General features: G+C 34.8%; 1 protein-coding gene across 1 annotated transcript; it reads right to left on the reverse strand.

Moving 5' to 3' along the window:
- Positions 1-21,077: 21,077 nt before the first annotated feature.
- Positions 21,078-60,526, reverse strand: LOC126967157 (muscarinic acetylcholine receptor M4). Its single transcript, XM_050811610.1, has 4 exons — positions 60,406-60,526; positions 24,130-24,313; positions 22,594-23,642; positions 21,078-22,197 (listed from the first exon to the last, which is right to left on the reverse strand). Exons 3-4 carry the CDS (start codon positions 23,629-23,631, stop codon positions 21,550-21,552), a joined length of 1,686 nt encoding a protein of 561 aa, XP_050667567.1. The 5' UTR covers positions 23,632-23,642; positions 24,130-24,313; positions 60,406-60,526; the 3' UTR covers positions 21,078-21,549.
- Positions 60,527-60,948: the final 422 nt, after the last annotated feature.

The following is a 60,948-nucleotide window of genomic DNA, read 5'->3' on the forward strand; positions in this document are numbered from 1 at the left end:
CCAGCTCCTACGTCCCGTAATCCCAGCGACGTATATCTACGTCTCTCGCTCTCAACACACCACCAAGGCCTTCGACATTGTTCAGTACTTGGTGGAGAAGACAAGGTTCCGGTTGGTGGTTGTCACGCAGTAGACTTCAACTCTTTTGTTGTTCGCGTCCCGACAGAACATATATTGACCTTCCTGGACGTGAAGCTGTGGCCGAAGGGGGTCGTGTTCCGCAAGTATCGCGGACGTCGCCGACCGCCGGAAGCTACCGAACCTGCGCCTCACATCGCCGCGAAAATGTGACGTAGATTTAAGTTACACAAATATGTATGTTAGACTATAAGGTATTTATTTTATGGGCCTTGCAGCCTGAAATAAAATAAAAGATAATGTAAAACATTTTAAAACTGACATGTTATAATATTAAAATGTAACTAACTATTTATCTCTCGAATGTTCTTTCACCTGCACTCATATCAAAATTTCATTGTCCTATCTTTTTCGTTGCCATCTCTTTTTGCTTGTTGGGATGCTTAAGCAATTACCAGTACGAGGCTCCCTTGTATAAGTTTCCGGCTAGATTATGGATACCACAACGGCGCCTACTTCTGCCGTGAAGCAGTAATGTGTAAATATTACTGTGTATCGGTCTGAAGGATGCCGTAGCAAATTAAATTATTAGGCAAATGAGACTTATCATCTTACGTCTCAAGGTGACGACTGCAATAATGTAGTGCCGCTCAGAATTATTGAATTTTTCAAGAACCCTGCACCAATTACCATTAGCTGAACGTCCTGCTCGTCTCGTACCTTATTCCATAAAAAACAAAATAAGCTGATAAAACTACCACAATATAGTAAATTTTCAAACGATAGCAACGTTAAAGTATTTCATAATATGCAAACGAACTTGCGTCTTCCATTATAAACTTTAAAAGACCAAACTTTATACTTAACTCACATAGTACCTAACTGTGCTAAGCCAGAAGTACTTTGAGCAGGATTTGGTTCGACGTGTTCTCTGTAAACGGATTACCTTCTAACAATGTTACGGGGTCATGCAGGTGGAAATATGAGTCAGAATTTCAGCCTTGTGAAGCAATTTTGGCTTATTTTGTGATCAGTGTGACGAAACAGTTGTAAGAAGGTATGTTATACAAAGCTGTAGGCGAGATGTGAAAATCTTACGGTTACATACATTGATAGGTAACTACACAATAATTTATTTATTAGGAAGCCGACGTGCATTATCTTAATCTACGGATACATTTAAAAATTATTATTAGGTATAATATACACTCTTTGTTTCACAAAAACTTTTTCTTTACGTTACTTAAAGCTAAAGACAATTTTGAAAAATATAACAAAAATAAAGTTACAAGCAAAAGACTGCTAAAAAAATAATTGTTATATTCTTACTTAATAAACAAGAAAAACAAAAGAAAAATATCAAAAACTATGAACAATGACTAACACTCTTGTAGTACTTTCGTAAGGTTTTTGACCTCTTTTTTGAAACATGGGGCAGAGTGCAATATGCTATGCAAGGACAATTATCGTTATACATAATATATTATTAGTCAAACATAATATATACAGAACCCATTCCTATTTATAACCATTCAAGTATTCATTCCTACTAAAATTAAGTATAAATATATCTTAGAACACAATAATATATATTATATATATATTGTATGTTTTTAAAGTTATAACCTATACTTCTAGGATTAATATACAAAAAAAAAATTGTTGCTCTAACGGTTAGAGTCCAGAGTTCGTGGGTTCGAGTCCCGCATCGTTCATAAAATTTTGTTTTTCAAATTTAAGTGGTAGTTGGTAGCATCATCACCGTAGACAGTCGTGCCATATATAAGCCAGAGCGCTAAGTTTGAAGAGGCAGGATTGGCAGCCGTACTGCCTAATTGACTCGTGCTCGTTGTCAACCTAGCTCTCTGAGTCGCTTTATTTTTAAAGCTACCCTCAGAAAGCGCCGCGCCATCATCCGTGGTGCGAGGACGCCGTCACCAGCTCCGATCTCCAGCTATGTAGCTGCCCTCCAGGCTCAGTACCTACTACCCGGCTTCCCACCAGCGGGATCCCCCGGCGAACGGCACAACTGCAGGGAGGGATGTGCTGCTAGCCTTGAGCAGTGAAGTACGGTCCCAGCTCCACCGACGTTGGAGCCCGACGCTATGTCTTCGAAGAAGTCCAAGAAAAAGAAGCCGTCCGTCGTGCGACCACAATCGCCGATGGACACGACGCCTATCGCTTCCGCGCCGCACATCAGCGCAGAACCGCCGCGAGCGCCCGCCGCGTCTAAAACACGCGTTGCGCCCAGCAAGACGCCACAGCAGACCCGCGACGACACGACAGTCGAGACCATCCAGTGCGCTCTCCTGAAGCCCAAGACCGAATCCCTAGCACACAACATTATGTTGTGTAGCCAGAGCATGCTCAACTTCGCAGTTGCGCACTTTGGTCTGGGGATCGAGGTCGCGGGTGTTAAGGCGGGCGTCTGGTCACGACCGCCTGCCACGTGGTTGAAAAGAAGCTCTCTCCAAAATATCATTCTATTAGTGTGGAGAGTATCCTCGAGGAGATGCAGACCTACAGCGCACCTCCATCGACTTGCAGCCAGCGCTCATCAACAGATGAGCACACCTGAGATGCCGCCACAGAATACATCCCCAACTGCGAGCTTCGCCGCAGTTGCATCGTCTCCCGGCCGCCAAATGGAGACGCAGACTGCCCCCACGGCCACCACCGGCCCCACGGCCGCCGCCACCACCCGAAAGGGAAAAATGTCGACGCTGACGGTTGAAGAAATGCCCGTATGGATCCCACACCTGAAGATCCTGCGCGAGAAGTTGGGTCGGAACGCAAATGCCCGTCCATACCGCAGAGGGATCCGCTTCCTGCCAGCGGATGAAGAAGAATACAGAGTGGTACAGCAGTACCTCTCAAGTCAAGAGGATCTCACGATCAAGGAGATGCAGACCTACAGTGCACCTCCATCGACCTGCAGCCAGCACCCATCAACAGATGAGCACACCCGTATACGGGCAAGCTCACCTGTGATGCCACCACAAAATGCATCCCCAACTGCGAGTTTTGCCGCAGTTGTATCGACTCCCGGCCACCAAATGAAGACGCAGACTGTCCCCACGGCCACTACCGGCCCCACGACACCACCCGCAAGGGAAGAATACCACCGCTGGTGGTTGAAGAAATGCCCAACTGGATCCACGAACCGCGAAGTTCCCCTGGTTCAGTTACTCGTTGCCGGCAGATCGCAGACTTAAGTTTGCGATTCGGGGCCTGCCGGTCGACACTGAACCAGCAGATATTGAAGACGCTTTGCGCTCACGGGGGTACAGTCCCGAGTACTGCCGGCGAGTGCAAGCAAGAAGAGGCCGGCCAGGATGTATATATTTTATAATCCTGAAGAGATCTCCTGGAATTACCCCCGCCATATATGAGATAACTGAATTACTCAACATGGCGGGCATCAAGGTAGAACCGTGGCGCTCGAAGAAAGGGCCAGCACAGTGCCACCGCTGCCAGGGCTTCCGACACTCGTCGCACGGCTGCCATCGGCAGCAAGCTTGCGTACGATGTGGCGGACCGCATCCAGCCAAAGACTGTCCACTGACGGAACCCGCCACCTGCGTAAACTGCGGTGGACCCCACCCGGCAAGCAATACAAGCAGCCGGGTCTACAAAGAAGAGGCGCGCAACAGACGCGCAAGCACGGTTACGCGCACCGGCTCCAGAAAGCCTGTTGCCTCCCCCACGCCGCTCCTCCCACAAGTCGAGAATAAAAATGAGGAATATGAAACTACCCGCAGTGAGTTTTTTGTAGAAACCCGCAACAACCATGAAGAGTTGTTGCACCCAGAAAGAAGCGATCCAGAGCCAACCCCACGACCAAAAGACGTGGCGGCAGACGAATCCAAACCCATGGTCTCGGCAAATCAAGCCCTGCTTCAAGAGGCCAAAGGAAAAAAGAAACCAGAGAGAATTGAGGACATAAGTGATGAGGCATTTGGAATGTTGGGCATCCTCATAAAAGCATTTCAATTAGAACACTTAGTCCCGGAAGTCTTGAAGCCTAAAATCCTCGCCGACCAGCTGATCGCCCCGTGTATCCTTCCTACGGGGCTCGATCGCTCGGAACAAGCGGGGGCGCCAACCAAGAAGCCAAATGAAGAAAGTAAAGATGAAAAACGGAAGGAAAAACGTCATGGGAGACGTAAGAACCCCACCCCAATGACCTGGACATAGACATGTCCAGCGCTGATACCTGATGCAGGAGGCTATCGCCTCGATCATCATCCCCCACGCGCCCTTCGGGCGCGCGTGAGATGACATCACATGTATGAAGAGGCATTACTTATTGTGAATTGTAAGGGGACACTATGCCTTTTGTCTTTTATTTTTTAATACCTAAAATAAATAATACCTAAAATAATACCTAAAATAAATAATAAAACCTTAAAGCACAGATGTAACAGTTTTATAATGTGCGTTTAAATTATCCTAAATTAACCCCTTTTACATTATTGAAAGAAATTAAACTATTTTTTTCCTACTGGAGACTTAAAAAAAAATACAAATTCCTAATTTCTATAGTTGATAGTAAATATATATACAAAATTACTTATAATCTACTTATTAAGTCAATTTACAATTAAGCCTTATATATGTAGGTATCAGAAAACTTCTTTCTACAACTCTATCTACGTGTTGAGGGACAAAACTTTATTATGTTTAAAAAACTAATACAAAAGGATGGTGGGGGAAAAATCCAGGAAACTGGGAAAACCTTGCTATTTGTTACTGCTACTGGAGACTTTTGAAAAAAGAACATTTTTATTTGTAAATTCAAAAAGCTGATCTCGTACTTTACCCCACACAAAGGCTGTCATAAACACCATATGAATACCAAAACAGCTCCTTTATTGAGTCGCCAAGAAGCGTCTACTTACGCATACTCCATGTTAATGACACTTTTATAGTCTCCGTCAGACAGTAAATGTTTTGGTTGAGTGTACCATATATTGTGTTCCAAATATTTTAGTTTGCAAACTGCAAACTAAAATATTTGGAATTAAATCAAATTATATATACACAATATTGAAGATAGCGAGAAATAAAGACGTTGCAACCAGCAAGATTATAGTTTTCGAAAAAAAAATCTTAATTTAAAATTATGATTTCTTTTTACACCTTTTAATTATATTATATTTATCAATAATTTTTCGGAATCTCAAATTTAATTTCGTGTTGTGAGCTATATTTTCCCTTACACCGAAAATGGGCATTTTTGGCAAACTCTCAGTGGTAAGTGTGAGATTATTTACCTATTCGATCGCGTAAAAGTTAACTATGATTTGTATGGCGTCTATGATGTTTTCCTCTACTGTCACAAGATGGCGGTCTTTTGATGCCGTACAAATTGTAGTTAACTTTTACGTGATCGAAAAGGTAAAAAATCTCACATTTGGCACTCAGATAGGTTGCGGGTTCCGTGTATTTAAAAAAAACTAAATTTTCACACACAAACTTAATATTCAAAAAACAGGGATTCGACCACTATACCCTGCGCGTTATTGTTGTACTTCTCTTAAGCTAAGCCGACAGATCAAACAAACCCTTCTTTTTCATATTAATGTATGTATGGTGAAGTACCATTAAGAGAAAAGCCTCAAGCTATATTATAATATAGATAGCCATCAATATTTCTGACTCCGAGATTAAATCTAACTGCTAACATGATTATACTAAAACGTACAATTGGTAAATATTCTTTCGTAATTTTTACAATTTTCAATTTATATCACTATATTTTATACTAATATCTCAGTATCTTAAAACATACGAAATTACAATTACCAACCACCAGAAACCAGTTCTTCTTTTGAATATCAAGATCTTATTTCTATAGAAATATGACAAGGGTTTTTCACTTGATCAGAAGGCTGGTCACAATATAAACATAAAATTCTATTAAAGTTGATGTATTGTATTCTGAAGATTCGTATATAGAAGGGTCTAAATTTCTGTAATTTCAGATTTGGCATCTGTGAAATTTTCTTGTGAAAACTTTTGTTTTATATCTGTACTTTCCCGTGTATTTAACATCTGTTTTATGTTAACATTTACTTCATCCGTTGTTTAAATAATATAATGGATAAGTCACTATCTCTTATTTTGCGGTGGTAACATTTTATTAGTTGTAGTGCAAACACTCATTTAAATCTTTGGATTATTAGTGAAGGATTAAACATTTTAAAATATCACAATAATTCAGTTCTCTTCTTGTCTTTGGCACAGATTGGGACCAGTTCCCCCTGATATCGAGATCTGGAAAGGTTTTGAAACGTCGGGTTAGCTAAAATAATAATAATAATGATGTAACTATTACGCAAAATGTAATGTTAAAACATAGTCATAATTACACGTGTTATAATCATTTTATTAAAATGTATAGCACTCGCTTTATTCAAAGAAAATATTAAAAACAAATATTCATTATCATTTACACGGTTTACCGAGAACGATACGAATAGAATAAACCATCAGTTTCTTTTTATGAAAGCGGAGGATAAACTTGGCTTCTTCTGTCTCAAAGCGTCGTTTCTTTCCGAAGCGGTAGTAGTACCTAGTATAGTAGAAATGACTTAAAAATTCAATTTTGAAAAAATAAATGACTTTTAACTACCGTGCGGATATCTGATGTTAAGTGATCACCGCCGCCCTCATTCTCTTGGAATACCAGAGGAATCACAGGAGAAGTTCCTGCCTATCATTCCCTATACAGGTAGCAGTAAGCAATACTGTTTTTTGAAGGCAATAAAAACATCTTTAGATTGTTAAGACATGAATCTCGACACAGGCAGATTGGTGAACGCAATTTGCATTTCAAAGTCCTTAGTTTAATGTCGGATGTATGTGCGAAATGTACGCTGGTTCTTCCATTATTTTCAATATTTTTATTTGCTACTAGCTGACCCGACAGACGTTGTTCTGTATATAATAAATGAAATAATGTTTTTATATGAATTTGTCAATAATATATCATAACATCAAAAATTACTTCGTAAAATATGCACCCTGCTGTCGTAATGAAATTGTTTCACAACAGAACTGTCAAACCGTGCGTCAATAAATTAACTCATAGAAATTATGTATGGACATATCAAAGGAAGAACAAATTTGTTGTTTTTATTTAATTTAGCAGCATTTTCCTATTTATTCATTCCTTTTAAACCTTCTCTGGACTTCCACAGCCGTTCTCGAGTTTTAGCGAGACTAACGAACAGTAATTCATTTATATATATATAAAAATCGTTCTATTGTGATTCCTCTGGTGTTGCAAGAGAATGAGGGCGGCGGTGATCACTTAACATCAGATATCCGCACGGCAGGTAATGGTTAATGGCATAAAAGGCATTTATTTTTTCAACATTGACTTTTTAAGAATTATTTTTGATGTATTATCTACTACTACTATATATATATAGATGTAGAATATTAGGAGAATTAACAGTCATAGGAAATATTTTATTTTCATGGAGTGGATGGTATCCTAGAGGCTTTACTTTTCTTAAACATTCATGTATGATTAAATAATTATATTCAGTTATGGAAAACAATCAGGCAAATTGAAGCGAATGATTTTTTACGAAGATGTCTTATCAGGTCTGTGGCATACTTTTTCGAATGGGTGCTAGTTTTTGAGTTTCAATAAGTGAAATTGTATCCTATATTGAATAAAAATATTTGAATTTGATGTCTTTGAATTGATTGGATGATATAGTCGCTAGTAAGAGGAACAGCTATCTTTAGTAAAACAAACTTTTAACACCACCTCCACCAGGCGAGGAGCAAAACTGATGGAGACAGCTTGTTGGTCAATTGAGAGAGAGAGAGAAGAGACGTAAATCTTATTTGACATATTAATTTATAAAAGAACTAGCAACATGTCTATGTTTATCCGTTAGTATAATAATTCATCTGCTGATGTTTGATGTTCTGGTGATCTTCAAACCATTCTGGTGATGTTTGACATAACATTTGACATACTTAACTAAGAACGTAAAGACACTAAAGGTAGTTCAGCCTAGCGAAAATCTCTAAGAAAAAACCGATTCACTCAGTTGTATGTATTGACAGATAACGGCTATAAGCTTGACAAAAACGTAGATAGCCGAAATACTCTACGTTTTAAGCAACTGCTCGCTTTCAAACTTATGTCAAAATCACTGCACGTTTCATGCTAAACTAAACTTCAATTTTTACTTAGGCAGTCCCGCTTCTTATTATTATTACGTAGTATTTACATCCTCTTTGGGTAGAGTACCTATAAAATCTAACATTTAACTTCTGTGTATTTGTTGTAAATGGACGGGGAGATAATCGAATTAATCGAATATTCAGGAATGTAAAATAATGGAAAAACACCTCTTTTTATGATTATCTACTGTGTAGAATAACGTAACAAGAACTTTACACGTTTAAAATTAAAGTTCAATTTGCAGTAATTACAAAGAATCAAGGTTTAAAAATAATGTCTACTGTATTTGGTACCTTGGAGATAATGGCTGCGAATCTCTAGAGGCCCGAGTTAAAATCCCGCGTTGTTCAAGAATTTTAGTAAATAAATTAAACTTGAATATTTTTATCACGGACTAATAAAAAAAGAACCACGCCGTGATATTAGCAAGTGAAGCACCTTTATTGTAGTGTGTGTGCGTTTACTGGGTATACCAGGTACACAATTTTTTCTCGCTTAAATAATCATATATCCACAAATACTTTTATAGTATTGTTTTTACACTTTTTCACAACGCACGACGGCATTTTTAAAATATTTAATTAAGACGCAAACTGATCTATCACAAACGATGACAATTCTCATAATGGCCGCCAATCGGCTTGTATTAGTGTAAGTGTATGCGTGGGGTATGTATTTACACGTTAATCGGCTTGTTTTGGTGCTACACTGTTATGTAAAGTGACACGGAGTTTTTTACTAGTCCGTGATTTTTATCTATTTTATGTTTTGTGATTTATAAGACTGTGCGAAATTTAAATAAATTTGTCAATATTTCACAAACATCGCAATATTATTAACTTATAATTTTTATTTACATACAGGGTAGCAAAGACAGCTAAACCAGTATTAACTATGTTACAGCTGTCAATCAATGACTTCCCCTCAATACCAGACATAATTACATAGTCAAATCAAATTCTTAAAACAAAATATTGTCTTTTTTTTATGGAATAGGAGGACAAACGAGCGTACGGGTCACCTGGTGTTAAGTGATCACCGCCGCCCACATTCTCTTGCAACATCAGAGGAATCACAAGAGCGTTGCCGGCCTTTAAGGAAGGTGTACGCGCTTTTTTTGAAGGTACCCATGTCGTATCGTCCCGGAAACACCGCACAAGGAAGCTCATTCCACAGCGTTGTAGTACGCGGAAGAAAGCTCCTTGAAAACCGCACTGTAGAGGACTGCTTAACTTGTGTTGAGTCGTGCGAAGGTGGAATTCGGCGGCAGGAATCAGGTTAAACAGCTCTTCGGAACACTCCCCGTGATAAATGCCGTAGAAGACACACAAAGAAGTGACGTCTCTACGCAACGCCAAGTGATCCAGCCGTTCGCAGAGCACTGGGTCCCCGACAATTCGAGCTGCTTTGCGTTGCACGCGGTCAAATGGATCGAGCTGATACTGGGGTGCGCCAGACTAGAGATGACAGCAATACTCCATGTGTGGCCAGACCTGTGTTGTCTACATACAAAAGTTAAATTAAAATAGAAGTACTACTTTTGAGAATGGGTGTGTATATGAGTGTGTGGGTGTAAGGGTGCGATAGTGTTTAGATATCATAATATTATGATTAGTATGATATTAATTAAAAAAAACATAAAATGCATTTACTTTCTTAAAATTTATTTCTTTAGAATTCTTTTCGATGTCATTTCTAATACTAGATACTACTACCGCTTCGGAAACAAATAGCGCTCTGAGAGAGAGGAATCGGCGCAAAAATATCTCCCAGCATTCTTTTTTTTGTGCTCTTCATAATAAGACTGTACTGTCATTGCTATTGCTGTAAAATAATCATAATCTAGTCCAAGGCTGTCCGATCACTTAAATATTCAGTTGTGGAGTAGTTGGATTTTTTTTGTAGGACAGAGCCATTTTTTAAACATTTAAATTTATTTAAAGATAATGCCTGAACAGTGGCTAGGACTTTAATATAAAAGTGTATACATTTACCCTTTAAATAACTATTAAGAGTAAAAAAGTGTCAATTTTTGTGAACGTATATTAAAATTTCATTAATGTACTGACAATTAACAGTCATAATATTTATTTCTTGAAATTTCCTTTGAGACTGTTATAAGAGATTTTATTATATAAAATTCTCACAAAGTTTGGTTGTTTTCTTGGTTTTTGTAAGTTATGAAGTTACAATTTTCATTTATTAGGACATTATATAAATTATGCTAAATCTATTCACATATGTAGGAACATTACATTCACAAATATTTAAAAACCGAACAATTTAAATGGAATTGTTTAAGAACATCTAAAAGTTCCTTCTTTTATGTAACATGATAAAGCTATCAATAAAAATCCTTTTGCTAAAACAACACAATGTAGTCTTGGTATATATTGAAATGGGTTTCATGTCTTAAAAGAGTCACAAAGCTAAAACCCGTACATAAATCGAAGGCTTGCGACAAATCAATCTTGTTGTATCGGCTTTATATGTGATTTCATTCGAAAATCGTAAAATAGAATGTTGCGGCGTTCTTGCTCGTAAATGGTAAAGCAATTGCAAAGTTGTTCTTTGTGCTTTTAATTTTGTAAATATACTAGACTTTCAAGATTCAAAGTCAAAGTCAAAAATACTTCACATAAAATCAATAGATTGCTCGTCAACATCAATCACCAAAAATACAATTTAAATGCATGTTAATTTCACAATAGCTTACACATATAATATATTTTAAAAATACTGCAAACCAGTAAAACAACACAAGGCTGAACCATAAAGTCCATAAAAAATAACAACTATAATACCATTCAATTCCACATTGTAATATCGTTTATGCTCTATTAAAGATTCTAAAACAGTTAGCTTATTGCCTACATTAAATTACCCATTGTCCTAATAACTGTTACAAAATCAAAACGAGTGTTGTAGTGATATTCAGTACAACATTACAACACTCGTTTGGATGATGTAATGGTTACTAGGACTGGCTTTTTTAATGTTAGCAGTAAGCTGTTTCAGAATCTTGTACAGAGGATTCATATTAAGGATGTAGATAAAATTTGTATGCAACTGTTGATAATAAGGTACTAAAACACTCATGTGATACTATTATAACCCACATTCGTGTTTTAATTCCCCTTATTGCACAACAGTCGCATAAATAACTATTACGTAATCATCAATACTGTAATATGCCTTCAACATGATTCTGCGTTTAATATTCTGTAGTGTACGCAGAGAAAACATCAGAATGCTTATCTTTTCCTACGGGCTGTATTATACTGGGACACCGTTTCAATGACACCACACAGATAGCAACAGAGTCATGACGCGTCCGAGCAGGTCGCTCAACCAAATTGGTTGCGTAACCAAACGGACACCATGTGAGTAACTCCGTATCCTCCTACCTGCGTCGTAATACTCAGTACTGAGGGTTGTGAAAATTTTCGTATAAATCTTCATAATATGAAAACTACTGGGCCAAACTATGTAAAAATTTTATGGGACCAAATGGCATCTATTTCGCATCAAACAAAGAAGAACTACGTAAATCGGATCATAAATCTCAGAGTAATCGGTATACAAACATAAAAAAAAAATACCGATCGATTTGATATCCTCCTCCTTTTTGAAGTCGGTTAAAAAGAAAGAGACGGAAACTTTAAAGATGCTTTCTGCAATAAGCGGTAAGTCTGATGCTCACTTAACTATATCATATTTATATTTTCGTATAAATCTTCGTAAAATGAAAACTACTGGGCAATGTAAAAATTTTATGGAACCAAATGGCATCTATTTTGCATCAAACAAAGAAAAACTACGTTACTCGGATTATAAATCTTAGAGTAATCGGTACACATACATAAAAAAATGCCGATCGAATTGATAACCTCCTCCTTTTTGAACGCGGTTAAAAAGAAAGAGACGGAAACTTTAAAGATGCTTTCTGAAATTAGCGGTAAGTCTGATGCTCACATAAATATAATAGAAGCGCGCGACTGAGTTAGAGCGCTTTCGCACTACGTCCAATCCGTATCCGTGAAGACACGGTCCGGAGACTACTCCGGACTAGACTACGTAGTCGTAGAACTATTTCTATGGTAGTTACACACTAGATCCGGCTTCCGTCATCTGATTTCTTTCCGTCAACCGTAGAAACAGTTTTACCACTACACCGGACCGTATTTTCACGGGTACGGATCGGATTTGGATCGGACGTAGTGTGAAGGCGCTCTTACAGTTGATTTCATTTACTTAGCAATGTTACCATTGACTTTGAATATTACTCGTTTTAAATAAAGTCTGATACAAAAAGTCTGATTAAATTTATACCAGACGTTTGAAGAACAAGCCTGAACATTCATACTAATTCGTATTTATTATTTAGATATTTCAAAAAAACATTACATGCAGTTTTAACTCATGTCTTTGTAAAAAATAAAACGAGCGTAGGGTCACTTAGTGTTAAGTGATCACTATCATCCTAGTCCCTGACTCATGGAAGTCAGCCCTTGTCCATCCGATCCAAAAAAAAGGATACAGTTCGGATCCGGCAAACTACAGGCCTATTGCTATTACCTCCCTGCTCTCCGAAATCATGGAGAGCATAATCAGTCGCCAGCTCTTGGTATATCTAGAAGGTCACCAGTTGATCAACGACCGACAGTACGGCTTTCGCCATGGTCGCTCGGCTGGAGATCTTCTGGTATACCTAACACAAGAAAGCAAGGGGGAAGGCCTGGCAGTTAGCCTGGATATAGCGAAGGCCTTTGATCGTGTATGGCACAAGGCGCTCCTCTCAAAACTTCCATCATTTGGGCTTCCCGAGAGCTTGTGCAAGTGGACCTCCAGCTTCCTCACTGGGCGCAGCATACAGGTCATTGTCGACGGATATTGCTCGAACCCGAAGCCCGTGATTGCTGGAGTGCCCCAAGGCTGTGTGCTATCTCCCACGCTGTTTCTTCTGCATATCAATGATATGTTGGACACCTCCAACATACATTGCTATGCAGACGACAGCACTGGTGATGCCATATACACGGGCCATGCAGGTCTCTCTCGGGAAATCGTCGACCAGTACCGAGAGAAACTTGTGTCTAGTATCGAGTCCTCTCTCGAGAAGGGGTAAATTGAACCTTGTCCAATTTAACCCCCAGAAGACTCAAGTTTCCGCGTTTACCACTAAAAAACCCCATTTATTGTATCACCGCTCTTCGACAACACTTCCCTTAAAGCCTCGCCTAGTATCGGAATACTGGGTCTCGAAATCTAGAGCGATTGCCAATTTCGTGGCCATCTGGAGGGCAAAGCCAAATTGGCTTCGAAGAATCTGGGCGTCATTAATAGAGAACGGCAATACTTCAAGCCGGCCCACATTCTAGCGCTCTACAAAGCGCAAGTCCGGCCACACATGGAGAATTGCTGTCATCTCTGGTCTGGCACACCCCATTATCAGCTCGATCCATTTGACCGCGTGCAACGCAGAGCAGCTCGAATTGTCGGGGACCCAGTGCTGGATCACTTGGCGTTGCGTAGAGACGTCGCTTCATTGTGTGTCTTCTACCGCATTTATCACGGGGAGTGTTCCGAAGAGCTGTTTAACCTGATTCCTGCCGCCGAATTCCACCTTCGCAGGACTCGCCACAAGTTAAGATTTTAGCTTTCTTCCGCGTACTACAACGCTGTGGAATGAGCTTCCTTGTGCGGTGTTTCCGGGACGATACGACATGGGTACCTTCAAAAAAAGCACGTACACCTTCCTTAAAGGCCGGCAACGCTCTTGTGATTCCTCTGGTGTTGCAAGAGAATGTGGGCGGCGGTGATCACTTAACACCAGGTGACCCGTACGCTCGTTTGTCCTCCTATTCCATAAAAAAAACACTATCACCCACAATCTCTTGCAATACTAGAGGAATCACAGGAATATTGACGGCCTTTAAGGAAGGTGTACGCGTGTTTTTTGAAGGTACCCATGACGTATCGACGCGAAAACACCGCACAAGGAAGCACATTCCGTCGCTGAGTGTTTCGTGGAAGAAAGTTCCTTGAAAACCGCTCTGTGGAGGATGATATAATAATTAGTGGCGTGTCGTGTGAAGGCAGAATACTGCAGTAGGAATCAGGTCAAACGTTCTATTATTTTTATTATATTTTTGTTGAACGCCATACATTGAACATGAAAGTTAAAAGATAAATAATTCATGAACATATCTGTAATAATCAGTATATTGAGTCGGTGCCACTTTTATTTAATTAGAAACTACTCGGTGAAAATTAGAAGTGCTTTACAAACTTCAAGTCAGATAAAACTGAGGTGAGAGTCTCTTGAAAATCTCAGAAGATTTCAGATTAAATTCTCTACAGTAATCAACGGCACTTTATTATTCCTGTTGAAATTGCTTACGTAAATTAAAGTCAATATAAATATTCAGTTCTTAATGAAACGATGGAATTTTTGTAGCTATTTGCTAAGTGTATTTATTTTGTAAAGAAATTTGTTTTACTTTAAAAAATTGGAAGTTGGTAAAATATAGGTTTAGATGTGGACTATTGGTATTTTGTTTTGATTTGCCAATTTGGTTTAACTTTAATTTTTTTTTTTATGAAAAATACAGGATGAGACAGGTAGAACGTTCAGCTGATGGTAATTGATACGCCCTGCCTTTTACAACGCCGTGCCGCTCAGGATTATTGAAAAACCCAAAAAAAACCTTGTGACATAAGATTAGTCTTATTTGGCCAGTAATTTCACTAGCTTCTGCTTAGCCCTTCAGACCAAAACACAGAAATGCTTACTCATTACCTCTTCACGGCAGAAATAGGCACTGTTGTGGTACCCATAATCTGGCCAGCATCCTGTGCAAAGGAGCCTGGTAATTTTTTGTTTCATAATAATGTAAGAGAAAAAATATATATACCAAATACTAAATGTATATAAAATTATGCGTACAAACAACTAAAAAAATAATTTAATACACCTTTATACCTATAATATTAATAAAATGCTATTATTTATGTGTGCTACCTATTGATAGATAGGTTTTGAGTCAGTGCCAAACCCTACACAATATAAAACTTAATATTATAAACAGCTAACTTACTGTAATTATTTAGGTTCTCTGGCCACGCGTGTTTGTCCGCTTGGGTTGTTTTGTTCTAGATGAAGCTATCCCGCTCAAAGTCACGCGTGGCTAGTGTAGGTACCTACTTACTATTACATTTGGCTTGGCACCGACTTCAAAGCTATAAATATGTAGCACATACAAATAATAATATTTTATCAAAACTAAAGTTAAAGGTGTATTAAATAAAATTTTTAGTTATTTGATACTTTTCAGATTTGAAGTCGGTTTTTTAAACGTAGTTTTTTTTGTATTTTTTACTTTTTAGTGTCAGTTAATAATTATAATATACTAGTGGACCCGACAGACGTTGTCCCGTACACACGTCTTAAATTTGAAAAATCGGTCCAGCCGTTAGGAGGACCTCACTAACATACACATGAGCAAGAGAATCATATTATATGGACGGAATTGATAATCTAAGCCAATCTCAGATTCACTTTAACATACAACAAAATTCATCAAAATCGGTCCAGCCGTTAGGAGGAGCTCACTAACATACACATGAGCAGGAGAATCATATTATATGGACGGAATTGATAATCTAAGCCAATCTCAGATTCACTTACAACAAAATTCATCAAAATCGGTCCAGCCTTCAGGAGGTAGTTCAATTGTGAATCTAAACAATTCTCTAATCCATCTGAAGACAGACACCAATCTTAAATTTACTGGACCACACAAAAAATCATCAAAATCGGTCCAGCCGTTTAGAAGGTAGTTCAATTATGAATCTAAACCATTTTAGAATCCACCTGAAGACACACAGAAAGTTTTATTAAAATCGGTCCAGCCGTTTAGGTGGAGTTCAGTTACAACAGACACAAAAAAAAAATTAAGATATGGACGGAATTGAGAATCTGAACCAATCTCAAATTCACGGAAATACACAAATAAATCATCAAAATCGGTCCAGCCGTTTAGGTGGTAGTTCAATTGTGAATCTAAGCCATTCTCGAATGCACCTGAAGGAAGACACACAGAAAGTTTCATTAAAATCAGTCAGTTAGCCGTTTAGGAGGAGTTCAGTTACAACAGACGCACAAAAGAAATATATATTAAGATAATCAACCTGAATGAAAACTCCTAAAAAAGCCGTGCACAAAAAAAACAAATTATATAATCGAGTTAAACAAAAATTTTCATAAAAAACGTTCATAATATGAAAACTACGGGGCCAAACTATGTAAGTTTATGGGACCAAATGGCATCAATTCTGCATCGAACTAAAGAAATATTGCGTAAATCGGAACAAAAATCTCAGAGTAGTCAGTGTGTACATACAAAAAAAAACCGATCGTATTGATAACCTCCTCCTTTTGAAGTCAGTTAAAAAGGAGATCTCATAATCTTGCAATAAAAATCTTGCCGCCGTTTACTAAAAGAGCGCAGTTTAAAATGCAAAGCTTTGAAAAAGAACTAAGAACTAAGAAGTCCACTGAAAGAATTCGTTGCCCATTAAAATTAGCTCTTCGTTAACTTAATTAATTCTAACAAATTACATTGTTTAAATTAACAGAACACATACAAACATAATTATTGTATATTGAGCATTTACAACTTTTGTACTAAATCCAATTCATTTGAAAAAAAAAATGTTTTTTTTTAAGAATGTTAATTTATCTAGTCTATTTGCATATAAAGGCATTTATGTTCTCAAAATTGATTCCTTTAGAATTCTTTTTGATTTCATTTCTAACACTACCACTCGCTTCGGAAACCAATTGCGATCTGAGAGAGAAGAACCGGTGCAAGAAACTCTCCCAGCATACTTTTGCGCTCTTTTTAATAAAATATACAATATTGTACTGGCACTGCTATAAAATAATCATTATCTAGTCCCAGGCTGTCCGATCACTTAGATATTCAGCTGTGGATTAGTAGGATTTACGACAGAGCCATTTTTTAATAAAACATTTAAATTTATTTATAGATAATGCCTGAACAGTCCTGGGACTTTATTATAAAAGTGTACACATTTAGCCTTAAAGCTATTATGTATCTTATGAAGCCTACAAGAATTAGTTACAAGCAATCCCTTATGTCTAGTGTTATAATAATGAAAATCACTATTAAAATCAAAAAGGTGACGATTTTTTAGGAAGTAAATTAAATTTTCATAAATTTACTGACAATGAACAGTCATAATAGTTATTTGCTTCAAATTATCTAATGCCTGCAAGATCTCCTAACCTTCATGTTCATACCACACTATACTGCTGGTAACACTTGTCTATCTCTACTCTCTACCTCTGGTATTTTAGCTGTCATTGAATTTTTTCACTTCTAGTTGAGCCAATTGCCCGTTGGCCGTTTGATTATAGATAAATCACAAATAAAATTTGATAAACAAAATTTTATGAACGATGCGTGAAACGAACCCACGACCTCCGGCGTTCCGTGCCGGTGCTCTAACCAACTGAGCTAACCGTTCGAGTACCACCCCGTTATAAAAATCTGTTTGCTTTGTTCAACTTTCAGGTTGTGGCTCCATAAATTTTGTTTTTCAAATTTTATTTCCTAGAATTGAGGGTTATCACTTTAAAAACATGACATATTGTTATAGATAAATCAATTCATCTGAACTATAATCCGTCGGTACCAAATATATACACGTATATACCTACTCTAATTTATTGTAAATTCTGTACAATCTGCTATCCATCCAGTAATATGTAGCATTATTAAGTAATATCAGCGCTATTGTTATTGCATTGTGATGACTATCTGATTACATGCAACGCTATACCAACAGTATGTATAATCCCAATCAATTGAATAATTCATATTTCTTTACTAGCGGGCACCCGCGACTATGTCCGTCGTTTGTCAAAAACGTAAATCAGTTTGGCCATTTCTGAGATTTATGCGCACAATAGGCAAAAAATTCTAAAATCTAAGTTTTTAGCCTTGATTGATGCATAAGTTGAATGAATATAAATAATATTTTTTAATATTTGATGTACATTTCTTTATGACGGGCGACGAGCAGGACGTTCAGCTAATGGTAATTGATACGCCCTACCCATTATAATGCAGTGCCACTCAAGATTCTTGAAAAATCCAAATACTCTCAGCGGCACCACAATTGCCGTACACACATCTTGAGACGTAAGATGTTAAGTCTTATTTGTCCAGTAATTTCACTAGCTAAGGCGCCCTTCAGACCGAAAAATAACTTCTTCACTATAGAAATAGGCGCCGTTGTGGTACCCATAATCTAGCCAGCATCCTGTGCAAAGGAGCCTCCCACTGGTTAACACAATATGACATGGTTCCGATTTTATTATAAAACTAGCTTTTACCTTCGACTTCGTCCGCGTGCAATAGTTACTTTAGGCAGCATTGTTTATTTTTTAATATACTCACTTTGCAAACAATACACAAAGAAACTGCTGAAACAAATACTGAAAGCTATAAACTATAGAACTTTCATCGCCATTTCTTATCCCCACACAGGTGTAAATTTTAAAACCGCTAGAACAAATATTATTAATTTTTTATCAAGTGCATATAAATGTTTCATCATTTATCTTCAATAATTACGAATTTCCATACGAACCTCCATAAAAGTTAAGTTTCATCAAAACTGCTTCAGTGTTTTAGGCGTGAAAGCGTAACACACAAACAAACATTCTCTCGGTGTTTGGTCATCTTATTCCAATAAACAAAATAAGGAATGAAGAAACTTTCCAATCAAAATTTTGTTGCAAAATCCAGCCTCGCTGTGAATATGTTGTGTCTCTCATAAATATACTTACGGTACTTTATGCACGTTCGTGAACTTATTTGTAGCTGAAAATTATCACTTTATCTTTTTAATGATTTGATGGAGCGAAATAAATTTTAACATTCTTTAATTATTCTGCTTGTAAACTTCACCAATGCTCAATCTCATATTTTAATGTGGACTCAACAAGCTTAAATGGCACTTAAGGACAATTATTTCTTATGGAGATGAAAATTTCTTAATAAATGTCAGATAATATAATTAAAAGGGTCACTATATGCCATGTTTCGATGTTTTGCTTTGGAAGTTGAGACTACTATAAAGCAACTTTTCAGAATACATCTTTAAAAGGAAATATAAAGTATAGAATTGTAAATTAAACAACATTATTTTAGTAATAGATTTAATCCACAATTATACACACAACAGTTTTTACAGCATCTAATATAATAATAATATTATACAACAATAATTTATTATATTTTCATAAGATCTTGAATATATTGACTTGTATTTTCAATAAATATTTATGTTTTACATAATATAACTTATCATCTATTTATAAGAACGAATGTAACTCCTTTTTGAGAAAATTTCAAATCAATATTTTTGCAACTATTCCTATTAAATTTATATTTCCTTTATAACTAGCGTCAATAAAGTAACATTTTAAATCAAGTTAAAACAATTATTGTGAACTAAAATTATTTTAATGTTATTGATACCCCAATGCAAAGCCATTTGTTTTGTAATGGGGCTCACCGCATTGCACAAAGCATTCAACTCACAAAGGCATGACATTAAACATTGTCATAAAATCAAAAATGTATGCATATTTCTATTATGCGAAAGTTATATATTTTTTTCTCAAAGATCCCAAAAAAATACTATTTAGCTTGCAACTAAACTACACTAGAAAGATGAACTATGAAATATTTAACACAAATAAGTAACACTTCATCTTGGAATTGTTATATCTATAATATCTTTAATATACGAGTATTGAGTTTTGATTCTACTTTCATTTCACTTTTGTCTTTCATTTATTCTACAATACCAATTTGCTTAAAATAGTACTTATGATGTTCCTAGGTATTAAAATTATAAATATTGTGTTGTTTTGTAAGTAATAAGAATCATAATTAACTGCACTTTGAAACATAGTTGTTTGAATAGTTTTACTTCAGCCCCTAAACAAAAATACTGGGCCTGGAACGTCTCTTATGAGAAATTAAAAACCATACTTCAAATAGGTCTCGTTTTGAAAAGAAATGTATTTTAACTACGTATTAAAATTTGTTCTTCAAAATGTCAAGATTTCTTTTTCATTACAAATAAGGCACATTATTTTGCAATGAAAAAAGCACATAATACTGAAAAATATTTTATTTAGTCTTGAATAACTCGGATGGGTTAAAAAAAATTGATTCCTCAAATTAAGTCTTCAAAATTCAAATTATCATCTCTTTATGAAATACAATGATTTCGGCTCCAAAGTTTTATAAACTAACTTTAACACCCCAAGTTTTCCAAATGAATGCTTCAATTATAAAATTTAGAAGTGCGTCTTTACTCTCGTATTGTTAAATCATCTTTTTTGAATTAACAGTCTTCAAATTTCAATGAGTTTAGTGCTAGATTATTTCTTATTTGATGCCTATCTACTTCCATTTCAAAATTTTAATAATTTATATCTGTTACAAATTCGCTTTAACAAAATTAACAAATGTTTTATTCCTACTCTTTAAAATATTAATTTTAATATATCAAGTACTAAAGAAAGTTTCTAATATTATTATGTATATTTTAAATTGTATTAATATTTTAAAATATCTTGTCAAGTCGTAATGTTAATAATTGGTTTGTTTAATTTTTCTTCAGTTCCGAAACAAACGTAAAATGTAAGTATAATTAAGTTTATTCAGTGGAAGAAAAATTGGAACTATTATAAAGTTAATAATTGACTAAAACGCAGAAAATCTTTAGCTGGGCTCAATGCTAAAAGATTTTAATCGTTTTATTTTAAAATAATATAATATTGTTGAATAACTATAACTTGCTAATATAACCTTAGAACTTTTATTTTAGAAATACAAAGAGACTCATCAACCTTAGTCTAAATATTACAAATTTATTGTCTGTTGCGAACAATGGAATAACATTTACAATTTACGTATTATCTTACAATTCCTATACAACTTTCTAATTATAAAGTAATTTCTTTGTACATTGTTTTTGAAACTAATATATTACACGTTAGCGACTTACTACTTACATAATAAATAACTAACACTAAAAGCCTTTTTATTATTATTTGCTGTAAATATTATATTGTCTTATTTAAGAGCTTCAGATATTTTAATATCATATGAGCGTACTACAAGAGTTACTCATGAATCTAAATGTAACTACGTAACATGAAAATCACCTTTTAAAAGCCTCATAAATGTTTTTTTAAATTGTTGATTTGCTAGAGCATAGCAAAAAGGATTAATAGGACTATTAGCATAACACAAAAAGTACGAGAACATATATAAATGTTGATTTATACATGGTGGCTCAGTACAAAAACCTTCAACTAACGCTAAAATATGGTACGGAGTCCAGCAAACAACGAACGCACCTAAAATAAAAGATATGGTCCTAAATGCTTTCCTTGCTCTATTTTCTGACTTAGATTTTTGCCGACCGATGCCAGGAAATAGGCCATCACGTTTCGATCGGCGAACTTTAAATTTTTTTCCTATACTTTTGACAAACTCTCTCCTAGAATCACCTCGACCTGACCCACTTACCGCTGAACTGGAAACGTCACTGTTTTCAACGGCTGGACTTAATGCTACATTTAATTTCAGGGAACCTGTTTTATTTTCAGTCCGTTTTGGTGATTGTGTCTCATTATTACTGGAAGTGGACGACACAAGGGTGATCACGGGTTTTGGACGTTCTCCTGTTGTCAGGCTTACTTCTGTATTAACTTTAATGGGTGGTATAGGAGAAACATTTGGTTTGGGTGGAGTGACTTGTGCTTCAGCTGTAGCTCGGATAAGAGCAGCCTGCAATAAGGAAGTATTTGTTATATAATTTGAATTTAATGTGGGAGGTGAAGAAGGCTCAGTTGCTGTAGGGAATGTCATAGATGAGGGTGGGCTTTCATTCAAAGGTGTAGGTATTATAATTGAACTTTCATCCATATATCGTAAATCAGCGCCATCTAATCCTAGAAGTGCATCGTAACCAAATCCTTCACCTTTGACTACTTTAGAAATCTTAGATCTAGATGAATCAGAATATGATGGAGGACTTTCAGAAGCGGTGGGACTGCATCTAAATTCAGACGGAGGGGGAATGATTCTTTGAGCAATAGTAGTTGAAACTTCTCTTTCAGAAGGTGTAGCAATTCCTGATGATGATGGTGAAATGAAGCAAGCGGATGATATAGGATAACTTACTGGTTTCGGTGCTTGTCCATTACTTTGAGAGGACACATCAATTTCAAGAAGACTTTTTTCCGATATGTGTGATAGAGATGATTTAGGTTTCTCTAATTCATGCCTTGCAGGTAGCGATGACTGCTTCAAATCGGTTTTTACTAGCATACTTCCATTTAATCGCATATTATTTAGAAGAGGAATCGCACCAGTTTGCATTACTAAATTAGCAACGGACGGTCGCTTTTTGATATTTGACTGAGTTGTGCTTTCGTCATCTGAATCAAATGCTGGACTGCTTGACCTTTCAGGTTCAACTTGATCATCTTTCTTTTCCAAATCTGATTCACCAGTTGTCGACGTCCCAGTAGCTGTGGCGCTACTTTTATGGGCCGATGACTTTTGACTAGAATTGGAATCAGATGAACCTCCCAAATTCATTAAAGGTGCTGCTAACGATCCCTTTGACGTTGAATCCTTTCGAATTGTTTCGGAAACTTTAACTTGATCTTCACTAGAAATAGTAGCTCTAGAAAGTGTGGACATACCAGCTGCTCTTCCAGCCATGCCGGACATTACACCTGCACTCAGAGCTACCATAGATTGCATTTTTCTCTGTTTTGCTTCACTTTTCTTTTGCATATCGTAAGCTGTTTTAAATATTCCAGCATATAAAACTATTAGCACAATTAATGTTGTCCAATAATAGGCAATAATTAAAGCTGTATTGAACACTGGATCTTTCAAAAATTGCACGGCACACTCGCCTTCTTGTAAATCCCTATAGCCTACAAAGTGTTCCCATCCAAAAATAGTTGTAAAAAATAATAATGCTGGAATTATCCAGGTTACTGTCACCATCCATATAACTCTATTCTTTGTTCTCCATGCTCTATATCTTGCAGCTATTTTCACGCTGCAAAATCTATCAACGGTGATTAATAGCACCGTGTATTGTGACACGAGGCACACAGTGTAATCGACGGATAACCAAAGATCGCACAACAATGGACCTAAATGCCAATATCCCTTTAGTACGTAGTCTGTGTAGAACGGCATAGACAATGTACCTGGGAACAACGTAAACCCATTTAGGATTTAAGTCGAATAAGTGAAGAGCAATATAAATGCTAATTAAAGTCAATGAATGAAATGTATATGCTCGGTTTTACGTAGCCATTATAATTCCACGTGGCTTAATCAGTTTGAATGCAAATTTATTCAAGCTACATGACAAAGTTAACTTTGCTTGTCTCTGTATAAATTTAATTAAGTGAAGTGCGCTGCATTTGTAAATAATTACAAAGGATAAACCTAAAATATACGTATTATTTTATATATGAATTACTTAAATGACATATTAATATAAAAAAGAGGGCCTAAAAAATTTTTCAAACCAAACAATGTCCATATTATAGTGAATGAGGCATTGTAAACGGCCGATGGTGGTTTTGTAGTATTTGATCCTGTACTGCAGCACAGGATAATTGACTGCAGTCAATAAATTCCAACAAAAGGTGCAGTATATAATATAATCAAACTAATATATAAATTTACCTATTAACAGATCCGTTGCAGCTAGTGAAGCGATGAAGTAGTTACTTGGCTGCCTTATTGTCCTGTCAACTAGGAACGCCAGAAGCACCAAAACGTTTCCACTGATAGTCAAGAGGATGACCAGAACAAGACACGTGGCGATGATCGCAGCCAACCATAAAGGAAACGGCGGTAAAATGGGTTGCTGGTGGAAAATAAAAAATATATTGAAGTTATAAATTTTTTACATTAATTGTATTAACCAGTGGGAGGCTCTTTTGCACAGGATTCCGGGTAAATTATGGGCATCACAACAGCACCTTTTTCTGCCGTGAAGCAGTAATGTGTAAGCATTACTGTGTTTCAGTCTGAAGGGCGCCGTAGCTAGTGAAATTACTGGGCAAATGAGACTTAACATCTTATGTATCAAGGTGACGAGCGCAATTGTGGTGCCGCTCAGAAATTTTGGCTTCGTTTTTCAAGAATCCTGAGCGGTATTTCATTGATATGGTCAGGGCGTATCAATAACCATCAGCTGAACATCCTACTCGTCTCATCCCTTATTTTCATAAAAAAAAGAGATTCCAGACAACTGTAACCAAGTTGATATGCAGATTTATTTTACTTTATTTTATTTAACTCCAGATGTTATATTATGTTAATAAAATATTGAATAATGCTTGATATTTATTTCATTACAACTACAAAGCTGTGAGCTAGCATGTGCAGCGTTGCCAGGACGATACGACTTCAAAAAAAGCGCGTACACCTTCCTTAAAGGCTGATAACGCTCCTGTGAGACCTCTGGTGTTGCAAGAGAATGTGAGCGGCGGTGATCACTTAACACCAGGCAGCCCGTACGCTCGTTTGTCCTCCTTTTCCATAATCAAGTATAACACTATTATTTTTAAAAATTTCATAGTTTAATAATAGAACACAATTATGTCAAACACGCCATGAGTATAGCGTTTCTATGCAGCTACGACCCTGACATCAAAAATCGATTACCTGGTTCCTATTCAGTTAACGCTTACCAACTAAACATGGAAATGAAAGCTGAATGAATTTTATTGGAACTAACGGTTAACACTCGCCGCTTGCTAATTATCACTATCGCTATTTATTTAAAACAAAGTCCTCCTCCACGTCTGTCTGACTGTTCGCAATAATCTCAAAAAATAACGGCAACGATTTTAATGCTGTTTTCAACAATGGATAGCGTGGTTCTCGAAGCAGGTTTCAATATATAATTTGTTAAGTTTTTGTGTGCATATTTGTATACATTATTGATATTTGTTGGAGGTGTCGGAAAAAAATAAGCCTCCTGTTAATTGAAATTGTGTATCTTTTGTAGTTCTACAGAAAAGTCCTTGATGGCATATATGTATCTTTTAAGGATAACATACTATATCTATTTTAATAATAAAAAATAGGTGGTAATAACAAAGCTATTCACAAAAAGTATCGTAGTTCTTAGGATATTAGTTACTTTTTTAGGAAAATGCACCCCTTTGTAACACATCGATGTCCATGTATTCGTCTTCCAAGACCTTTTATTCGGAATCTATTGTAATTTCAAATAAAAACTACTTCCACATGAACAAAACCGCAGGGAACAGTTAGTATAACATGTATATTATAGAAATATATTTAAAGTCCATTTATCCATTTTAATTTAGGAATATGGGTAGATCTAGGCCCTGTATAGGTACAGTCTCAAATATCAAACAATATCAAAAGAGATATTATTTCTTGACTCCGTAGATAATTTATACGTCTAGATAGAGTCTTTTGCTGTTAGACAACCAATAAAAAGAGGCCAGGAATAATACTTTAGTGTGCGTGACAATTTACGTTTACTACGTCTATTTTTTTACGTTTTCACAGCTGTCATACGGCCATTTTCAATAACCTATCTATCCTTAGTTTAACTTACTAGAGGTTTTATCTTTTTATGCTTACTAACATTTCAATAATCTATCGACATAAAGCATTAGACTATCGGCGGTTCCCAATATATTATCTACAGATATATTACTACCTTCTACTGTCAGTAATAAGCTGTCAATAATCTGAAGCTTTCCCAATATACCCGATAAGTCATTCTTATCACCTTATATTGGGACGCGTGAATTGCAATTTCCATACAAACTTCTATTTCTGGTAAGGTATACGTCGGCCTATTGACAGACAGCGTGTACGGATAAGGTGAGTTACCGTCGATAAGTTTATTGGGACAGAAAAGTCCACGATAGTTACGATTTTTAACTCAAGTAAGAGATGGACTGTATATTGGGATCGGCCGTAACTATATTGGACATAACTATGGATAGATAAGGTGTTGTCATTAAACTGTGATAGCAATGTATCCGTAACTAAAGATTCGTTATTCAAAACGGCCGTAAGTTTATCTAGACGCATAAATAATCTAAGCTTAACTCGAAACATAAGATTCACTGTTTAATTAGGTTGTATCTATTTCTTCCTTCCTTCTTCATCACAGATCAGTTATATTATATATCCATTAGAACCATTTCCTAAGTGTTAATCGCTTAACCATCTGATCGTTACCCGTGAAAAGTTGTAAAAAAATCTTCTGGGTGGCCATTATCAATGCATCAAATTATGATTTTACCACGCAAAGGATTGTTGATAATAAACTTTAAAGAGTTCAATCAATTACTCAAATATAAAATTATCTATAATCAATCTGAAAGTAAGCCTTTTAAATGAAAAAGTATTTTAAAAATCAAAATAAGATCTGGACGATTAAAAAATAAATAGGATTTTGTCAAAAGTCGACTTGACTCAAACTATTGAAAATTTCTATTGATATCGATAGAGCTTAATTGGTTTTAATTTATGAGATATACGTTTTTAATAATTACAATATGTTTGAAAATAATAAAACAACCTTTCATGTCATGTGAGATTGGACGGGCATTATTCGGTATGAGCTTTTACCAGCGGAACATAACAATCGATTTGAAATCTCTACTGCCAACAGCTGATTAGATTACACCAAGAAGCTGAGAGCAAGTAGCCAAAATGATTCGATAAAAAAGGGGTAATCTTTGCCTTAGATAACACCAAATCACTCATTAAACATATATTTAACGACTCAGCAAAACTAAAAGATTGGCTGAGAGATGCTTATGCATTTGCCGTATAGCCTCGGCCTTGCACCTCCAGGTTTCCACCTGATTCGGTCTCTCCAGAATTTTGCCAATGCCAAATCTACTTATCGCATTTTTTTTAACAGAATTCGAAAATATAATAAAAAATGCAAAGAAAAAATTAATAAATCAAAACCAACTAAGCTCTATCGATAACGAAGAGATATACGTTTTTAATAATAACAATCTGTTTGAAAATAATTAATCAACTTTTTTTATAAAAAAAAATCATAAGTTTTCATTTCCATCGATTGCCATGGGGTTACTGAAAATCATAATAATACAATACGTGTAAATTACAATCATCAATAATACTAATATTAAAGTACTAGAAGTGTTTGGAAAATAGAATCCTATCCATTAAGAAACACAAATAATATTAGTTTATTCAATAAACAAGTTTACCAAAATAAATGTCGTATTTCACTGACGAATGAAACACAAAACAAAGACAAACTACATAAGTCAAAAGGTTGATTGATTACTCGAACAATGGCAGTAATGGTTTCGTGAAAGAAAAATTTGCAAGATTAAATATAAAAATAAGATTTCAGACGCCATTGTTTTGTATTAATACAGGTATTATTTAATCTATAGAAACGATTACTTTGTATGGAAATTGATAAAGGTAAAATGTTAAACAAAATATGCTACAATAGAACACAGTGCAAACAATGACCGCATGTATATGATTAGTAGAAAATCAGGCAATATCACTTACTAAAGGAAGCAAAAATAATAAATACAGTAATCAGTATAAACTGAACCATAAAATTGGAAATATTTTGGGCGCTAATCTGTGCTCAATAAGAAAATATTTTATGAACCTATAAAACAGATACGTCGTAAAGCGACACTTTCTAAAACCCTGTTAAAACCAGTGTGCAGAATTATAGGAAGGGCAGTAAAAGTTTACGAGAAATTTTATAGACAACAGTTAATATGAGTAGAAATTAGCTATTGGCTCCGAATTTAATTAGTCGATCATCAAAACTTATTTTATTTGTAAAAGACTAAGAATCGGATATAGTTTCAAATTTTCTTAAATTAATTGATTAAATAAGTGAGAAAAGTTACGTTCCTGAATTGAAACCTTTTTGCGAAACAAATATTGCAACCCTATCACTCAGCTTTGAACAAATAGTAAATTTTATTACCAACGGATCACCAGAAAGGATGTCTTCTGTGGTGTTATTGATGTAGTACACTTCTGTAAAGTTTGTTGAATTTGTGACGTAATCGATGCAATCTGGATAGCTTGATGGAAAACAGGTACGCTGCTTAAACTTCTGTAGCTTCCTGCGAAAGTTTTTAATTAAATTAGCTATTAAATGTAACTTTGTAAAGTAAGATTATAAAGATGTCTCTAATACCACCAACTAGACTTTGTTAAAGTTCTATACGTTAAGACCAGGAAGGACAAAGCGAAATTTGAATCATTCTTGCTCTCAATATTTATCACAATATTGACACGTTGGCATCGCACTAGTGTTTTTCTTCCGTTTTTGTGATACCCAGCAGAAATTAGAAAGCACTCATTAATTGAGATAAAAGAGCATCGTGGCTAGTTTTTTGAAGTTATACTTCTTAGGCGCGTTATGAAAATATGATGAGAGTGAAATTTAAGGATGCACGCGCATCATTGTAACACAAAAATAACGGGGTGAAGTTATTTCCTAAAATTTTCTGACGTTTGCGACATTCGTTATTCTTTTTTGGTTTTCGTCCATTATTAGGATAGGCAAAGGGTTCAAGCCCGTACAGCCTTTGTTCTTTATTTAAGATTTTTACAATATTGTTTTTCTGAAAACGTAGAATAGAACGAGGAATAAATAGTTTAAAGGATCTTTGCTTTGTTAGGCCAAAGAAGTATAACTTGCGTGCATATATAAAAGTACATGCACACTTTTTTTTAATAATTGAGGCCAGGGAGACTATCCACACTGAACAATTTTTGTTTCTAACTTCATTAAAGTAAAAAAAGCTATCACTAATTACCATTGTAATTATTCGGCTGCTTATATTCATTAAATTGCTTTTTGCGGATAAAGTCTAAAAGATTTTAGGATCCCAAATTCCAATTCATCGTCGTCAATACCCTTTCCCTGAGTAAATATTGTATAAAATGATGTTACATACCACTGAGTAATAAAATTGGTTCCGATGGTAAATATAGGGGTGGATCTGTTGACATCGGGATTTGATTCAGTCGCATTCATTATTGGGTGAAGGCTGTTTTAATTGTCTATGGTACATGTGTCCTGGCTGCCGGGCTACTGCATCTATCAACAATATTTATCAATGTCGAGGTCTTAGAAGCATCAAGAATATTGTTTTTTTTTAATATCTTTTATTAGGTTGGGGAAAAAGTTTCTTCGCATTTTAAATGTTTTTTTCGAATTCTGATTAACAAACGCGATAAGTAGTTTTGGCAGTGGCTTAAAAATTCTGGAGAGACTGGATCAGGTGGAAATCTGAAGGCAAGGCCAAGGCTATGTGCATCTCTCAGCCAATCTTTTAGTTTGTGCTGAGTGCTTAAATATTTGAGTGATTTGGTGTTATCCCACTTTTTATCGATTCAGTTTGGCTACGTTCTCTCAGCTTCTTTTTTCTTTCCTTTATTTTTCTTCTTTCTACTTTCTTCTTCTTTCTTGCTTTAATCTAATCAGCTGTTAGCAGTAGAGATTCCGAATCGATGTTTTTTTTATGATAATAAGGGACGAGGCGAGCAGGACGTTCAGCTGATGGCAAAAGATACGCCCTGGCCATTAAAAGCAGTGCCGTTCAGGATTCTTGTAAAACCCAAAAATTCTGAGCGGCAATACAATTCCGCTCGTCACCATGAGACATAAGATTTTTACTCTCATTTGACCAGTAATTTCTATTACTACATTACTGCTTCACGGTAGAAATAGGCGCCGTTGTGGTACCCATAATCTAGCCGGCATCCTGTAAAGGAGCCTCCCTCTGGTTCTGCTCGGCTCGTAAAAGCTCATTCTCAATGATGCCGGTCAAATCTCTCCATTCACACAGCGTCACCTTATTGCGAGTGTACTCGTGTTTGGCCACCGTCTGTGAAGCCTGGGCGACCTGTGACGGCGACCCTTTTCGGACGCTGCCTTAGGTCCGGGTTCATAGACGTGAAACGCAGCCTGCGTTGTATTTTTTCCCTTTTGTAGTAAATTTATTTTACTATTATAATATGTTTAAACTATATGCGAAAATACTTTTTCCCTGGCCCAAAATAATATATTTTATTTTGAATTTCCTAATAACTTAGATAATATATACGTTTAGATACTCTTGCTGTTAGATAACCGATAAAAACAGGCCAGGAATATTAGTTTAATGTGTGTCACAAGCTACGTCTTTCACTCGTTATATGTATGACACTTTGTGTTAGTGTTCGTGAATTGCTCAAAATAGAAGTTAGTTCTAAACTCAATTTTTTTGACGTTTTCACAGCTGTCATAGTCTATCTAGACGCATAAATTATCTAAGCCTAATAATATTATATAAAAATAATAATTACTTAATATAGCAAATAAAATTTGTTTTATTACATTTGAGGATTGTAGTGTAGGGAATTTTCACCACTAAAACCTCTCTACAAAAATCTGGTATTGAAGGACCATCGTCACTCCATGACTGCTCTCAAACTCTCAATTTCAGCTATATATCTCCTCGTCCTTATATTTATTCTACAGTGAACAATAATGATATGTGTTAGGACTAAACAAGTATATAATTATATATGTTGGTCCATCTAAATGTTGCTTACATATACACAAAATAAAAATCCTGAAAATGATGTAACGAGAAATATAGAAATAGAAATATATATTTACCAAAAGGGAGTCATAATAACATATTGCATAATATGTTTCAACAGTAATTGAAAAACGTCATGGAGCTAAATTAGTTCGTAAAGGGGCTTTGACATGGGGTAAAGATTACTGATAAGAAACTCCCGGACGATCTTTCCTTCTTTATCAAAGAAGCTTTAATATATTTCTTAAACTAGCTGACCCGGCAAACGTTGTTTTGCCATATAAATTGTATTGATCTTGTGCTTGCTAGTTGATAAGAGATGGCGCTAGTTGTATTCATTAGCAACAATCACACTTCTTTTATATTTTGTATAATTCACATATTCACACAATATAGTTTTATAAATTATAGCCTATATGTTATTCTGGTGTGTTAGCTATGTTATTGTAAAGTTTCATCAAAATCTATTCAGTAGATTTTGCGTTAAAGAAGTTCAAACATACATCCAGACATACAAAGTTTCACGTTTATAATATTAGTAGGATTTGTGCTCAGTTAATGCTAGTATATTGTCTAGTAATTTATCGTAAAATTGTATATCAAGACCTATTGAAGGACCCCTTAACCCTATTTAACGTATTAAACGTACGGTTTATTCTTGCTTCTTAAATTGAATTACTTTAAATCACAATTTTTCATGATAATGATGATAAAAATGTGTATGGCAATTACGTTAGGAATATAAAATTAGAGACATATTCCTTAAACTCGATTGCTGATTCACCTATAAGGTCAGTTTATAATTTAAATAAAAGAATACCTACTTAAAATTTTATCAAAAAGTTTTGATTTTGATCGAATTCTGAATTAAACAAATAAAAGAATAAATTTACTGTATAATATCAAATTAAAATTTATATGTTAAATAGTATAAAGAAATAATTTTGATTACGTAAGGGATAATTAATAAAACAAGTAAATAATTACAAATCAGCGGATTCACATTCTATGTCTTGAATAATACTAGATAAAATAATAATAAATAAATTAATTTCGTTTATTTCAAAGATTACATATAAATTTTTTTAGTGGTTGAGACTTCCCAGTACGTTGTCTTAGGACACTTGTTTTGGGAATATCTCGCAACTTCCTTAGCAGATACATTTTATTTAGTAAATAATATAGAAATAAACAGAAATGATTAAAAACCAAATTTTACAATTTATTATTAATTGTGTGTGTGTGTGTGTGAGTGAGTGTGTGCATGTGGGTTTGAATTGGACCTTTAATTGGGTCCATCTAAAAATGCGTGTGTTTCTCATTTTCCACTTCATCATAAGCAAGACAAGTTAGCCAATTATTTAAAGATATATATAAATTAATATCAAGACAAAAATATACTTAAAGAAGCTTAAAAAATTTGCAATAATTTATGTAGCAATAGCTCAATAGATACATTTTAAACAAAATTATTACTTGTATGAGAAGATTGTGAAAATAAAGAATATTTGCATATATTTAATGCAAAACCAATACCTTTATGAGTCACTCACAGATAAGGCTGGCAATACACGGATGCTACGCGTCCGGCGCCGGCGAGATAGGTCCGTCTCGTCCATACGGTTGTAGCCTTATTTCATCTGTAATGGATCATGCTGTTAGATGAAAATATGGTCAGTTCCACTACATTGTTTCATATTCATTTTCATGTTTTATCATCAAACGAATCCCAGCAAAATAAATTGTTTATTTATTTATTAAGGTTTACCAACTAGATACATAATTTAACACATATACGAATAAGGTAGACATTAATAGACATAAGTGTTGCTATTTACATATCTAAATGAAATTTATTCACAACCTTACTAGACTATTTATTGCTAAAAACAAATTTAAGAAAATAAAAGTAATGAATTTACTATAATCTATAATTAAGCTTTTTAATGAAAAGGGCACCTGTTTTATATAAAAGTTAAAATTTGAAAAAATATCGATATTATGATCTAACTTAAATTTTTTATTATAGCTTACACATATGAGTTGGATGGGAGAGTTAAATCCGTAGTTATTTCTATAAAACTTAATAAATATTGGGGAATAAGTACCTACTTGATAATAAAATGCTGGTACACAAATGCCAATATTTTTAAATACATCTGGACAGTCTATATCTTTTTGAAAAACTTTTGCTTCAACAGCTACAAATGCATTTTTGTAAATTAATGAACAAAAATCAGTTTGGTTTCACTAGGGGTTTATCAACAATTAATGCGGGTACTAGACTCATTGAGCACATCTTTGACGCCTGGGAAGAGTCACAGGATGCATTGGGCATTTTTTGTGATTTGTCAAAAGCATTTGACTGCGTCCACCATGAAACTTTACTCCTAAAACTAAAGCATTATGGAGTGAAAAATAGAGCCCTAAATCTGTTAAAATCATATTTAAGCGAAAGAGTTCAGATAGTCGATGTAAATGGCAAACGGTCTTCGGGTAAACCTGTGCGAATAGGTGTTCCACAGGGTTCTATTCTCGGTCCTTTCTTGTTTCTTATATATATTAACGATCTACCGTTTGTGGTAGATGATAGCCATGAGATTGTATTGTTTGCTGATGATACTTCACTTATTTTTAAAGTGAAGCGACGTGCGGATATTGATGACGAGGTAAGCAATGCACTCTCAAAGATAGTGCGTTGGTTTGAGACGAATAATCTGCACTTAAACAGTAAAAAAACAAAGTGTTTACAGTTCATTACACCAAACACAGCGGAGGTACAAACCAACGTACTTATAAATGACCAGAGATTGGAACTTGTGGACACTACGGTCTTCCTGGGTATCACGTTAGATAAAAAGCTTCAGTGGGGTCCACATATTACCCATCTAGCAGATAGACTCAGCTCTGCGGCATATGCAGTTAGAAAGATTAGAGAGTACACGAATGTTGCGACCGCTAGATTAGTGTACTTTAGTTATTTTCACAGCATCATGACGTACGGTATATTACTATGGGGTCATGCTGCTGACATTGATATAGTGTTTGCTCTGCAAAAGAGAGCTGTTCGTGCTATATATCAGCTTGGTTATAGACAGTCTCTCAAAGAAAAATTTAAAGAAATAAATATTATGACTGTCTATTGTCAGTACATTTATGAAAATTTAATATATGTTCACAAAAATCGTCACCTTTTTGCTCTTAATAGTGATTTTCATTATTATAACACTAGAAATAAGGGATTGCTTGTAACTAATTCTAGTAGGCTTCATAAGATACATAATAGCTTTAAGGGTAAATGTATACACTTCTACAATAAAGTCCCAGCCACTGTTCAGGCATTGTCTATAAATAAATTTAAATGTTTTATAAAGAAATGGCTCTGTCGTAAATCCTATTACTCCACTGCTGAATATCTAAATGATCGGACAGCCTGGGACTAGATTGTGATTATTTTATAGCAACTGTACAATATTGTATATTTTTATTGAAAAGAGCGCAAAAAAAAAGAATGCTGGGAGAGTTTCTTGCGCCGCTTCTTCTCTCTCAGAGCGCCATTTGTTTCCGAAGCGGTAGTAGTATCTAGTAGTATAAGAAATGACATCAAAAAGAATTCTAAAGGAATCAATTTTGAGAAAATAAATGCCTTTTATGCCTTTTTATAAATTGTTGTGCAACATTTTGAAATAGAAATGCAAACTGTTACAGCACATATTTTTGAATTGAAAACTTGTTAGGCCGCGTTGAGCACTTTTCTTGGGATTGGTATAAAATGTTAAACTCGCGTCAGTACACATGACCCTGACCGAAAATTCGTAAGACTGAAGTCTGTCCTTAAGGCGATAGTAATACTTCTATTTCTTTATTTTCTATGTCTACTGTATTATTGTTAATAAGAGTTATGACTTCGTCGTTAAATAAATCTACCTCAGAATCTGCGATCAATACTGTATGGAATGATGGTGGAATATCGAAACCTATTTATATTTCTCGGGAAGATGTTTGAAGTGAAATCTTCTTTAGCGGCGTTCAGCACTTTTCTCGGGATAGGTATAAGATGTTTAAACTCGCATCAGGGCACGTGACCTGATAGAAAATTCGTAAGACAGCCGTTGAATTTATGGAAGAAAGTTGATTTTTCTGGGCGATAAACTTTTTAATGTAAAATGATTGTAATAGTTCTGAAGTGTTAAATTTGTAATGTGATATACAGTATGGTTTGCAAATATATGAAATAAATGAAAATACAAGTCATACTGGCCCGCAGAAGTATAGTTAAATTAATAATTAAATTAAAATCCCTAAATTATAAAGGTAATATTTTCAAAGAAACTAAATATCAAAATTGAATTAGAAAAAATATAACAGTCTGTTTAGACTACGTACTTTGACCCCAAGGAGCGGCAACGGCGGCGAATTTGCTGTTACTTCTCTTCTCGTAAACAAGCTCTTAACAATAACACAATTATTAGCGAAGAAATGAAAATTAATTTAAACATTTCACTTGAACTATAAGAAAGTTAAATTAATAAATACAGTCAATCATTTGAAACAATCGCGGTCTGCGTATGGCACTCGCTTGGACACTCCAGACATCGGACACATATTCCGAAAGCTCGCGTTAAACTGAATCAACAAATTACAAATACTTAAATAAAAGGCGAAAATAATAATAACCCACAATTCTAGTTTATCGATACTTTATTTACAATTACTTACCAACGACCTAAACAAGGCAGTAAAAACAAGAACTTTTGTGTTATTTGAATGTTTTAATATTTTAAATATTTAATAAATTAATGAATGGATAATCTTTGTAATAAAATAGTTTATTTTAGTAAGTTCAGTACTTACGAAACCACTGTTTTCTGAGTGATTTCCTGAGCAGCGAACAAATAAGTTGGTACGATTTTTTCAAATTGTTGTAATTGTTAGTAACAAGCAATAAATTGTGTCTAAATTAATTCATAATTTATAAAAATAAAAATTCTTAAGCTGTTTATAAGTTCCTACAATGTAGTATTTTTACAATAATCATTACAGAACAATTTCAAAATAAATTTAAACAGCTTATTGTTCATCGATTACAATTCACTTTAAAGAAAGCTAATTATCGATAAAAGATGACTTTATCCTACGCTTTATGAAGTTCGACCTTGCATTTGAATAGAGCCGCCGTCAAAGAGATACCGCCGGCATGTGTATTTTATAGCCTAAACACATGGTCGGATTTGGTACGGCGGGAACATTGGACGGTACGGTGGGCGTGGGTGGAAGCCTCGCACCAATTGGTGGCCGTTGTACTCAGTACGGTCCAAACGGTAATAATAATAATTTTGTGAGATCGACAATGCGACATATCATCGAATAGGGTCGAACCCGAAGCCCGTGAACGCTAGAGTGCCACAAGGCTGTTTACTGTCTCCCACGCTATTTCTACTGCATATCAATGATATGTTGGCCATGGCAGGTCTCTCGGGAAATCGTCGATCAGTCCTGGGAGAAACTTGTGTCTTCTATCGAGTCCTTTCTTGAAAAAGTCGTGGAATGGGGTAAATTGAACTTTGTTCAATTTAATCCCCAGAAGCCTCAAGTTTGCGCATTTACCACTGAAAAACCCAATTTGTCGTATTACCGCTCTTCGACAACACTTCCCTTAAAGCCTCGCCTAGTATCGGAATACTGCGTCTCAAAATCTCAAGCAATTGCCAGAACGGTGGCCATCTGGAGGGCAAAGCCAAATTGGCGTCGAAGAAGCTCGGCGTCATTAATATAACAAGGCAATACTTCAAGCCTTCAATAGCTTATTGTTGTCATCTCAGATAAGGCGCACCCCAGTATAAGCTCGATCCATTTGACCGCGTGCAACGCAGAGCAGCTTGAATTGGCGGGGACCTAGTGTTCTGTGAACGGCTGGATCACTTGGCGTTGCGTAGAGACGTAGCTTCATTGTGAGTCGCTTCGCGGGGAGTGTTCCAAAGAGCTGTTTCACCTGATTCCTGCCGCCAAATTCCACCTTCGCACGACACGCCACAAATTAGGATATCATCCCCACCATCTGGATGTGTGGCGGTCCTGGTGTGGGCTTTTTTCTACGTTCTACAGTCTTGTGGAATGAACTTACTTGTGCGGTATTTCCGAGATGATACGACCCTCCTTAAAGGCCAGCTACGCTCCTGTGATTCCAATGGTGTTTTCAAGAGAATGTGGGCGGCGGTGATCACTTAACACCAGGTGACCCGTACGCTCGTTTGTCCTCCTATTCCATAAATAAAAAAAATGTTCCGGTACCACACCGCGTCCGATGTTTCAGCCGGGCCAAATCCGACCATGTGTTTAGGCTATAAAATACACGTGCCGGCGGTATCTCTTTGACTACCGCGGGCAGCGCAATTCAATGGCAGCTTTTCTAGCGCTGCTATTCAACTTTTGCACAGCATCATAAGGCGGCGTTACCGCTTTATGATATTGAAATATTCAAGTTCATTGAATCTTTGACCTAGTTACCCAAATCTTACAGGACGTTTAAATTGGCTCGAAATGAAAAGCCTACTTTTTGACAAAACCAATATACGGATTTCGTTAATTTTTGGTATATCATCAGCAAATATGCTAACAACATTTATTTCATATAAGCTAGTTCCATAGTGTTTTTTGTGTACGATAGCGCAATAAATGAATATTGTATTTCACCACATAAGTGCTAGTACTTTTATACTGATAAATAAAGCAATTCGTGTGAATTCATTCCCTAAACATTCCAAAATATTCAAAAACGCACAACACGAGCGGCGTCATTCACAGCATGAATCTATCATAAATCATGTTTTTTTGTTTACAATTACAAGCTTGTTTATCTAGCATTCCGTTACATAAACCGCATCACCTCGAGTATTCTAATATGTATAGATGCATATATATATATATGTGATAGATGCTACAAATGACGCATAATAACTGCACATCTCTACGCAATGCCAAGAGATGAAATCGAACACAATAGTGCTTTACGTACAAGTGCGCAATGTAGGTTGTTCCCGCACGAGCGAAGCGAGTGCAGGATGACCTACGTGCGCACGAGTATCGTATAGATACTATTTTTCCTATTAAATTGCGCAAAGTTCGACCACTACAATTATTTTCAAAAATTCACGCACGCTCAGCAACATTCCCAGACGCTCGTGTCAACATGTGGGAAAGTGGTAATTTGCGAACGCAAATGCATGCGCAAAATCGAACTTTGCGCTATATAATAGGAAAATAATCATTACATAAAAACGAGTGACAAAATAATTTTCCCTTAAATGTTATAGCCCCATAAAATTATTGTGTTTACATGATGGTACAAATATCCCTTATGAAACAGGGTTATTTCTCCTCCGTTCTATCATACGTGACTAGCATTAAAGGTCAGTTTACGGTACTGTAATAAAACTTCATGTTCGGGACGTGTTATTCTATTACATTATAATATAGTATTGTATAATATGAAATCCAATAAGCGCAAAAACTGGTCAAACTAAAATGTTATTTATGTATATTCGTATATTTTCTGCATCTGTCTTACGCTCGGTAAATATAATATAATGCTTTCAGCGTATTATTTTTAGAACCTTTACTTTTGTACTTATGAATTCCTTCGTATTTTATAAGTGAAAACCGCATACAAATTAGTTAAGCCTTTCTGTATCACATATGCTGAAAGAGAACTTACATTCACATACTGGATGGGCATCCTCTTCGCGGTACAGACAAATGGGGCTCAAAGCATGGTTCATGGCAGATTCAAATTTTTATTCAAAATCATTTATTGAACGTCAAAAGCTTCCACCCATTCAAAATAGACTGCCTCAGACTTGAGAAGAACGGGCGCAAGAACCTCAGCAGGCTTTTTTTATAGAAATATGGATTACAATATAATATCGTACAATAAACATTTATAATTAAAGAATCTGAGGGTGTTTTCATCGTTCCCAGTCTGTGGTATCATTAAGAAAATCGTTTATGTTATAGTTAACTTACCCACACAAACATTTTTTAACAATTCTTTTAAATTTCGTAACACATTTGATTTGTACATTTTCTGGGATCATATTGTAAAAGCATATACATCACCCAATTAAAGACTTACTAACTCAACTTAACCGAGTAGTAGGCATAACATGTTTATGTTTGTTCCTCGTGTTAACAAATTCCTCAATGTGCTTATGAACAGACATTACAAATACTTAGGAGTCACGTTCAACAGCAATATGAACTTCAAGAAACATATTGATACGGTATGCAATAGAACCCGATTTGTCCTCAGTCGCCTTTATCCACTTGTGTGTGGGCGAAGCAAACTTCCGCTCAAACACAAAGTGACGCTGTACAAAACCATCGTACGGCCCATACTGTCATACGCAAGCGTCGTTTTCGCGCACACCCGACCGAGCTACTTACGTCGTTTGCAAGTAGTTCAAAATAAATTCACGTGCATGGCAACCGGAGCCCCGTGGTTCATCCGAAACGTTGACCTTCACCGCGACCTAGAGCTTCCGACGATAACTCAACACTTTAAAGAGATCTCGCGACGCTTCTTTGACAAGGCGCCTAACCATCCCAACATCTTGGTTAGGAAGGCATGCGGGTACACCACCCTTCAACATAGTCTCAACCCAATAAGACGTCCCAGACACGTAACGGTAGACCCGGATGACGACATCACCATCGCGAACGCGACACCCACACAAACACCGACACAGACACGCACACACCGCCTTCGCAGGCGTAGGCGCGGTCAACCACCGCAAACCACTGGCACTCGTCGCTCTGGCGATGGCCAGCGGCCCGCACCCTAGATACATCACACATTGTTTTGATACCCGACGAGACGTTAGTCCTCGTCCTGTCGCTTCACTACACTCACTCACACACGGACTGACTGACGGACTGACATACACCACTTACACAATCACAAACACACTCCACAAACAGACACAAACACAAACATTTACGCTACGTACATACATACAAACACACATACATACAATCATAAACACATACAAACACACTTACATACATTACACAAAACATCACCACACTCGCCGGCGAGTGTGTTCTTATCACCTTTTCATCTTTCATCTTCATTTCATCTTCATTTTCATTCTCTCTCCTTCCCACAAGCACACAGCCGGTCTGAGGTTCGAGTCTAGTGTTTAGGAGACGCCCCGCAACTGTTGTTGCGTAGTCTTTCGGCCTCCACGGCCCACGTCCTACTTCGCTGTGAAAGCCAGGGCTGCTAACAGCACAGAGGAGGTTTTAGTCGGTATGGGGCGTCCGCTTACGCGGACACTCGAGTCTGACATATTACGCCCCGTTCCGGGGCGTAAATACGTAACCGTATTTCCTCCTCTTAAAAAAAAATGACGGCATTATCAAGAATATATTGAGAAGCAACAGTCAAAATGTTTATTTCTTAAAAAAAATATCTTAATGATTCTTTAGGATCTACGATGTCCCAGATCCGTAAAGTACGACAACTTGAGCACGAATGCCTCGACTGTCGACTCTATGGCCGTATTTATAGGGCTCGGCGAATATTAATATCGCGAATAGCCCTCTTTTGCAGCACAAAGCAAATTAATATCGGTATAAAATCTAAAAAAAATAAGAAGGTAAATTTTTACAAAAGGACTACAGCCGAACTTAGACGTTAACAGGCATGACATGGTCTGGGATAGCTAATGATAGAAAAGAGTGGAAGAATTTGGAAGAGGCCTTCGTCAACAGATGAACAGATGATGGTAGATAGTTAGTTAATTATATTATTTTCTCAAAATATTACTATCTGAATAAAGGGTTATATTATAATTATTTCACATTTTGAATTATATCTGCATATCTGCGCTTCTCAGTTATGCTTTATTGCTGCAAATGAGTATACCTAACTGTAACCATTACAAAATTGATTTCGCAGAAATGACACGCACCTTCATCGACCTGTTTGGACGTAAATAAATGCGACTTGCGTTTGTTTGATCGCTTCCGTTCTTATAATTTCAGCCTCGGCAAACTTTTATAAACATTAAACACGAACGATCGTTAGAATATGGTTTTTAATCTATTGAGGATTAGATTTTTTTTATTGAAACAATAAGAAACTATTGGTTTATAATTTCAGTTGTTTTGTGCAAAATGGATTTCTAAAATCAAGATAGCCTAGGTAAACTGTAAATGAGATAGATGTCTATGAGTAAAAGTCCCGTCAAATTAGGTCCAGATGTTTCGTTCATAACTTGAGAGTTGAAAAAGACATAACATCAAGATTTATTATTGGCATAGTGGAAGAGTGCTCTCACGGAATGCGAGAGGCCACGGGTTTAAGAACCGCATAACCTCGTTCATAAATTTTGTTATCAATTTTAATTTGTGTTAGTCCCAGAAATGGGGGTTATCTAAAATGTTTTTTTGGAATAGAAATTTAATCAAATTAAATTAACAGATCCAACTTTATTTATATTTACTGATATCGATGGTAATGTCATATTTAGTGACACTGAAAAGAAATTGCCTGTAAAAACTTAAAAAATAAAGAAATTTTCAGAGACACTCAAACGTAATATCGTTAACCTGGGTGTCGGTGAACTTAGCAATTTTCTAAACTACACTGGTGGAAAATGATGTTAAAATATGAATAAAAGTAAATATAATAATAATACATAATAAAATTGTAACACTTTTACATAAATTATCTCGCCCCAAAATACAAGTACTGGTACAAGACAACGATATATTTAATGCAATATACCTACTTAAACATACATACAAATAAACATCTATGACTCGGAAACAAACATCCATATTCATCATATAAATGATTGCATAAATTCAATGCGGGATTGGAACCCGGGAACTCTAGCTTCGTAGTCAGGTTCTCTAACCATTCGGCTAAACGGGTCGTCAAATAGTAAAAGTAGATCCGACAACAGTTATAGTCAGATCAGCAAATACATCAAATGATTTTTTAAAAATATTTTAAAGTTATAAGCACTGTAAAGGTTTGAGCGACTTACAAATTCTTGAAAATGATGTTACATAAATAGGGTGAAATCTATGTTTTAAAATGGAGTTACAAAATGTAAGTAATGCGATTCTTTCAGTTCAATGATCTGATGTATTGGACTGGAAGAGCACAGAAATATTCTTCATTGTCTTAATATTATTGTCATAATAGCTTTACAGGCATAAAGGCACTTATTTTCTCAAAATTGATTCCTTTAGAATTCTTTTTGATGTCATTTCTTATACACTAGATGCTACTACCGCTTTGGAAACAAATGGTGCTCTGAGAGAAAAGATGCGGCGCAAGAAACTCTCCCAGCTTCGAAAAAGGAGGAGGTTCTCAATTCGTCGGTATGTTCTTTTTTTATGTTTGTTACCTCAAAACTTTCGACTGGGTAAACCGATTTTGATAATTCTTTTTTTATTCCATCATAATTTGGTCTGGACCAAATCATCCATGACATCCATGACCATCTGACAATATCATCCATGAGAATTACGGATAACTCAATATCGCGCCAACCGATTTCGATGATTCTTTTTTTATTGGAAAGGATGCCAAAAATAACAATAGTCGTAATTAGAATTAGATTAATTCATTAGATTGTATAAAAATACGCAATTATTTTTATACTTTTCAGTTTCTTCTCATGTTCTTGCAGTTTCCAGCCTTTAAGGAAGAAGGATCAGAGTATAGTCTATCCCATTTACTAATCTTATTATTATTTGCAGGACTATATATATAATAAAGGTCATAATACTTAGCAGTCCTTTTCAGGGATAACAAATATTCGAGGGTACTTAAAATTACGTAACATAATAACAACCTCCTTAATAACTACTGAAGTAAGAGTAGGTAGTAAGTTACTAATATTTTATCTACACCCATGCTTTAAATCCTCTATTAAAGATTCTAAAACAGTGAGCTTATTGCCAACATTAAAACACCATCCAAACGAGTGTTGTAATTAAATTCAGTACAACATTATATCATCCGTTTTCATAATAAACTCCTTTTGATATTATGGTTACTATGATTGGGTTTTTTAATGTTAGCAGTAAGCTTACTGTTTCAGAATCTTTTATAGAGGATTCATATTATGGGTGTATATAAAGTCTTGTATGCAACTGTTGATAATTAGGTATTAAAACAATCGTCACTCACACAACACACGAATGTGATATTATCACCCCGTTATTCGTGTTTTAATACCCCTTGTTACACAACAGTTGCATAAATAACTATTACACATAGGTAACATAATCAAAGAAAATTAGGTAACTTTATGAAATCCCAGATAAATAGCACAGTTAGAATATTATGTCACAACTCATAATATAAATACAGTTATGTACCTTGTGTTTGTTTCTGAATAATAAAGAGAAAATATTGTTATTCATTCAGTTATTCTTTTCATTTTTTGCTATGAGATTCGAGGAATAAAATGGCCGGAAGGAACATGTGATTTTATATGATAATTCTTGCTACTCGTAATATTATCTACATTAACTGAAAAGAAAGAATAGGTAAATTTAGTTTAATATATTCTCTTTTGATGAAAATAGATGAGTCATATCATATTTATAATAAGCAAAAGATCAAGGAGAATCAACGTAAAATATTTTAAAATATTAATTACCTGCATTGTATTAAGATGAGTCAACACATGTTATTTACACTAGATTAAAGATGAAACTTAATCAACATACTATCGTGCATCATACGAAATATATCACATACTTTTCTCTGTAATCTCAAACAGTCTCCTCTTTACCAGTGGGAGGCTCCTTTACACAGGATGCCGGCTTGATTATAGGTACCGCAACGGCGCCTATTTCTGCCATGAAACAATAATGTGTAAACATTACTGTGTTTCAATCTGAAGGGCGCCGTTGCTAGTGAAATTACAGGGCATATGAGACTTAACATCTTGTGTCTCAAAGTGACGAGCGCAATTGTAGTGCCGCTCAGAATTTTTGGGTTTTTCAAGAATCCTGAGTGGCACTGCATTGTAATGGGGAGGGTGTATCAATCACCATAAACTGAACGTCCTGTTCGTCTCGTCCCTTACTATCATAAAAAAAAACATAATGCATACAGATCATTTAAATTGTAACGATGGGCAGAACGATGAAAATAAAAAAAAAAACACTTGAAAAAAATTACTATAAAATACCGTATTAAAGCATACAAATTGTAAATATTTGTGAAGTCACTAAGTTTCATTGCATTTTTCTAAATCGCAGTTCCGAGAGTAATACTCATTTGATATGAATGAATCACCATCATTTTCTTAGTTATAAATATATACAACCTCAGAGTTGAACAAGACATACCAAGATTAAGGAACTTTAGGTCACTCGAACGGTTGGCTCAGTGGAAGAGCACTTGGATCATTCATAAATTTTGGTTAAAAATTTAATTTAATCAATTTCAGACGTGAAAGATATCACTTTAAACATAATAAATTGTTTAGATTTTAAAGAGTGACTTCACAAGTCTTTTTCCTAATATGCAATTATTGGGGTTGAGCAGGCTATCAACTGTAAATTAGATCCTGTAGATGAAGCCACAACCTGAGAGTTGAACAAGATATACCAAGATTATGCTAACTATACGTCACTTGAACGGTTGGCTCAGTGGAAAAGCGCTCGGACGGAACCCGTGAGTCACGAATTTTGATAACTTTAATTTATAGTAAATCAAATTGTTAAATTGATATTATTGTTACTAATGATTTAGAAATGTATTTTATAAAATTTGCACGTGATAAATGTGGCAAACATGTACCTTATAATACTTATGTAACATCAATCTAACATGTTTATGCAAATAAAACTTTGACTTTGAATAAAAAAACTAAGTAAAATACTATACCGTTATGCCAGTCCTGTTTGTTTCATTTCAATCGGATCAAAAATAAAACATTAAATTGAAATGAAATCGCCTAAATCTACGCAACCAAATTTGTGGGTTCCAGATTGTCTAACATAATTTGTCGACTCGGGTTACGGTACGCTGTACAAAGTTCTATTATTAAACACGAAACAATCAATTTTTGTTTCGGTCATCAAAAAGACATCAGCGTTCATGTTTTTTATAAATTAATATGTCGCAGTGTAATCGATTTGGCTTGTGAAGGGCCCAGGAGGCGTCCTTGTGACAAACCTTGGTGTTATTTAGAGATCACACGCTTGAACGAACTATCGAGCCTCCCTTTTATGAAGGATTTACCTTACCTATTTATAACTTAATCATATTCAATGAATACCTGCGATTCAGTCCGCATTACTCGACAGTTATAAGAAAATTTATCCGAACAGACTCAATTTAATACTTTGAATAAATAAAATCCTTAATGATGGAGAAATGATAATTGCTCCATTCGACTTGGCAATTGACGTAAAACAGACTTCCCCAGGTTCTGTAAAGTTATTTCAAAGATAATAAAAGTTTATTTATTTCTGTGGACAAGAATTTAATCTCCTTAAAAATGTTTGGTATCTTTAATATTAGCTAGCTAGTCAATTTACTAGTAGCTTTTCAACAATTAATGCGGGTAGTAGACTCATTGAGCACATCTTTGACGCCTGGGAAGAGTAAGAGGATGCATTGGGAATTTTTGTGATTTGTCCAAAGAATTTGACTGCGTCCACCATGAAACTTTACTCCTAAAACTAAAGCATTATGGAGTAAAAATAGAGCCCTAAATCTGTTAAAATCATATTTAAGCGAAAGAGTTCAGATAGTCTATGTAAATAACGATGATTAGTCTAGCTCGATTTAAAGAAGATTTTAATTCAATTATGGTGAAAATTGTTATCAGTTTCGCTTTGCAAGTGATATTTTTCTATTTTCGGAGAGTGAAAACCATCTAGAGGAAATATTGCAACAACTTGCAAAACAAATGTACTAATGCCGGCTTGCAAATAAAAGCGTCCAAAGCAAAAATCATGACCAATGCATCCGGTACAACTGGTTTGATCGTAGTTGATATTGAAACAGTTGAATATGTCATAGAATACATTTACTAAGGACAGTTAATAACCCATGAAAATAACATGAAGAAAGAAATAGACAGACGCATTTAAAATTCTTGGAAAAGATACTGGTCTTTGAGTGAAATCATGAAAAACCCCGTAATATCTATGGAATACAAAGAAAACTCTTTAACAAGTGTATACTCCCGTGTCTAACGCATGGATGTCAAACTTGGGCTCAAACAGATAATCTCTCAGAAAAAATTAAAGTGTGCCAAAATTCCATAAAAAGGAGCATAATTGATGTTAGGAGACGAACCAAAGTAAAGTTAGAGAAAATCAAGATTCAATCAAAATTTAAAAACGCACACACAAATGTGTCGAAAGTTAAAGTGGAAATGGACTGGACACATTCTGAGGGAAAAGAAAGAGAAATGGACAAAGACCGTGACAAAATGGTATCCAAGAGACGGGAAATGAAGGAAATGTTGACAGATTAGAAGGTTCTACCTTCTAATTTCTTCCACCTTCTTCCGACGTTTTTAAAAGTAGCTAGAAACTGAACAAAGTGGAAGTCCTTTGGTGAAAGACAAATTACTAGTAAAGTTAATTTAGGTTTTATTTATAAGAAGAAAAAAATGAGTTTGTTGTGAAAATAAAGGCTTATTATATTTTATGTTTATATTTCTTCAATAAAAAAATCAATGAGATAGCTAAATCATCAGACTTTAATTTTTTAAATATTATAACAAGATACTTCTTTATGTATCAAAATTGTTATGAATAATCCTTTACTAGATGGTCTGTTGTCCCTCAAGCTTCCCAAATCCTTACAGGTGGGATTAGGACCAATTGATTACGTTGACTAGGATTTCCTTCAATTTGGATCCGCAAAATTGAGTGGCTTTAGCCAGGCTGTAGTAATCTAACTCTGTATACATGTGTTTAATATAAGCCAAAGAATACATCATCCCTCAAAATATATTTCAATTTGAAACCCCTGACCCACTGACTTTAAGCGGTCATTAGTACAGGATTTCAAAGTTTTCGCTAGTAAGGCAAATAAAAATATGGAAATTACTGCAGATTTTTATCGACATATTTATAAGTTGTATAAGACTATATATTTGGTTAGATTGCATTTATATTTATAAAAAAGCTATGTCTATATGAATCATATAATATTTCAATATCTGTGTATTATTCAAACAAAACAAATCTTAAAACTATATTTACAATACTACGACTACATAAAATTAAAACTATCATTACGTGGAAGCGTACCAAGAATACTGGCAACATTACCGCGTTGGATAACAAGGCTGATCCGTTGACCGAAATAGCTGCCAGTGCTTGGGTTTCCCGTAGCCTTATTGAGGCGCGAAGATAGTATTTTGAACATTCTCCGCGCCTCTGGGCCCCACGGGCCAAGTGTCTCGACACCAAACGGCACAAAGATGTATGACTCACTGAGGCCAACATATTTGCGACGCTTGCTGTCTTCGGTAGTCGAAGCAGCAGCCCCAGCACCAACTGACGTAACTTGGACATGAGAAGGAGCCAGAGTGTCGATGCAAGTAGCGTCCCACACCAGCGCCCTTCGCCGTGCCCAAACCACCAGAATATTAATATAATATTTTGTGTGTGATATCCTAAATCAATTGGTAACAAATATTATTATTATAAAAGGAAAATATAAAGAAGAAGAAGAGATGATTCGCCGCATCCCAATGATAATGACTGCAGTTTTCAGTGCGGCTTGCTGTCGCAATGACCATAAATAAATCACAGGGTTAGTTTTTAAGTATTTGCAGTGTTAATCTTGAAAACTCATGCTTCTCTCATGGACTTATATTATATAATGGAGTTATATTATATTGCCTGCTTTGGCGTTGGGTAACCGTCAACTTCTATTGCTAGATATGGTGCTATGATCTCAATTACTGAACTTATTATTCTAACAGTTATGCCCCTGCCCCTGTCCCTATTATATGAGCAGTTTTTTTTATTTCTAGAGATATAAAACTAATAATTATTTCTACTGGGCTAACAAAACTGAGTTTGAAATTTTGTATACATTCTTAAACACTTTCCATTAGAAGTGACTCTGACTGCGACACTGGTGGAGGAGAATTTGTTCAAGCTAATATAGGAAAATTTGCGAGTAAACCAAAACCTGAAAAATAATAAATGGGAATCAAAATAATGGTTAAATTGGGTGAGTAATTTTGCAAGGAAATCTTATCCGTATACAAGATGTCATTGTTATACTGTTGGCCGCAAAGGAAAAGAGAGAATGAAAGAGTAATATAAACAAGAAGCACGTGAATGACATAGAAATAAATAAAAGGGAGAATAGAGCATAAGTTGAAGCTACAACAGAAATTACAAATTAAATAATTACAATAAAAAACACTTAATTCCTATTAAACTTCTTCTTATATTAAGGGCGAGACGTGCAGGAAGTTCAGTTGATGGTTATTGATACGCTCTGCCCATTACAATGCAATGCCGCTCAGGCTCTACAATTGCGCTTGCAAACCGAAACACAAAGCTTACACATTACTATTATAACACAAGAAATTAGGGATTGCTTGTAACTAATTCTTGTACGCTTCATTAGATACATAATAGCTTTAAGGGTAAATGTATACACTTCTATAATAAAGTCCCAGCCACTGTTCAGGCATTATCTATAAATAAATTTAAATGTTTTATAAAATAAATGGCTGTGTCGTAAATCCTATTACTCCACTGCTGAATATCTAAATGATCGGACAGCCTGGGACTGGATTGTGATTATTTTATAGCGATAGAAATGTCTGTACAATATTGTATATTTTTATTGAAAAGAGCGCAAAAAAAGTTGTGGTACCCATAATCAGCTGGCCGTTATCCTGTACAAAGGAGCCTCCCACTGGTTGCATTATTAAGTATACACAGCGCTAGTTATTAAATAACAACTTCTCCTAATGCGATTCATTAAAAATGGAACTTTTTAGATAAACCAAGCAGTACTTCATTGTAGCATTACTTTTTATTATAATTTCGTTAATGATATTTTGCCGCATAATAATTAACTGTAGCTAAAGATCTTTGCGTGACACAATGGTTGCACGTAAAAATTTGCATGCATGCTCAGTTATAGCCGGTAAAAACTTCACTATTTTGTATTGCTATACATAACTAATCCTGGTTATTAGAGTTTTTGATAGAATTGGGAATAATGAGGGAATCTGAAATTGTGAATCACATCGTATCTTACGATTCATCTCATTTATCTAATCAGGCGAGAAATGTTTAATTAATATCACTGCTTAATTGTATCATCGCAATTAGATCACTAACTCTAACTAACAAGAATTGCTGGATTGGAGCCGCTATCGCTGCATAATGACATGACATTGCTGTTTAATGACAAGATCTTATCTATCGATAGTTATGTCCAATATAGTTATATTATTAGTTAATATAGTTCAATACTATCTGTCGATAGGCTACAGCTGTTAATTAAATGTAAGTAAGCGTAAATGGAAAGATTTGTCTACCTCAAATTAAACTAGGGACAGATAGGTTATTGAAAACGGTCGTTAATCTATATAAGCTATCTATCTTTATATATAAAAAAAACATAGCGACGAATTGATAACCTCCTCCTATTTTGAAGTCGGTTAAAAATTTCTTGTCACGTTGCTTGTCTCCGATGAACTCCCAAACTAATGTACTGATTCTAATAAGATTTTGCACACTGTTTGTAGTTTGATCCAACTTGAGGGATAGGATAGTTTTTATTTCGATTCATGGCCCTTATTGTTTTTGATTTTCGAGTTTTATTTCTGTATGAATAATGCTATGAGATTAATTTTTGACGTACAGATTGACAATTCTGCTGTGACATTATTTCATTGCAATAACAACGAAATATTTATTGTAATTTGTAATTGAACTTCTACAAATTTCGCAAATTTAACAAAAAAAATATGTAATTTTGTACATAACTATGCATTTATTTACTTTTATATAAAATAAAGTCTAAAAATAAGGTAGCCTGCCCCGTCTCTAAAACTGAACTGATTTAAATGCGACTTTCACTAAAAACTGGTGCAATTCATGACAAAATATTAAGTATATAACATGTTAAGCTTCGTCCATAATGGCAATGAAATATGAGGATAATAGTTGAAAATGTCGGAAAAGTCAAGGTGGCTTGGAACTTTCATTGAAAATGCTACCTAATTGCCGTTTGAGATATAACAAAATAATTAGGGTAGTATCGTTTTTGTTTATAGGTTTACAGTAATGTATGGTATGTCTATGTTTAAAGATAAATTACTAAATCTAGTCTAATAAAAAAATGGTTACAAGTAGTATTTACTATTTATGAATGTATTCTTTTGAATATCATATTTTCATTTTTGTAACCTATGAGCATGAAGTATTTTTAGTTTAAGGTAATTTGCAAGTTAAAGTAATTAAAATTTGGCGCCAAAATGCAGTATTTTGTTTTTTGTTATACTAAGTATCACTCTAACAGTAAATACAAATGTAACGAAAGTTCTCAAGATAAAACTCATAGAACTGTCCAGGGCGCAGAATCTACGTGTTTCGCCTCTACACGAGGCATCCTCAGGACGTGTTGTCTCGCCAAAATCTGGCACCAGACATGTAGAGGCGAAACACGTGTCGATTTGCTTAAAGACAAATATTGGCGGAATTAACACTAAAGAAAACTAAAATCATTTGTATAATTATGGATTTCTGCAAAGTAATGCCTACTTCAATAAAATGTACCAGACTAATTTACATAAAAATCTCAAAAAAGTAACCGTCCTTATGGCGCAGTCGCGTAAAAAGAAAATTTACTTCGATTAATTATTGATTATGAAATCTAGTCCTTAAACGTTTGATTAGCTTTATAAAGACACATATAACACAGAATCAGTCATTTTTATATGCCAAATCCATATAAATTTATAAGCTTAGATTAAGGATTGGTCTCCGCTGCGCTCCAACCAGATAGCGCACTGCCTAAGAACAATAGCTATTTTATTACGGCAACTGTTATGTGCTTGTGTGCGTGGCATCTTGACACATAATGACATCTTTATAATTTTGTAACTTGCGCTTCGTGTTATTTTAAATTGAAATTAATAAAATACTTACTGATGATATGTGATCCCAGTGTCTTTCTTATTTCTTGTAGTATTATTTTTACAATGTTTTACTACGCAAACCGGCATTTTAGTTTCAATTATTGTCAAAGCTAATCAGAACATGTGGCACGTCAACGTTACACATTGTTCGAGACTGGCTCGACTACGCCCACTTAGGCGTAGTACTAGTTGTTGGAGCGCAGCCACGACCAATCCTTAATCTTAGTTCATAAGTATTGAAAAAAACTATACATACGCAAAACTTAAAGTAAAAATAAATCATAATCTCGGAAAATTTTCAGCTAAATCTGTTCTTAATTTACTCCAGGTAGAAAATAAGTGGAGAGAATTTGCTTCGTTCAATAATTTAATATTAATTGTATATATCTGCGCAAATACTACAACACGAATTGAAAACACGTGCACGTGCACCGAGTCCTATAAATACAGCCGCACGGTCGACACTTCAGTCAGTCGTGCTCGGGCTATCGTACGATACGGACCTCTCCGGACGTCGTAACGTCATAAATGTAAAACCAATATATTGTAAATTGGTTTAGTTATAAGAATTAAATAACTGGCCTCCTATTCCCTCTCCCTCCTTCCCTTTCCCAAGATCCCCCCCTCCCCCCTCTTATATTTATGTTATATATGTATGTATACATATCTATGTATTTATTTACCTTAGTTTTTAAGTTAGTTTTAAGTTCTAGTCATTAGTCTTAAGTTAGGTTAAGTGATAGGTTACGATTAATATTACGTTATATCAATAGCAAATAGCCAGGTTTTCCCAGTTTCCTGGATTCCCCCCCCACAAACCTCATGTATTAGTTTTTAAGCACAATAAAGTTTTATCCCTCAATACGTAGATAGGGTTGTAGAAATAAGTTTTCTGATACCTACATATATAAGGCTTAATTGTAAATTGCTTTAATAAGTAGATTTAAGTAATTTTGTAAAATGTATTTAATACCAAATATAGAAATCTTGAATTTGATTTTTTTTTTTTTTGACACTTCAGTCAGTCGTGCTCGGGCTATCGTACGATACGGACCTCTCCGGACGTCGTAACGCTGCCCGTTGAATAAACGAAAGTGGTAAAATACCTACTCGTGTAGCTTTTTAAAAGAACCAATGAGTGATCTTCAGCAAGACAGCAATTGTGATGTCAACAGTAATGACGTCACACCTTTTAAAAGCAATACAGAGGTTCTTTCCTCGTCATATAATAATATGCTGAAATTCAGTCTTTACACAATGCTAGCTGAGCTTCATTACATCATTATTTTTAATTGCCACTCACTTCTATGTAAGCTTGAAATTTGCGATTCATGTTAAGAAAATTTATACAAATTAATATAATAAAATTATAACAGTTTTCCCTTTTGAAATGAATAATATAAATATATCAAATAAATCAGATCAAAATCAGTTTATTCACGTAGGTCACGGAAATGACACTTATGAATGTCAAAAAAAATCTTTTTTTTTTAATTGAATCTACCCCTACTTCGTAAAGGGTTGAGCTTATGAGAAGTAGCAAGAAACTCACTGCCACTCTTTTATATCAAGATTTACACTTACATCGATTTACAAATCATTTCAATTACAATATAATATTTATGTGATGTAAATTGATGCAACAAACACACTCAAACGTCAAATAGTCAATGTCTTACATGAGTAAGTCAAAAAAGTAAATGTAAATTAATACAAAAGTTATTGAGTACAGTAGCTGCATCCTCCACATACACCATAAATAAATAAAGGTATTCTGTGAGCATTTTATAAGCGATTATAAATAAATAAATATGTATATATCCATACATATATATACACACAATAACTTTTAAGAATCTGAAACCGATATAGGAGATTTGGTTATATTTTATAAGTAGCTGACTCGACAGACACTTTTCTGTTGTTCTTTTAAAAAAATGTGAGTATTATGTAAAGCGATCAAAAATGTTTATATTTCAACCAATAATTATCATTTTTGTGCGCAATAATGAATATAAATATTTAGCCACAAAAATACTAGTAGTTTTGTTCTTATAAATAAAGCAATTCGTGCGGAACTATTCCCTAACCATTCCAAAATATTCAAAAATGCACATCTGTTTTTACTTCTGCCGGCACTCCCGGAGTTATTTTTTTATATTTATTTGCAGCCAATCATAATCAATTGAAAGCAAAGTTTTGTTATTATATTTAATTTGAGAACTTTGAATAAGATCCACGGATGTTCACACTGAAAATGTTAATGTAGATACTCAGTTAATTTATTTAAGTAGGTGTTACTTTGCGAAAATCCATAATTATACAAATGATTTGAGTTTTCTTTAGTGTTAAATCCACCAATATTTGTCATTAAACAATTCGACATGTGTTTCGCCTCTACACGAGGAATCCTCAGGACGTGTTGTCTCGCCAAAATCTGGCACGATGTGCCTCGGTATTGACACTATAGAAAACTCAAATCTTTTGTATCGATACTCAGTTATAACAACACTAACAATTCTGAACTGCTATTGTAATCACATTTTCGAATAGAGAGACGTCTGTTTCTCGACATTTAAAGGCTCTTTGAATATGAATTTAATTAAAGACTTGAACAAAACTGGAAAGAATTGAAAGCAGCGAGAATAACACCAAGCAACAAGATATTTATTGCAAAACGAAACTGGATCGCTTTAATTAAAATTTATTGTGATAAAAGTATCGTTGACAAAGAGGTCTTAAGCTTTCTTTGTGATTTAATATACCTTTTGGTGATATTGTTTCATGCTTTGCAATTTGCTATATAATAATAATATATCATTTATTTCAGGCATTTCACTCATAGTCTCAAACAATATGTGACTTAAATAACATTACATAATTGTACTTACATTGAGTTTCGTTAAATTACAGATACAATTATATATATGTCATCATCATCATCACCAGCAGGAAGACCACCACGATCGGTCCTGCCCTCATCCAACGTATTCCAGCAATCTTGACCAGATCGTCGGTCTATCTTGTGGAGGCCTACCAACACTGCGTCTTCCGGTAAGTGGTCGCCATTCGAGGGCTTTACTGCCCCAACGGCCATCTCTCCGTCAACAATGTGCACTGCCCACTGCCACTTTAGTTTCGCAATCACTTGGACTATGTTATTATTATATATATATATATATATGTGTGTCATAATAACAATTAAAAAGAAAATACTTAAATCTATACTAATATTATAAAGCTGCAGTGTTTGTTTGCTTGTTTGAACGCGCTAATCTCTGGTACTGTTGGGTAGTCCATTTATCGAGGAAGGCTATATGTTTTTTTTTTCAAAATAAGGGATCCGTAATAAAATTGCTATTTTGTAACACAAGGTGTAAAATCGAAAACCTATTTTTGCGTGCGCTACAAAAACTATTGACAATAGAACAAAATGATGTACAGGCTATAATATAGGCAATATTTTACTACTTATAAAACTATCGCGTGAATTATACTTTATATGGCAAAACAACGTTTGCCGGGTCAGCTAGTTTTAAATAAATATTAATGTAGTCCGATACAATTCATTAATATTAAATTTCATTTCAGCTGTTACATCAACTGAAGTGGCAGTGGGCAAGGCACATCGCTCGACGGACAGATGGCCGTTGGGGCAGTAAAGTCTTCAAATGGCGACCACGTACCAGAAGACGTATTGTTGGTAGGCCCCCCTACAAGATGGACCGATGACATGATCACGCTGGCCGGAATAGCTTGGATGAGGGCAGCGCAGGACCGATCGTCGTGCGGATCTTTGGGGGAGGCCTTTGTCCAACAGTAGACGTCTTCCGGGTGAAATTATGAAGTTGTTATAAGTCACAAATGTCATATTTACCATAGTCATACACAGCGTTAATTATTAAAATAACAGCATTTTCTAATGCATAAATGCAATAAAGGAAGTAGCTCTTTTTCTTAGTACAGTATCGAAATCGTCAACCCTATTCTCCGCAAACATGCCTTGAATATATACGAATCGTTACAAAGTAAGGTTGTAAGGTTTGCGGTGGAGCATTAAATGTTTTTTTTGCAGTGCCGTTCAGGATTCTTGAAAAATCCAAAAATTCTGAGCGGCACTACAATTGTGCTCGTCACCTTCTGACAAAATAAATAATATAAAATAATTTACATTAATTCAAGTACATTAAGTAGTGGCAGGCTCTTTTGCCCAGGAAGCCGGATAGATTATGGGAACCACAACGGCGCCTTTTTCTGCCGTGAAGCAGTAATTTGTGTTTTTCAAGAATCCTGAGCGGTACTGCATTGTAATGGGTAGAGCGTATCAATTACCATCCGATGAATGTCCTGCTCGGCTCGTCCCTTATTTTCATTAAAAAAAGGAAATCGTCAATCCTATTCTCCGTAAATATGCCTTGGTAAGGTTTGCGGTGGAGCATTAAATGTACTTGAATTAATGTGAATGCTATTATTTTATTCAACTAAGCTGATTTCTCTTATCATTAACATTTGATAAAATGAGATCTGTATTTAATTGTGCTATCAAAGACAAAGTCAGTGATTTAAATAATCATTACAGCAAACGTTATTTAAAACGCTGGAGAATTTCAATGCGAGATCAGCTTGATTAAAATTTTCTTTGTTATAGCTGTCTTATAGAAGATATACTATTTAAAAACTTACTTTGTCTGTCTATTTGTCATAACTTTTTTATTTCAAGGTACCTCTGCGTGTTTCTTTCTTTCTTAAAAGGTTTCAAGTGAGAATCACTATTGGCAATTGAATTGGCATATTGTACTTTTTAATATAAAATAATGTTGAATATTATACATTTGTTAGTAAGATTTTAGTATTTTTATTTCGTTGCATCTTGTCTTAGTTTTTTAATAATATATATTCAATATTTATAAAACGAATTAACTTATTAATTTTTAATAATAAGGATGAAAAATTAAACAAAACATATTTTGTGTACCCTTATTTTTGAAAGAAGAAAAACATGAACCCGTATGTAATAGATCACCTGGTCTGGTGTCTTATCGGGTTCATGAGATGAGTCTCCACATCTGGATCCAAAACCTCCCGAGGGTATACATGAGTGAGGTGACCAATTCTCTCACTAAGGAGTTCAATCAAATGGCCTTTCTCGAAGCTAAAATCAAAGATCTTTGCACAGGAAGTCGGCTAGATTATTGGTACCACAACGGCGCCTTTTTCTGTCGTGAAGCAGTTATGTGTAAACATTACATTTCGGTCTGAAGGGCGCCGTAGCTAGTGAAATTACTGCGCAAATGAGACTTAACATCTTATGTCTCAAGGTGACGAGCGCAATTGTAGTGCCACTCAGAATTTTTGGGATTTTCAAGAATCCTGAGCGGCACTACATTGTAATGGATAGGGTGTATCAATTACCATCAGCAGAACGTCCTGCTCGTCTCGTCCCTTATTTTCATAAAAAAACCAAGGTCGTCCCGATATTATTTTGTCATCGTAAAAATCCACGTTCAAGCCATACCTCTCGCCTTTTGCAAATAAAATGATATAACTATGAAACTAAGTCTCATTTCATATAAACGTCGGAAACATCAGATTCCACAAAGAACAGAGACGTGTCAAATGAAAATGGTTCTCGCCAACATGAATCCCGTCCTACTTTCAATTCTGCATGCCATTTTGATGTTTCATTCAAGTAACTAAGAATAAAATATGAACTCGTTTATGTGAACAGAGTGCATGTAATTGTTTCTTCACAATCTACTATTTAAACAATTGTCATTTTTAAAGTGATATCACCTTAAAATACAAAAGTGAGGGTAATCACCTTAAAAATAAACAAATTGATTAGATTTGAAAGGGCGACATCTTTAGTCAATTTTCTAATATGCAAATATTGGGGTTGAGAAAGGTTATCAACTGCAAAGGAGATTCTGTCGATGAAGCCACAACCTAAGAGTTGAACAAAACATATAAAGTTCAGTTGGAAGCACTCGCACAGAACTCGAGAGGTCGTGGGTTCGAGTCCCGCATCGTTATTAAATTTTGTTTTCAAATTTTATTTGCGTATTAATCCTAGAAGTGAGGGTTATCACTTTGAATACATAACAAATTGTTAAGACTTACATAACTTATCAACGATGAACGGTTGGCAGAGCCGTCGTTCATAAATTTTGTTTTCAAATTTAACTTGTATGTTTTATCTACTATTTAATCATAATATACGCGCAGGCATCATCAAATAGCATTGTTTTATTTACTATTGTCTATTTTTTTTGGGATTTTTAGTTTCTTTTTATTTCTTCGCTTTATCAATTTGACATTCGTAAGTGTCATCATTTCCGTGATCTAAATAAATAAAGTGATTTTGATTTGACTTGATTTGACATTGATTTAAGTTTGATTGACAATTATTGTTTAATTACATTTGACAACAATGGTTATAGATGGTGTATTTGACTCACAAGGTTTAAAAGTTACTAGTATTTCATTACCCTATAAAATATGTTTGTAATCAACGGACGATCATGGAACCTAGTGGGAGCCACAGGATGCCGGCTAGATTATGGGTATCACAACGGCGCCTTTTTCTGCTGTAAAGCAGTAATGTGTAAGTAATGCTGTGTTTCGGTCTGAAGGGCGTCGTAGCAAGTGAAATTACTGGGCAAATGAGACTTTACATCTTATGTCTCAAGGTGACGAGCGCAATTGTAGTGCCGCTAAGAATTTTTGGGATTTTCAAAAATACTGTGCGGCACTGAATTGTAATGGGCAGGGCGTATCAATTACCATTAACTGAGCGTCCTGCTGGTCTCGTCCTTTATTTTCATAAAAAATAAACCAGTCAAGTTCTATTATAACTTCACGATCTGCATACACTACACAATATTTTACAGAATAAAAAATCTGCACGTCACCTCCCTAAGCTTCATGACCAGTTGCATGTAATCCCCATAGGAATTTATTAATGTTACATTTTTTCCGAAAGCTGGTAATTATAAAATTAAAATCTGAAGCCTTCACTTGGAATAGAACCTCATCACGTGTCTAAAATTAAGTGGTCTTATCAGATATTAGTGGTAAAATGTATTATAAGGAAAAATATTAAATCACTTATACGAATGTTTTAATGCGGTCTCAAGAAAATTTGGACGCCGGTGATCACTTGCTATCAGGTGACCCGTACGCTAGATTGTTTTTGCATTGAAACTTACAAAACACATCACTAACTTTCATTAACAATTACAACTTAAATGGTTCTAACCCATACCGAAGATGAGAAAAATAATTTATGACGAATTAGATTATTTTACAAGATAGACGTACTAAAATATGTTTTTTTTTAAATTCGGATATGCCAATAACTTTACTTAAAATAAGGTTTAATTCGATATAAAAAATATTTAGTTTTTAAAAACAGAAATTTTTAAAGTTCCCTAACAATAAGTTTCTTATTCAAAATAAAAAGAGTACCAAAAAACTAAAAAGTCAAATTACTCTGAAGCCTAGGGGATATAGTTATATTTGCTGGTTTTTTCCAACATTACCATTTTTAACAAGACATTTTACAGGAGGTTATAATACTGAATGAACTTAATTCAGAAATGTTTCCTGTGAAATACAGTTTACTTAAAAAATAAAAATGACTACAATAAGTACGTACTAAGTAAACATGTTTGCTTAAACTGATAACATTATGGCAAAATTAAACTTTTTCTTTGTTTAACGCGAGTGTTACAATATTAAATTAAGGATTAAAACGCGTGTTATTGTATTGTTAAGTCCCTTGAAAACTAGATCTGGACTTTAAACGTCAGTTTAACTTAAATAATAATAAAAATGTAACTTTTACGCAAAATCTAATTTAAAAACAGTTAAAATAACACGCGTTTTTATACTTTAAAAAGTGTTTAATTCAAAATTAAACTCATATTAGTTACAAGTATCAAAAACTATTTATCGTAGGCTAATTTCGTTCTACAAGCTCTTTAAGGAAAGTATTAAATAATTCGGCAGTTAATTACTCTCAATAATATAAGATAATTTTGTTGATCACGACTGACTATATTTCTTATATTATTTCATTTACCAAAATTTTTTTACGCATTGCTGTCAATAAAATAATTTATTTTCTATAATTAATTCCTTGTTTTTGATATTTGATATTGCTTTTTAATTTTTAAATGTTTGGTATTTTATTGTAATATTAAAATAAAAAATGTCTATTGAGCTTAATCGAGACTATTGTAACCAAAAAATTGAAAATAATATACATTTATTTATACAAAAATTTTCACCAGATTATAATAGAATAATAAAAGGAAATAATAAATTTGAAATAAATAATAATTATAACAAAATAACAGCTTTATAATCATTTTATTCAGTATTGCAATGTTGAACACATTTATGTTGAAAAATTAAATTGTTCTGGATAACCAAAGGTGGCCACTTTGAATATTAATAAGTTTTGTATTCTTCCGACACTTCGATAGATTTAAAAACATAAGTTAAGTAACTTAATGAAAATACCTTGTTGTTCGCGTAACAGACTAAAACATATATTATAAGGTTTAAAACTAAAAATAAAACAATGCCGCTTTAAAATACTTAAACTAAGAATATTGATATAAATTTGATTGTAAAATCAATATTATTAAGGCGCTTATGGTTTTATTTTCACACAAATAATATAACAGCAATTAATTTAAAAAAAAATTCCCAGACTTGATCTGTGAAGTTCAGTTACTCGGTAAATTACAAGATATTTTAATCATCCATATTCTAACCACATTTAATGGTTTGGTGATGCAATTATGGTTGATATGAATTTCAATTTTAATTCTCTACGCGATCGTTTCAGTAACGTTCTCGACAGACAGACTGACGGACAATAAGTTAATTTTATAAAATTCTCGGCTCTCATTGGAATCAGCAAATAAGTAAAAAAAAATTGATGTTTTAGTAGAAGACTTGTTGCTTAAAATTTATTTTATTTTCATAACAATTATATAAACATTTACAAAACAATAAAATTTTACATGTCGTATTTTTATTATGGGAACTTTATTTTTATTTTTATCGCATAAATTCATATAAAACTACTAAATCAAATTTACCAACTCAGCGTGCTTATTATTCAGCTACGGTAAAATAAATTAATTAAAAAATGAACTCACCAATTCACCCTTAAACTGTATATAAAATCACTAACATTATCACAACATAATAATAAAAGGATTACTACAACTGCGACGAGAACAAATAGTTAAGGTTCTCTGGCTACGAGTGGAAAGCTTGACGAACGAGCGGTGACTGCTACGCCGTAGCGCTACCCACGCAACAGGCTACGGAGCATCGTTGCTGATTTAAGTTTTGATTTCAAAATCGAAAGTCCAAACGGTTTGAGGAAATAATTTTGAGATGGATAAAAGTTTGAGGCTTAGTTCATGATTATAAAGAAACCGTTTTAGGTAACTTTTAAACAATAACAAACGACTTCAGAAACAGAAATATTTTTTTGCCAACAAACATAGATGAAAAAATTTTTCTAGTTCCAATAGTTAATAACTAGGGACTTTCGCTAATTAATACTCCCATACCTTTTGTAAAAATATTTCAGACCTAATTTCATTCAAATTCAAGTTTAAAACGTAATTTTTATATATAAATATCTTTTCTTGGTAACGGTATTGTATCTCGCCAAAATGACTATATTTACG

This window comes from Leptidea sinapis, chromosome 12 (genome assembly GCF_905404315.1).
Source record: "Leptidea sinapis chromosome 12, ilLepSina1.1, whole genome shotgun sequence".
NCBI classification, from domain to species: Eukaryota; Metazoa; Arthropoda; class Insecta; order Lepidoptera; family Pieridae; genus Leptidea; species Leptidea sinapis.

Coding starts and splice junctions, on each gene's coding strand:
- LOC126967157 (XM_050811610.1), bottom strand. CDS start 23,631: ATGCCGTTCTACACAGACTACGTACTAAAGGGATATTGGCATTTAGGT. Junction 22,198..22,593: donor ATGGACAAGCACCGAAACCA/GTAAGTTATCCT, acceptor TCCTTATTGCAG/GCTGCTCTTATCCGAGCTAC.